This window comes from Anopheles nili, chromosome 2, assembly GCF_943737925.1.
Source record: "Anopheles nili chromosome 2, idAnoNiliSN_F5_01, whole genome shotgun sequence".
In the NCBI taxonomy this organism is placed as follows: Eukaryota; Metazoa; Arthropoda; class Insecta; order Diptera; family Culicidae; genus Anopheles; species Anopheles nili.
The window spans coordinates 69,200,252-69,264,343 of record NC_071291.1 but is presented as its reverse complement, the minus strand read 5'-3'; the positions used below and the strand labels follow the sequence as shown (position 1 = coordinate 69,264,343).

The 64,092-nt window shown below is 44.6% G+C and overlaps 10 protein-coding genes across 11 annotated transcripts; 5 read left to right on the top strand and 5 right to left on the bottom strand.

Annotated features, from left to right (window-relative positions):
- The first annotated feature begins 6,227 nt into the window (after positions 1-6,227).
- LOC128722044 (guanine nucleotide-binding protein G(s) subunit alpha) lies at positions 6,228-8,100 on the top strand. Its single transcript, XM_053815859.1, has 9 exons — positions 6,228-6,344; positions 6,428-6,589; positions 6,698-6,794; positions 6,872-6,992; positions 7,112-7,240; positions 7,338-7,517; positions 7,601-7,725; positions 7,795-7,868; positions 7,954-8,100. Exons 1-9 carry the CDS (start codon positions 6,228-6,230, stop codon positions 8,098-8,100), a joined length of 1,152 nt encoding a protein of 383 aa, XP_053671834.1.
- Positions 8,101-15,624: 7,524 nt separating this feature from the next.
- On the top strand, positions 15,625-17,133 carry LOC128729287 (probable phenylalanine--tRNA ligase, mitochondrial). The gene is made up of 2 exons (XM_053822957.1): positions 15,625-16,839; positions 16,904-17,133. The coding sequence occupies exons 1-2, from the start codon at positions 15,625-15,627 to the stop codon at positions 17,069-17,071; spliced, it is 1,383 nt and encodes a 460-aa protein (XP_053678932.1). The 3' UTR covers positions 17,072-17,133.
- A 639-nt stretch (positions 17,134-17,772) lies between these two features.
- Positions 17,773-21,000, top strand: LOC128722197 (mitochondrial 2-oxoglutarate/malate carrier protein-like). Its single transcript, XM_053816042.1, has 5 exons — positions 17,773-18,053; positions 19,212-19,448; positions 19,546-19,739; positions 19,819-20,029; positions 20,106-21,000. The coding sequence occupies exons 1-5, from the start codon at positions 17,998-18,000 to the stop codon at positions 20,332-20,334; spliced, it is 927 nt and encodes a 308-aa protein (XP_053672017.1). The 5' UTR covers positions 17,773-17,997; the 3' UTR covers positions 20,335-21,000.
- Positions 21,001-21,025: 25 nt separating this feature from the next.
- LOC128721050 (inositol polyphosphate multikinase-like) lies at positions 21,026-22,436 on the bottom strand. The gene is made up of 3 exons (XM_053814759.1): positions 22,208-22,436; positions 21,363-22,153; positions 21,026-21,268 (listed from the first exon to the last, which is right to left on the bottom strand). The coding sequence occupies exons 1-3, from the start codon at positions 22,434-22,436 to the stop codon at positions 21,026-21,028; spliced, it is 1,263 nt and encodes a 420-aa protein (XP_053670734.1).
- Positions 22,437-23,244: 808 nt separating this feature from the next.
- Positions 23,245-24,383, bottom strand: LOC128720656 (inositol polyphosphate multikinase-like). The gene is made up of 2 exons (XM_053814341.1): positions 23,816-24,383; positions 23,245-23,752 (listed from the first exon to the last, which is right to left on the bottom strand). Exons 1-2 carry the CDS (start codon positions 24,381-24,383, stop codon positions 23,391-23,393), a joined length of 930 nt encoding a protein of 309 aa, XP_053670316.1. The 3' UTR covers positions 23,245-23,390.
- Positions 24,384-24,687: 304 nt separating this feature from the next.
- LOC128731772 (hydroxyacyl-coenzyme A dehydrogenase, mitochondrial-like) lies at positions 24,688-25,730 on the bottom strand. Its single transcript, XM_053824913.1, has 3 exons — positions 25,678-25,730; positions 25,333-25,608; positions 24,688-25,245 (listed from the first exon to the last, which is right to left on the bottom strand). Exons 1-3 carry the CDS (start codon positions 25,696-25,698, stop codon positions 24,703-24,705), a joined length of 840 nt encoding a protein of 279 aa, XP_053680888.1. The 5' UTR covers positions 25,699-25,730; the 3' UTR covers positions 24,688-24,702.
- A 286-nt stretch (positions 25,731-26,016) lies between these two features.
- LOC128730436 (hydroxyacyl-coenzyme A dehydrogenase, mitochondrial-like) lies at positions 26,017-27,266 on the bottom strand. Its single transcript, XM_053823482.1, has 2 exons — positions 27,045-27,266; positions 26,017-26,886 (listed from the first exon to the last, which is right to left on the bottom strand). Exons 1-2 carry the CDS (start codon positions 27,150-27,152, stop codon positions 26,071-26,073), a joined length of 924 nt encoding a protein of 307 aa, XP_053679457.1. The 5' UTR covers positions 27,153-27,266; the 3' UTR covers positions 26,017-26,070.
- Positions 27,267-28,520: 1,254 nt separating this feature from the next.
- Positions 28,521-29,697, top strand: LOC128722162 (40S ribosomal protein S26). The gene is made up of 3 exons (XM_053816001.1): positions 28,521-28,593; positions 28,882-29,059; positions 29,285-29,697. The coding sequence occupies exons 1-3, from the start codon at positions 28,591-28,593 to the stop codon at positions 29,449-29,451; spliced, it is 348 nt and encodes a 115-aa protein (XP_053671976.1). The 5' UTR covers positions 28,521-28,590; the 3' UTR covers positions 29,452-29,697.
- Positions 29,698-30,611: 914 nt separating this feature from the next.
- On the top strand, positions 30,612-32,352 carry LOC128731339 (PEST proteolytic signal-containing nuclear protein-like). 2 transcript variants are annotated; one of them, XM_053824449.1, is made up of 3 exons: positions 30,612-31,135; positions 31,216-31,515; positions 31,617-32,352. In XM_053824449.1, the coding sequence occupies exons 1-3, from the start codon at positions 31,105-31,107 to the stop codon at positions 31,946-31,948; spliced, it is 663 nt and encodes a 220-aa protein (XP_053680424.1). In that variant the 5' UTR covers positions 30,612-31,104; the 3' UTR covers positions 31,949-32,352. The 2 variants fall into 2 exon arrangements, with proteins under 2 accessions (XP_053680424.1, XP_053680423.1); XM_053824448.1 differs by having other exon boundaries at positions 31,216-31,518.
- A 16,329-nt stretch (positions 32,353-48,681) lies between these two features.
- LOC128729276 (insulin-like growth factor 2 mRNA-binding protein 1) lies at positions 48,682-58,146 on the bottom strand. The gene is made up of 5 exons (XM_053822945.1): positions 57,830-58,146; positions 50,471-50,641; positions 49,249-50,386; positions 49,018-49,167; positions 48,682-48,882 (listed from the first exon to the last, which is right to left on the bottom strand). Exons 1-5 carry the CDS (start codon positions 58,144-58,146, stop codon positions 48,682-48,684), a joined length of 1,977 nt encoding a protein of 658 aa, XP_053678920.1.
- Between the last annotated feature and the right edge of the window lie 5,946 nt (positions 58,147-64,092).

Below are 64,092 nucleotides of genomic sequence, written 5' to 3'. Positions count from 1 at the left end.
TCGCGTGGCTCAGGAATAATAATTGGCGTTGGTGTGTAGCTTCTCGGGATGCATTAGACTCGCGTGAGGAGGGAGAACCGGTTTGCTGGCTTTGGTGGAATCATTATTCAATTTTTCATCGCACCGTGCGCGATATCGGGTCGTTATTGATTGTTTTATTGATTCTTGTGAAAGCGACACAATGTGAAATATGGCCCCAAACGAATCGGTCAGCGAACTGTTAGGTGACTTGCAGTTTGTTGCAAAAAGCCTTTTAAATGGAAAGAATTTTGATAATCCCCTTTTTTATTTGTTCAGTGTGTTTTCGTTTGGGGAATATGCCCACTTTTCACGTAACATTTTCTGTGGCTAACCAGAACTACATTATTGATTGAAATACGCTGCCAAATCGTGTAAAACCAGCCCAATTGAATTATCCTCCCTTTCCATGCACCCGCGAATAATTGAATACCAAATCCTCGCTGTTTTTTTGTTCACTATTACCCACGTCCAGACTGCCGTTTCCGGTGCTCTGCGAGCTTTCCACCGAACCGTCGGGAAATATTTGGGGCAATGTGTTCGAAAACAAGACTATTCACTCGTCCGATGGAACGCGAGAGTGGACATTTCCTGTGCGCGTTTGCAAACGTCCGTAAAATATGCACCGAGGACGACCAGCCAGCCGGATCAAGCTTAATTGATTGCCACAATTAGTGCGGCTAGTTATGCAAGATGGCTCGGCGATATTAGGAAGCACAGGCGAATTTCCGATGGCTACTGCATGGCTGCGAAACGGCGGTACATTTAATGGATTATTACCAGCAAGCTGGAAAATCAGGTCCCATGTATACGCCGATTCCGGGCACGACTTGCATGTTACGGCACTTGAATATATTATACTTTAGAGATGGTTTATTAGTTCGTCTCGTGCGCTACAAAACTATACACTTCGCTGGGCTGGTAATGCAGGCCAATCATATCTTTCGTTCCTTTATAACTAAAATAATATATTTGATGTAAAATATTGAAATGATAGGGCTATCAAAATTTTTGAAAACATAATGGAGCAGCCTGGTACTTTGTAGCGTTAGAAAAAATAAATTTGTTTTTGTATTTTTTTCTGCGTCCCTTCCAGGGTATGTTTGAAAAATCGGACTTTAACTGTAAAACTGAGCTCTAAACGATTGTTGCGTAATTTAAAAAGCTTTCTTTAATGTAAGGTTCCCTCAATCAGTCTGCTTCGCTAACTGCTCAGAGAATGGAAAGTAAGATCGTTTGCATCGCCGCGCCATACCGAACGCATTATCGCTGGCCTTCAGACTGGACGCATTTATTCGCTAGCTCTCCCTTTTTTGAGCGGACCAGTCGATTGTCATCCGCCCATTCGTCGCTTAATCGCTCCCTGGTAATTGTGGCTAGCGAACCATTCGTCCCGTGGCCACGGACGCGCGTTGTCGGATTGATTTATTCACCGCGGCATCCGGACAAACCATGGCGACGAAAGGCGGTATGTGCCGAAGGGAACGACGAGATGTGGCGCAAAGCTGGAATGCACGTGCAACGATTCTCGGATGGCGCGGCGGCGCTGGCCACGGAATTGAGCAGTCCGGTCACATAATCACCCGGCACTTGGCCACTTCCCCTACGGTTCCGATCGCGATTAGCGCGTAAGGGTGGCTGGAATGGCTAGGGGGAGAAGTCGCAACTACTGCTACTGCCACCCTTCACGTTGTGGTTGCTTTTGCGTGCCCGCATCGTCGTAAGTGGCGCGATCTCATGGCGTTGTTGGCGTTGGCTTTCTTTGCGTAAGCCGCTGCTACCGTGTGTTGGCATTGTTTCGATCGTTGGATCGTTCGCATGTGGGAAGAATAATTGAGCCGGTCTGACGGAGAAAGGATGTGCACGCCATTTGGACGAGGCCAGGTTCATCAAGCACCACCTCGGCTATGGTTTAAAGTGCGTCGATTTCTCCGGATGCCGGATTTTTTTATACCCTGTGAACATGGAATATCTTTATACTACTTTCAGATACTTTTAGTAATTTAGTAAAACTGTTTTTTTTTCGGTTAAATCTATAAATCTCTTCTAAAACGATCAATTGTGCAGTTTTTTATGTTGTAAAGGGCTTGCAAATGAAATTGACGCTAACACAAAGACCAACTGCAGGATAATAATTTTGTAAAAAAATTTACAACTTTTTTTCGACATTTCTTTTTTGTATTTTACATGCTCCTTGGACAGAACAGCACCATTTGGTAGTATAATTTTAGTATTCGAATAACTAATAGGCATGTTGGATACAAACGTCGGTCACTACGAAACGTTCGGTCACTACGAAACGGCAAGAAATTAAGAACGCACGCAACGTATTCGGCTAAAGTCGACCAAAACCCGGCCCTTATAAATGCCCTTACCCTTCGATCGATCGATTGAAGGCAATCAAAAACCACCGAAGTGCATTTCTCGTTTCTTCATCGATCAGAGCGTCCCCAAACCAACCGATGGCTGACAACAAAACAAAAAAAGAAAAACACGATAAACCATAGCACCTACGCCATCATCCGCGTCTTGACAAGGCCCCCCGAAGGGTGGAAGTGTAATTGAGAGCTCCAGGCACATTTAAAGTGCCCCGGAATGTTGCTCGTGGCGCGTTACACCGACCGAGAGAACGTTCGATGTATCGCACCGAGCGAAGTTTGCGGGATAGAATTCCAGCGATTGGTAGTGTGTGGTGCCTTCTGCAATTATCCGTTTGTTTGTGCGTCCGAAGGAAGGGGGAAAAACGACGCCGGAATGATAGAAATTACAGCGCGAACCCTAGGGGACGATTACACGATCGCCCGCCAGGTTGATTGTCCACCAATTTGCGGATACGTTCAGCGCGCGACAGCACTATAAATGCAAGCAATTATTGGCACGACGGCTGGTGGTGGGCTTTTTGCACCTCAGAAGGGTCCGAATATTTTCCGTAATTTTAGTGATCCTTCTAGCGTTCGTTTATCCGCAACAATCGGGAAGGTGACTCAGAAAACTACGTACATAACAAACACTTTGGAAATGATTCACTTTTTACTGTGAATCGAATTTTTTCTTGCTTTACGAAAGGATCGGTTCCTTCCGGTTCCATCTTGTGACGAGACGATAAAGGCGATTTGTCCTCTGCCGTTCTCTCTCGCGTTTGGGTGTGTCTCTGGACTGGTTTCGTTTGCATTCCCCTCCACGAACCGGCAGCGCCTGTCCCGCCTGTTCTGCCTGATAAGTCAATCGAATGCAAAAGAGGTCAAATCAATGATCCAACATCACGTGCTGGCAGGGGCGGGAAACGATCGGGTGGCCGGAGGACCGGACAAGAACGGCCAATTAGAATATAACGTTTTGGCTACTCGCAGGGCCCCCAATGGATGGTTGCGCTGCGCTGCGGTGGAAATGGTTTCGCAACACTCTCAGGGGGTTTGTTGTCCTTCAGAAAGGCACGAGACGAGTGAGATTTGGCTAAAACTGTTCGCAGAAGAGATAGGAAATTCCCTCGGCACTTGGTGAATGTGAACAACAACCTTTAGTCGCTTGTACCAAATCGTACCTAAAAATTACTCTACACCTGTATGGGGAGGAGACTAAGGCACGTTTTCGCGCATTCGGATCGGATGCCTCCAATATCCACACCGGGAAGCCGGGAAGCTGCCCTTGTGAGTCAGATTCCGGAGGCGGGTATAATTGTGCGTAGATGCGCTGTACTTAACCACCATCATCAACATCATCAGCAACATCATCCACCACCCTGCGTGGAGGCAACAGCAGCAGCAGCAGCAGCAGCATCATTAGCTTCTCCCTCTTAGCCTGTGTGCAATTGTGTACGAGGTTTAAGCTCGAGGCTGCCCCCCGCCCGTAAAAGCTTACCGCAACGCTGCACTAACACCGACACACGCGAGACGATCTTTTGCAAAACCGGATGGAAATGGTCCGCGATCAGAGGACATGGGGAGGGGGGAGGGGGGGGGTGGTGCGAATGTCTCGGGTTTTTTCTTCTCACCCCTTAGAGTGTTACTGCTGTTTCATCCCCTCAACTTGCTACCAGTGAGGGTGAGTTCTAAAACCGCAAACCCCCTCCCACCGGGGGGTGGAAAGACAGGCGCTAGATAATCATAGACGCGCATACACATACACAACGACGACAATCGGCCGACGCTATACGACGAATTGATAATACGCTGAACAAATTTTCTCACATTGCATAATTATCAACAGCAGCAGTAAATGCCGCCACAGCCGTAGTAGAGCGGTGCTGGATTACGCCGATACAGCTGTGGGAGAGTGAGAGGGTGCGAGAGCAACAGCAGATAGCATGGAGCTGGGGTGTACTATTAGGCGGTAGTTCGATTCCTGGAACCGACCGCCGCAGGCTGCAATGGGAGGGTTATTAGTGGGGGGGGGGGGGGGGGCTATAGCTGCTTTAAGTACTTGCGGCCGACTCCGGTGCACCGAAGTGCACTTTGAAGTGCATCAAACAAACAGACAATCAAGCAAAACAAGCCTAATACAACCCGATATATTTATGCACTCGAACATGATTTATACTGTTGTTTTAGTTGCTCCCCAGTTGCCGGTGCTAAGGATGGAAACAATGTAGTGGAGATGAAGAAGTGTACCTTCGGCAAGGGTGTGCATGGTCAGTTGCAGAGTTGTATTAAGGGCAAGTTTGCAGATAGCTAGGAATTGCATTCGAAAGGTTGTACATCCTGAATTTGCTCGTAATTGTGGGGATTGACATTCAACGTATATTACTTCCGCTAATTTGGCTTAAGGCCGCTTAAAAGACTAATATTCCTTCGTTTGAAATAGATTGATCCGTTTTCCCTCCAACATTTGCAATTTAACAAGCTAACAGATAAATCTGTTCGATTAAAACCGTTAATACATCAGGAGTATTACAAGCTGATGCTTTTGGTTTACATTTGGCTACATTTCTACTACCCTTGGATAGTTAAAGAAAAAATGAAACAATGACACCAAGCAAAAGGGGGGGGGGGGGGGCTCCGGGGGGTGATAGAATCGCAAATTCTACCTTTCATCGCACCGGAATCATCCACAACTCCTGCTGGGAAACCGGGCCATACAATTGGAGAGCGATTATATTTTTATTTATAGCACCATCATCATCATCGCCATCATCATGATGCTCGGAAGGCTCTGGGCCGGACGGATTCTCAGCCCCGTTTAACGCCTTCCTCCTGGAGGAGAGAATGCACCCATTATTCGCCCCGCATACACCCATTCGGGTGGCGCACATTTCCGATCATCGGGTGGGAAGTAGTGTGCGCTTTCCACCGATCGGCTTTTCTTTGCCTTTTCCCATCGGCAAGATTCCGCCGTAATCGATTGCGGATCTCTCTTCTACCCTTTGAAGGGTGAGGGAGAGAAAGGGTCGAGAGAGAGAGAAACAAACGAACGAAATGCAATTCGAGGGAGAGGACACACCGATAAACAGCGCGTCCGCGGCTCACTGCACGAGGTTGTGCACACATTTCGTTAACAACTGCACGCGTGGCTCGAGCGTCAGCATCTCCATTGGAACGCAGGGTAGAAAGGCGGAGATGTGCGTGATTTAAATAGTGCCTTCTCAAGCCTCAGGTTCCCACCATAGCCCTTCCACCCCGTGTAGAGTATGTGTGTGATTCTAATGGCCGTACGCTCTCTCTTATCGTTCCAGTGTATCAGAAGGGCCGTACGCTAGAGCTGCGTGGCGTCTGTCAGTTGCGGACACGTTCCCGAAGGTACACAGAGATTGCCGTGCGTGGGTGAGGTTCTGAGCTGCACCGGAGAACGGTCACGCGAATATGAGCCTCTAAACGCTCGAACCGAGCACGGAGTACCGCGCGAGCTAGAGTGGCAATCTGTGGCCGAATCTATTGCCGGTCTTTGCAGGACATTCCGAGTGCGTGTATCATAATATGCGCTTTGCATAGATCGGATAGCTCCACCGACTACCCGGATATAAGGATATCGCGCACAGACCTGAGAAGCAGGAAAAAGATTACAGCAGGAAGCAAACAACACCGATTTGCCGCCGCCGGGTGAAGAATCACCGCAAACGACTACAACGCAACCGATACGACGCGACGGCGCAGGGTTCCCGGGAATCATCGCACCCCATCTAGACGCTGGCTCGCAACGGTGAAGCGCGGGGGGCTGAGTCTCCCGATACGTCACCGGAAGGTGGTGCCACCTGCTGGTGGGCGCCGTGGTCAGCGATGGGTTGCTTCGGCTCGGCCGGATCGAAACAGTCGGACTCGAACAGTTCCGAGGACACCAAGAGCCAGAAACGGCGCAGCGATGCGATCACACGGCAATTGCAGAAGGACAAACAGGTAAGCGCGTGGGAGCCAGGACTCCAGCAACAATCTGCGAACCGTACTCTGACTCCACTTTTCTTCTGTGGTCGTTTTTGCAGGTGTACAGAGCCACGCACAGACTGCTACTACTCGGTGCCGGTGAGTCCGGCAAGTCGACCATCGTGAAGCAAATGAGAATATTGCACGTGAACGGGTTTTCCGACAGCGAGCGAAAGCAAAAGATAGAGGACATCAAGAAGAACATTCGTGATGCTATCCTGGTACGTTGGTGGAAATTGTTGAGAGTGTCATGCCGTTGCTTCCTCGTTTGTTCCGATTCCCATAATAAGCATCTCCTTTTTTCTTTCCTTTGAATAACTTACGCGCAGACAATTACGGGTGCGATGAGCACACTGACACCGCCTATTCAGCTAGAAAAACCTGAGAATCAGGCACGGGTAGACTACATTCAGGATTACGCGTCAGGTATGATATCACTGTGAATGAGGCATTTGAGACATATCTATAATATCCCCACATATTTCGATGCGTTGCTTAACCAGGGCCTGATTTCAATTATCCGCCGGAGTTTTACGAGCACACCGAAGAGTTGTGGAAAGATCGTGGTGTCCAGCAGACGTACGAGCGATCGAACGAGTATCAATTAATTGATTGTGCTAAATAGTAAGTAATCGACGAACTGTCGCGGTCGAGTCATCGCTGTCACTCTGCATTAAGCACGTGATCGAACGGTGTTAAGGTTAAACACTAACCATCTAAATCTTATCCCATATTCCCGACAGCTTTTTGGATCGTGTTAGTGAAATCAAGCAGCCTAACTATACTCCAACCGAGCAGGATATCCTTAGATGTCGTGTGCTAACCTCTGGCATTTTCGAAACTAGGTTTCAGGTTGATAAAGTGAATTTCCAGTAAGTAGCTGAGGCGTGCACGGTGATAGATCGCCGTCTGTTTTTTAATGTCGCATTTTAATGTGCTTTTTTGTTGCTCATTCCGCCAATCGTGCAGCATGTTCGACGTCGGAGGGCAGCGTGACGAGCGACGTAAGTGGATCCAATGCTTCAACGATGTCACAGCAATCATCTTCGTGACGGCGTGCTCTAGTTATAATATGGTCCTGCGCGAAGATCCCACACAAAACCGGCTACGAGAATCGCTGGATCTGTTTAAAAGTATTTGGAATAATCGGTAGGTTCGAAGCTGGTTAAAAGCGACACAAATGGGCGTTTGGCGTTTATCCTAACTGCTATTGGTGCTATTCTCCTTTACAGATGGTTACGGACTATATCCGTCATATTGTTTTTAAACAAGCAAGACTTACTGGCCGAGAAGATAAAGGCAGGCAAGAGCAAACTGTCCGATTACTTTGGCGAATTCAATCGTTACCAAACGCCAGGTAAATTTATAGTAGTAAATATACAGCCAACATTTACGTCAAACGCCTTTTTTTGTATCTCTCCTGTAGCTGATGCAGTCTGCGAGATGGGTGAAGATCCAGAAGTGATTAGAGCAAAATATTTTATAAGGGACGAGTTTTTGGTAAGAGGCACCTACATCAAATAGTTTATCTTATATTTTTTGTTTCGTTTTCTTACCATGTTTATATCGTTTGTTTCTCGTGCAGCGTATATCGACAGCAAGTGGTGATGGCAAACATTACTGCTATCCACACTTTACCTGCGCTGTAGATACCGAAAACATCAAAAGAGTTTTCAACGATTGTCGAGACATCATTCAGCGGATGCATCTGCGACAATATGAGTTGTTATAGGTAAGGTTCCTTCACTGGATTCGATTCAACTATCCCAACTGAAGCTTTCTTTTGCACTGCCTCCTGTTTTTGCAGATATACTTAATGATTTCGATTCAACAGCAACTTGGTCGTCTCATTTTAGTTGTGTCTACCGTGAAACAAATATCAAACCTAGCCAAACTATACTAATTTTATAATAAAACAAATATTTGATTAAAAATAATCAAAACAAAAAAATGAAACATACAGATACACTTACACAAAAACACACAATCATCCCTCTAGACCTCATCTACACACATACACACACACATATACAAATTCATCAGATCACAAGTACAGAAGCAACGCTCTCGCGAAAAAAAATTGGACGAACGAGAACCGTAAGCCGCCCTCATCCACCAAAATTCCCAGAGCGGTAGGTCGGTAGCCATTGAACAGATGAAACGAGGCAAATACCGTGTACAAAAAAAGCGAAAGTGGCGGTAGAACTGGAGAAGTGCACCACGCAGCATTGATAAAAAAGTTCAAGAAACATGCCATGTGAGGAATAGGAAAAGGAAAAATCCACGTGCGACGAAAATCTAACTGCTTATAAGTATAAATCAGAAACTGCTGGACTGCATATATAAAACAAAGAAAAGAAAGCTTAAAACACACAAGCAACAATGCAACAACTGCCGTCAAAAGCGCAAATTTGTAAAAGTATAAAACGATGCGAGAAAAAGAGCGATCGAGCGAAGGTTTGAAAACACTAACACAAAAAATTGCAATGGCAATTAAAATAAGTGAGAGGCACATGCAGCGTTGGTTTCCCTTACTTGATACAAATGGAAACCAAAAGAACAAGCTAGCAAGGATTACACTCGCGCACCATGTAACCTATCGTTCGTCGCGGCCCTAGAAACGATAAAGAAACCACACGATAAGCGAAACGCGCGCGTAAGAAACGTCCACTCACACCTGATCGTAAGTTGGTCGACTAAAACAAATAGCAAAAAAATGGGGCCTGCTAGTTGGCCCTCTGTGCAATAACTTCGGCGGACGTTAGGATTAGGATTAGCGAGGATATGAAAATCACACAAAAATCACATTAATCCTTACGGTGTACAGCCTATCCTAAATAGGCATAGGCTAAGTGGGGAAATAAGGAGGAGCAATCCCGACGAGTGTAGCTTTCCCCAACGAATCGTTCAGTGCATAAGCAGAGTATATATGCATATATATGCATTACTCATACACACCATTACACACTCCCTTGCTGGCAACACAGATTCAATGCTCCCTCTGCTTCCAGTTCTCGGCTTCCGTAAAAGAGAAACATAGAGATGGGGAAAAGGACTATGGTAAAGAAAGAAAAGGTAATCAAGGAAAAAATGAGGATCACTTACACCCACACATAATGCAGCCTTCAAAGAGAGAAAGAGAGAGAGAGAGAGAAAGAAAGAAAGCAAGATAAGGAGAAAAAGAGGGAGAGAGAGAGGGAGAGAAACGCATCCACTAAGAATTAAACGCGGCAGCATATTGCAATCCCGTTGAGACAATTTGGATGGACAGCGATTGAGTAAGGGCTTTCGCAACGTAGTTGTTGGAATTTCAGTATTTTGCTCTCATGTTTTATTATCCTTTTCTTGTTTTATTTAGGCGACTGTAAGCAGACGCATTTGTATTGTTGTGGTTAAAAGATGTTATCTTTGTTTGTAATTATCCTGCCCCAACACCATTTTAAAGATTCCTACACACTTTACAATGAGAATAGAGATCCCCTTCCACATCTGCCATAAGACTCTATTTCTACTGTTTATGTTAAAAGGGATAGAGAAGGTACCCTCCAAGGAGAATGCATGAAAAAGGCAAGCGAATGTTATGTTACATTAGGACCGTTATCTGTTTTTAATATTTGTTTTTTTTTTACATTTTCTCCCTGTTTTTACTTTCATATCGTTTTATTTTATTTTTATTAAGGACAATTGCAATAATTTTTAATCTGTTGACAGTCAGTTGCAGGGTCGATTAGTAGATTTGTATAGTAGAAAAGAACAAGATACCTATTACACGTATGGTTTGTTATGTTTCGTTAGAAGCTCTGTTTGTATACTATGTACAAAATATAATAAGAAAGCATAAGAAATTGCTATCAAAAAATTCGGTTTGGTATATCTTTTTAACAGATTTTTTCCAGATTTAACAATCTAAGCTCTGTTAATTTATGTTGCATCATCTCGGACGTTCAAGTTAACTCTGATGAGATAAGCAGAGATGAGAAAGGAAGAGTTACTCTTTCAATGATGAATGAAAAGAACTAGTGATGGAAACCGGTTGCAACGGAGTTGACTTTAGCAAAATACGTAGTTAAATCGAATGATCCGAAGGCTAAAGAGAACTATGTCGCAGTATAATGATAAAGGTAGTGAATATATTATTTTGAAGCAGAATAAAGGTCTCCTAGGTTACTAGTAGTTTATTTACCGTGTGTTGGTGTCTGGTGAGTTGGACGGATGGATGAAATCCACAGTGAGACTTTAGATAATCCAATTCAATTGACCAGTCAGCCAGTTCAGCAAAAACACACACACAAAACTGTACCGTTTCCGCCTGTAACACGTCAAGTGTGCACGCACCGGTGCAGAAACTAATAAAGCTTTATATGTCCTTCGTACTATCACACCCTGTAAAAGAAGCAAAAGTAACAATCCTCCTGCCGGTCCGGATGTATTCGGGCGTCTTTATGTTGTACATTTTCGCTTTGGGGAAATGATTTTGAATCTCTAATATCAGATTGGGAGCGTTAGGGAAGGATCACTGTCGGGCCATCAAACTTGATGATAGCGTAGATCTACGTCCTTGCAACGGCAACGCAAGAACTCCGAGGATCGGCACGTTAGAACCTGATTGGGCTCCTTGCGGGAAAAGCGGATAGGAAAACAGTAAGGATTGGCGTCCAGCTGAGACAGGAGGAGAGGGTGTGTGGTGTAACGTAGCGAAAGTATCTTTGTATGTATCTAACGCATCCTAAGTGGTTTTGCCATAGAGAAACACACATACACACACATATACGACCGAGAAGCATCAACAACCATACATTCAAGCAAACGAAAAAAAAACTAATCACTCACAAAAAGAACAAATTCACAAGAAAACATAACCAATCAGAATCAGATGGCAATTTTGTATAGCTTTATCGATGGAATAGACGAAAAAAAACACAAAAGAACATGAAATATTTGAACGGAAATGATAGTAAATGAATGGTGTTTAATATAGATGTTAACGTAGTCAACAAGCAGTAAACAAGAAGAATAAACAAACAAAAAACAATGAAAAAAAAACAAACGATAAATGGAGAGTGGCTAACGTGTCCGGGGGTAGCGAAAAGAAAGAGAGCGCATGCGAACAGCGGAAACGAAAGCATTCCGAAAGACGCATACGTTCCGTTTGGACTTGCGGCGGTTTATTTTTTTGATTTATCTCTGTCGGCATGCATGAGGCATGCTTCGCGTGTATGTTGATTGGAGGTCTCCGATGCTTTCCTAGCCCTTGCACCTCAGTGCCCATGCCATCAGACAGACGTTTATCTTGGCAAAGCAGATGAGGTGTGGTGGTAGCTTTAAGATTATGTTCAATAAGGCCCAATGCTATCTATGTTTCTGTCAGTTTTCATCGACGAACGTGGACCGAGTTGCCATTCAATTCCCCGCGAATGAGTAAGAGAAGTGTACGGATTGATTCCTGCGCTCAGCATCAATCAGATTTTCATTATGCGGAGAAAGAAAAGCGACTCTCGTGTCACGTTGCGCAAATACGAGTAACGGCAACCGGGTGTTACAACATAAGACACAACAGGAATGATCAAACAAAATAGTGCAGTAAACGAAGGACACTCTTGTTGTAAATAGTAATTCCACGCTGAATCATCGTCATCTTCTAGGGAAGTGGAGCAGTAATGTAAAGGGGGTTAAGCCACACAAGAGAGAAAGCCGCTCAGTCCCGAACTCAGTTCCATGCGCTTATTAGCCACAATGTTCACACAAGTTGAACTCCGCTAGGGAGCATACAACATCCGGGATGAAGCATTGAGCGCTGGAATAAACCACACGTACCGCATGGTCAAGGAGCAGGAAGATCCACCAACAACATAAGCGAGTTACATATACTTGTACAAGCAAGCAGAAAACAAACGTGTCCATTGTGGCAAAGTTATAATTTTTTATATCCTTCTTTACAACATGGCCGAAGCTGCGTGCCATTGTGTGGTGGTGAATTGTGGTGCTAGTTTTTGATTTCGAAAACGCTACGACCATCATCAACGGATATTTGTGTGCGGTTTTCGTTCATTTTTCCCGCTTGCTATGCTTTTAATTGTGTCGCAGAAAATAAGAAGAAAAACAACAACTTTTTAACTCGGGTACGTGAGACGAAAGCGGTTCGAAAAGGACATATGCGTGCGAGTGTGAAAAAAGAAACAGTGTGCAATCAAAAAAATAATGTCACGTTCGTGTGATGGAGAATCGAATTCACCATCGGAATAAGTAGAAAGCGCTAACCTATCAAGCAGGCTAGCGGAGAAGCAATGGTGATGATACCCCTTGTATGGGCAGGCAAAAGCCGCGTAGTCATAGGAACCGAGAATATAGATGTGTAAAATCATTGTTATTTATTTTATTTCTATTGCTATATGGTATACAAAAGAAAGAGCCACTGCATGCAATAACATCTTTCCCTTTCATACCCCTCATGATCATCCTAGACACATAAACACACACACACAAGTAGGAGCGAAAGATCAATCTTTCCCCATTCGCATATGCATTCATACGGCTAACTCATGAAAAAGGACACAAGCGAACGTAAGGCGCCACGGAAAAACCTAGTGGGTATGTGTGGATCGGGAATATTAGATAAAGGGAAACAAGGAAACCATTTACATTGAAATAAAGGTAGTAAATCTGAGCAAAAAAAGGAATGTATATCGTTTACACGTACATATACATACATATACATAAATATATATACATCTATATATATACCTATATATATATACAATTAGGAGAGTAAAAAGATGAAATCGCAGATGCAAACAGATGTACTATTTTTCGTTTACACTATTGCTCCCTTGTAAAGGATGTCTCTACTGCAAACCCCGGATTTCATAGCACACACCCCACCTTCGTACCTTTCTTCTGCTGTGTTAGTCAATTGTCGCCGACTGTCGTTTACGTGTGAGCTTTCGGGTTGTAGTGAAGGAATGGCCTGGGGGTGACCAAACTCCCTCCACGGAAAAGATGAGCCTGCGGATGGGTTCCGGGAAGGCGTGATGTGATGAAAAACTGCACCTACTACTGTGTATGTATGCGTACTTTCATCTGTTGGAAATATAGTAATCGCTGCGCCCCCTCTGACGCACACACCCTCTCCCGCAGCCACCCAACGTAGCGAATTAGGCAATTAAGGGACATAATTGCAACCATGCAACGTACACATACACACTCACACGTAGGAATAGTTCATGCGCTAGAATAAATAGCGCGCAGAACTCCGGCACACGTGGCCGGGAATTATGCTGGCTCCGAAAGCTTCCTTCTCCATGCGAGAAGCTTTCGTTTCCGCTGCGCTACGGATTCAGGAACACGTGTGGAAGGAAATGGAGTTCCACGTTAAAATCTAACACACCCACACACACACACACACGCACACACACACCCATACATAACAAACATCACACGCGTACGAACTAAAAAGGATAACTCGCTAGCAAAATCCGATTTGCGCGTCAGAAGTGTTCGCGGGAGCGCTGCAATAGGCAAGGGAAGGAATCAACGTTCACGTCGTTTGTAATTTCTTCGGCTCGCCGGGAAACACGTAGATTACACAACACATTCGAACAAAGTAGGCTAAACATGGGCGCCGGGCCGGATCAGTCAAACGGTGGGTGGGTATGATGGGTGTATAACGTCAGAAATAGATAACAAACGAGTGTTCATCGGATGCATAGTGCGGCATAAGAATATCTGCAAGAATAAGTTTGTCATACCACAGTTGGAGACGATCAAATCAATAGGCGTATCCACACTGAACAGAAGAAGGGCGGTGCAGTAGTAGAGAAGCAAATTCACTTTCAAAGCAAGGCGCACGCGAGTGCGTAACTCTTTTATATAGCTGTATAGAGAGAACACAACTGAGGGGTCCGGTGGGGACGCAAGCCGGGGAGACTCTAAAAGATACATGTGTGTATGTGCAGCGAACTGAAAATAGAAACAAATGGCAGAATGATAACAGACAAAAAAACTAACAAGTTCACATAGAACTAATTACGGGCAATTTACCTATGTGGAAAGTAACATTTGAAAGAAACACATCGCATGAGCTGCGTGGGTTAGAGATAGGAAATATAGAAGGCAGTCAAGTGGGAGAAGGAGCGATCTACAGCGAGTGTGAAACTGAGGAGCACTTTCGCCCACATCTCCACGTAAATCAGGCGAAAGGTTAGCGTAGATGTGCTAAATGCGAACGACACGACACCAGATCCAGCGCCAGAGCAACAAATAGTCATAGATTGTAGATGATGAACAGGGGCTAAGAACATGAAGAGTCGCACAAAAAAAGATATATTAACAAGAAAAGTCAAACAAAGGAAGATAAGATGAAACAAAGCAAGAGGAAAGCCAGATTGAAACGCGATCGTAAAGGAAAACGCAAATTCAACAAAACGAAATAAAAACAAACTAGCAAACATACGAGCGAAAAAACACAATGATACAAACCAAAACTACCAAGAAATCTGGAGCTAAGAGTGTAACTGTGCAGCAAACAGAATGGCTGCTGAAAGCGATAATATGAACGGGGAAATAATAATAAAGAAATGATGATGGAATGTAACGAGAAACCTTGAGGAAATTAAAAACCAAGAAACCCTATCGGAATATGTGAAAAATAAAGCAGATAAAAAGTTTACTTAATTTGCGTCATTTGTGCGTTACTTGCTTCAAAGCTATGAAAAAGCGCTTCGAAGGAAGAGCATAGCGTGCTGCAATCTTGAATATTTTTCTTTGGAAGATGCTTTTGATTACTCTTGTTACCCTATTTTATTAGGGTTATTACATATTCCATATGTAAAATAAGTAGCTATTTAATTCATTCGTCAGTGTTTTCATTTATGTTTAACTTACTTGCTGATAAATGCACGTGTTACATATGGAAACATCACATAAGCACAAGTATGATTGCAACAGCTAGACTTAATGTATTTAAATGAACTGTAATTTTAAATTTTGGTATTCAAAATCATCTTCCGTATCTTTATATATTTGAATCTAACTCACTATGTTCAAATCTATAAATCATAAACCACAAAATAAGAGTATAAAAGATGGGGACACTAACTTTTCAAATATGACACGTGTGCAAGTGTATTCATGTGAGAAATCAGCATGGACATGTAAACACGCATCCAAAACCGACATATCGTCGATAAATTTGTTTACAATCTACCAAAACAAAAAGACGAGAGCGAAAGGACTCGTTGTGCAACGTTTTCGCCCCAAAATGTTGTTTTTAAATTTGCGGCAAACTTCAATTCGTTCATGGCATCTGCCAACGTTAGTGCACGCAGCGAGTGGCAAACGGTGTTCGCGAAGCTATAGCAGTCAAGCAAAAATTAACAAAGATACGATCGATTTGTATCGGCAGCAGTATGTGCGAGATACGTGGACGAATCTAACACCTAAAGTATTGTCACATCTCGATCGGAATCTGCACCTTCAGCGGAATCATCCACTCTCTATCGTACGAGATAAAATAGTTAAGTATTTTTATGGCGCCTACTTGAGCCCACGTGGCAATCCACTATTCAGCGTGTACGACAACCTCAGCCCGGTGGTGTCGGTGGAGCAAAACTTTGATCAGCTGCTGATACCGCAGGACCACCCAAGTCGAACTAAAAGCGATTGCTACTACGTAAACAAGGACTATCTACTGCGGGCGCATACCACAGCACACCAGGTGGAGTTGATTCAGGCAGGTTTGGATAACTTTCTCGTTGTCGGAGACGTTTACAGGCGGGATGAAATCGACGCCACGCACTACCCAGTGTTTCACCAGCTAGATGCAGTGCGGATTGTCCATCAAGACAAGCTGTTCGAACGCAACCCGGAGCTAAAAATTCACGAGATGCACTATAAGACACACCTGTCTAATGGAAACCCCTCCACTGATAACAGCAGCCCGCTTGCGAACTGCATTGATCAGCACAAACAGCCATGTCACACGCTGGAAGCGGTGAAGCTGTGTGAGCATGAGATGAAAAAAACACTGGTCGGTCTGGTGCAGAAGCTATTTGGTGAAGGAATCAAATATCGGTGGGTGGATGCATATTTCCCGTTCACCCAACCCTCGTGGGAGCTGGAAATCTTTTTTAATGGTAGCTGGCTCGAGATTCTCGGGTGTGGCATTACGCGAAACGAAATTCTTGAGCGTGCCGGGGTGCAGAATTCGATCGCCTATGCCTTCGGTGTTGGTCTGGAGCGTTTGGCAATGATTCTGTACGACATTCCGGATATACGCCTTTTTTGGAGTACAGACAGCGGCTTCCTGAACCAGTTCCGCGACGATCGAATCATTAAGTACAAGCCGGTTTCATCATATCCGCAGTGCACCAATGATTTGTCGTTCTGGCTGCCAGAAGGTATGTCGGAGGAACAATTTTCTCTGAACGATTTTTACGACATTGTAAGAAATGTTGGAGGAGACATAATCGAGCAGGTGAATATTATTTTTCGATTGCTCTCTAGAAGACATAGGGTTTTTATGTGTTTGTCTATTACAGGTAAAGTTGATCGACCGTTTTACTCATCCGAAAACGGGCAAGAGCAGTCTCTGTTTTCGTATTGTATACCGGCATATGGAACGCACGCTAACGCAGGCGGAAGTAAACGTGGTTCACTCTAAAATTGGTTCGGATTTAGTTGAAATGTACAATGTTAGCATACGATAAGACGAATATAAATAAAAATATTGTGTGTGTCACTTAGTACACATTATAATTTTTTTTAAACTAGTTCATCGGGTCCAGTTACCACTCAACTGATATTCTCTCTGCAGCTGTTGTGAGGAAGGATCGTCAAATAATGGACTTTACGAAACTTATGCACAAGAGTAACTGGAGAGCATATCAACTGAGATGTATCATTTCTTTTAATCCGAACTGTGGCTACAACCTCAGAGCTTGGATGCAGTTAAAAAAAATTCAAAGGAGGAACTTGCAGTCTAATCTTTTTTCGTTTACATTGACATATAAGATGTGATGGGTTTATTATTCTTATTTCATAAATTAGTAGAGAGCACATGATGTTATGTTTCTTTTTTGTGTAAATTCATTTAATATATTTTTTATTGTAAATTATTCTGTACCGATGCCTTGTTATCAATGTTTTCATTGCCTACCTGTGTGCGACTTTTTTCGGCTGCGACTGTATCAAAACACGAGTGTCAAAAGCTGATGTTGACGCATGATTGCGAGAGTGAGAAAGCCTCGCTGCGTGTATATGATGTTGTCATTGGTCTCATTTCATCGTCAGCCTCCGTTCGAAAGTGTGATTATGCCCTCGATCCAGGCGCACCTGTGAAACCGGCGAAATAATATCTTCCCATTTTAGTTCTAGTGCTGGTTCTTGTTGTCTTTCGACGGATCGCTTCAATTCATATTGGCGTGTCACTGAGATAACTTCAATCGAATCGATTCAATTGACCTTCGGCGTTTCACGACGGCCTTTCACTAACGGAGTTGGTGAACGGGAGCTTATTGGACAGTGAATCAGATTCGGAACGTAAAGGCAAACGTTTGCTTCCCTTCACGTATAGTGGATCGAAGGCACCAATTCACCGTTGGGAATAAAACAAGGCTATCCAAAAGTGCGAACAATGTCTGACAAAAAGCGACCAGTGTATGTGCAGTACGTCCTTGGAGGTCTATCTGGGTAAGTTGAATAGATAATAGATCTAGCTACTCCACTGAAGTTCCCTGCGATCACGTTCATTCATGGAATAACCTTGATGGAAGGCCCCTAGTATGTAATGAGACACACGGTGGCAATGACATGAAGCAGGCTGACCTCGTTTATGTGGCCTCTATTGCGTCAGTGAGGGCGGCAACTTACGCAGATAGATCCATCGTCTCAACGGTTACCGCCGCTTTCTATAGTGAACCGCAAACGGAAGAAAAACGAAACATCTCGGGGTCGTTTAAATATAGACCTTGATGCGGGGCAGCATACCCTGCGGACGCCGTTGGCGAATATAAAATGGTCCTACGACGACCGGCGTGACGTTAGGGTATGCGTTTTACGTACGCAAGCGCCTGAAATTAAATCCGTATGATCACATCGATCACTGGCGCACGCCAACGGTGAGACGCAGGCAGTTATGCATCTCAAGGTCATATTACGACCATCCACATCGCATCAGCTGATTCGTCTGTCCTCGAAATAACTGGCAAAATTTTAAGGGCAAGTGAATGGTAACTCCCTGTCTCGTGAGCAAAGGTTGCAAAGGTCTTATCAATCGCGTGGATTTGGTGTAATGCGCCCTCTTTGCATCGAGCGCGCGTGCACCATTGGCAGATATGATTTTAGTGTTTGCCTCCGTTGTACATCGAACTGAGAGTAATCTATAATTGGTTTATTGTTCTCCTACAAATAGTGTGTCAAAATGTTTACTATGTTTTATGCGTAGCATACTGGTTTGCCACCACGAAATCGACGAATCATCCATCGAAACAGGCTTGCTTGCGTAATCATACGCGTTCGTCAATCCCAACGAGTTTGCATGGTAACGCATGGAATTATTCGCGTTACTATATCGGTAAACAGCTTCGTTAGCACCATGCTCAGTCAGTCAATATGTAATTTCGTTAGCATTTATCGATATCAGCCAAATATGTTCTGTAACAGTGATGTAAGAGTTATAAATGACCTTGTTTTTTACTAGTTTACTGTTAACGTAATTAATAGTAGCAAGGAGCGCACAATGATTGATCGACCTTTTTGTGTTTTTTCAATGATTTACTATCGCGTGACCGATACTCTAACTTAGCACTTTATGTATTAATAATATTTTGTTAATCTTTCCATACCCAGGATTGGAGCAACATGTGTCGTCCAACCGCTAGATTTAGTGAAGACCCGCATGCAAATCTCTGGCATGGGCGGTGCTGTCAAGGAGTACAACAACACGTTCGATGCAATCGGTAAAATCGTCCGCCGGGAAGGTTTGCTGGCAATGTATAAAGGATTGAGCGCGGCCATAATGCGTCAGGCTACATACACCACGACCCGTCTCGGTGTGTACACGTCGCTCAATGACACCTACAAACAGTGAGCCCCGGGATTGGTTTCATCCCTTGCACCGCATCCTTCTACAATGTTCATCTCGCTAAAGTCCGCGTTTGACGCGAATGTTCTATCTCTCCAGGCAAACGAACAAAACTCCGAACCTACTGATGTCGATGGCGATGGGTATGACGGCCGGTGCAATCGGATCGTTCGTCGGAAACCCAAGCGAGCTGATCTTGATCCGTATGACGGCCGACGGGCGTTTGCCGGTTGCCGAGCGGCGCAATTACACCGGTTTCTTTAACGCGCTTTTCCGAATCGCCAAGGAGGAAGGTAATGCTAGCGTGCTCTAGAAGAAGCCACCTCGCAAGAGGCACAATAATGATGGGTGTACGTTTCTTGCTTTCGATAGGTGTCGTATCACTCTGGCGTGGCTGCGTACCGACGATGGGACGTGCGATGGTGGTGAACGCCGCCCAACTCGCCTCTTACTCGCAAGCCAAGGCATACCTCGTGAGCTCGGAACTGATGAAGGAGGGCATTGGATTGCACTTTACCGCCAGCATGTTCTCGGGACTGATCACCACCGCGGCTTCGCTTCCGGTCGACATCGCCAAGACAAGGTAAGTGTGTCCGCTCGAGTGTAATGCAAAACAAACACTTCAGCAACGCCCTAACGCCCTTCGGCATCTGTTACAGAATCCAAAACATGAAGGTCGCACCGGGAGAGCAGCCTCCGTACAAGAGCACGGTCGATGTTATCGTGAAGGTGATTCGGCATGAGGGTCTGTTTGCGCTGTGGAAGGGCTTCACCGCTTACTACGGCCGGTTGGGTCCTCACACGGTTCTTACTTTCATCATCCTTGAACAGTTGAACGGTCTCTACAACAAGCATATGGGTGTGGAAGGAACGAAATCCGGCCTGTAGAAACAACTTACCAGTTTGATTGATTTTTGTGACGGCGACAGCGTGATGCGCTGCCGCACGCATTTCTTACGATGGCAATTGTAGATGTAATGTGTTTTTTTTGTTGTTGCTTCTGTTTGTAGATTTTTCCCAATCCCGTGGCTGGTAGTACAGATTTGCACATGAATTATTAATGCGTCCGCATGCGGATGCAACCTAGCACACGTAGGGCCGTTTGAACGTTTCGAAACACCTGTTGCGAGGCGACCTCTAAAAATCGCACACATTTTTGTATGGTTTTTTTGTTCACTTTATTTCCCCACTCTGTGGTGGAAAGAGGAGTGCCGTTGGCAGTTGGCCAGCGCGATGCGGCGTTAGCGCCATTAGCTTTTTCGGTATCCTCCCCCTAGGGCTTGGCCATAAGCCAAAACGCCACCCAGGTGTAACGCACGTTAACTTGAGCCGAGGAGGTTTATATCGCAATACCACTGCAGCGCTTTAAACGACTAGTGAAACGAATTGTGACAATATGCGGGTTAGAATTTTGAACAAAGCGAGGATTGCCTGTTTTCAGGGTTCCGGAAAACCACACCTAGCTCGTAGGACAGATTCGTACGTGTATAAATCTATATCTATATTTTTGCCTATAGGCGTTAGTAAATGGTAACAATAAAAAAACCGACGCATACGTGCTACGAGGATCGATTGACTCTTAAGCGACGCCCTGCTTGGGAGTGTTTTGTATTTCGCATTCCTTCAGCAGATCCTCGAACAACTTCACCAGGTTGTCGATGCCCTCAAGATAGTTCCGATCGACCGACGGTGGTTCCGAGGATGGCAGGGGGAACGTGTGAGCGAAGTCGATCATGCGAGCCTTAGCCCAGATCTTCTCTTCGTACGAACCGACCAGGTTGTCCAGCATGAAAGTGTAGTTTTCTTTCATTATTTTAATTTCCTATCGCGCAAAAAAGAATGGACAGAAGAATAGGAAGGGATTAGTTCGCATTTGTTAAAATATTTTCTAAATTGAGTTAGAGGTCCTGTATTACCTCTTCATAGTTGTGATTGCTCGAGTGGCTCCTCTGTATCTGGAAGTAATGCTGCAGCGGTTCCACATCTCCCAGCTCATTGATGGTGGTCGTAGAGAAAGTCGGCGTGGTCGGTGTGTTGCTTCCTGTCGCAGGGGACACCGGTGTAGTGGGCAGCTTTCGTCCTGCGTGTTGCAGCACTGGTTTCAATCGACGGGCATCATATACCAGCAGCACCGAACTGGCATACAGCCGGAATGTTGTCTGCGAGCGGGCCCAATTCTGGATATTCCACAGGTCCGTAAGGAACAGTACTAGCTGCTGCCGACATAGGCCAACGTCCGCGTTCAGAAACCGTCTCACCGCGTCCTTAAGCGTCACCTCCGTCAATCGCTTGCCGTAATCCTTTCCATAGCGTTGCAGTCGTCCTGTTTGCAGCGAGTACACCTGAAACCCGGGTATGCAGAAACCGTACGCTTGCCTACTGTCGGTGTACTTGGACGCCTCGTACTGGCGCTTCTCCTCCGTTGCCATCGGGTCCCACGAACGTCGGCCAATTTTCAAATCCATTATGCACGGTTCCAGCATGCCCTGGGTGAGATCCTCCAGCTTGAGGAACTCGATAACCTCTCCACCGACCGGCAGTTTAAGTTGCCCTCGATACTGGGGCGTTATTTCGCGCAGTCGTACCAGTTCCTTTGACTCTGCGGTAGCACGTGCGATCTGTTCGTAGAATTTGATTTCGCGTGTCCCTGCCAATAACTTGGCGACCGGTTTGAGCACCGAACCGTCATCACCGCTACTCAACATACCTGCGAGAGAGTTTCGTCAGATTCATCGCCCGAAAACCACCATCCAGAACTTACCCAATGAATCCGTTCCTTTGCGGAAAGCATGGCCAGCAACTTGACAGTGCAATGGTAGACATCCTTCTGGCAGAGATGGGCATTCGTCCGGATTTTGTATTCCGTAGCCGACGGGAGACCGTTTACCTTGACCTCCTGAGCAGCTTCCCTCGCTAACGTTCAGCGTCGTCGGTCGTTTGGAGGAGGATATTTTCCGCCTTTGATACGGTGGCAACTTTAGCTGGCTCATCACAGGAACAGGTATATTGAGCCTTTTCTTCCTTACACAACAACGTCGCAGCCGATCGGGAACTGAAACCTACCTAACACTTTCGGAAGTCCATTTTATCATTCATAGTGGCAAGAAGCTACATTATCATTCGGCGGGATTACCGTATCGGTATCGTATCGGTTTCATTTTTTCCTTTTCAATCTACTCGCGTGTCTTGTTCTGGGACGCGTTGGTGCGAAAAAGACATCCCGTCCACCGGAAGCTCCTTAAATCCCGGCCCACGTGAGCGTCTTGTCAAACTGTAAACCGATAACGTCCGATAACGGATGAAGCGAGTCTTTTTGGGTTTTTTTTTAATTATCTTTTACATCCATAACACCTGGTTGCGAACATCAAGACAAGTGCGTGTGATTGCTGCGTTGCATTTTATTTTCGATTTAAACAATCTTACAAACAAAAACGGAAATCGCGATTGCGTACTGTTTCCGAACGATGAAGAACGCCCATAAGTGCCAGCCGTCGTTCGTGTAAGTAGTATAAGCCGCGAAAAGCTTTGGTTAAGCAATACTGGAAAACGCGCTCCTGACGGTTTTTCCTGACGGGCTGTACGTCAGCGGAATGCATCTTTCCGGCGTGTAAACCGCCGGCGTATCTTGTGAGGGCGGTAGCTGCGTTTTTGTACCCAAAGGGTCAAGTTTTGTAACGTATGTTTAGAAACTCATTCACATCAGAAAAGGCATTGGCCACGTTACTTTGTAAGTAAACATGGTGCAGCACATGGCACCGGGAATATACGTATCTTAAGTAACACTCGAATTTCGTTCGAAAAATGCGCCTAACATTGAGGATGCTTCTTTGGAGACATACACAGAGAGAGTAAATGGATGCAGCCTAAAAGCTGCGCTATCTCCGTAGGTGTAGAAGCTGCTTCTAAACAGTCTTTTTTTCTTTTGCTAGGTTGCTTCCTGTTTTCTAGAATGCCTTTTCGGCGGTTAGGAACTGCTCGAAAATGGCCACTAAACTCTCCACACCTTCGAGATAATTGTCGTCCACAGTGGCTGCCTCAGCGAGCTCCGTCGTCGTGAATGCATGCGCAAAGTCGATCATGCGGGCTTTCGCATTCGCGTTGTTCAGACTTTTTCTCTGCAACCCTTCCGTGGCCGAAGTGTCCAGCCGAGCCGCATCATACACGAGCAGTACCGAGCTCGAATACAACCGGAAGGTGGTTTGCTTTTGCGCCCAGTCCCGGATGCGGCGAAGATCATCCAAGAATTGTTCCAACAGTCCTCGGGATACTCGTCCATTCTCAGTCGCGTTTAGAAACAAAAGGAATGCTGCAAAAAAGGTGAACACTAATGTAAATCATCCAGGATTTTTTGACCATATTGAGACGCTACCTTCGTGTATGTTGGCCTCGGTGAGCTTTTTGCCGTAGTCTTTTCCATGGCGGACGAGTTTCCCGCCAGCTTGCACATGGTACACCTGAAACCCGGGAAGGCACAACCCGAAACGTTGACGGCACGCCTGGTACTTGCTTTCCTCCGCCTTGCGCTTCTCTAGTGTGGCCAACGGGTCCCATGTTCGTCGCCCAATCTTCACATCCATGACACACGGCCATACAAGCCCATCCGTGAGATCCTCCAGCTGGATGAATTCCACCTCACGGCCGTCGATGGGAAGTTTCGGGTGGCCGTAATAGCGTGGGACGACTTGGCACAATGTCGCCCAAAGTGCGCAGATTGACTTATCGCATAGGCAATTTCGCTCTACATCCAACCGCTCATAAAAGGCAATCTCACGAACACCGCATTCTACTTTCCCAGTAGGTTTAAGGATCGTTCCGTCAGCGCTCGCCGGTTTCAACAGTCCAAGGCATCCCTGGGCGGCTGTATGGCCAGCAACTTGGTGCTCGAGCTGCAGCACTCCTTTCGGCAACCCAGAAGCACTGCCATCCCGTTCCGTCATGATCCAGTCGTGACTTTCCGGTTTAGTTGGGTGTTTACTCCGGTGTAGCGTCTTCCACAATTTCTGATTGTCCGCGTACCCCGTTGTTCGCACTCACGCTTATCTAACTACGACACATCGTGCCGTATCTAGCCGAGATAATAGGCCTGAAACAGGGAATAAAACAGAAGAAGCAATGAGTGTAATCATCAGGCTGCATTCGTCGATAGCACGCTACAGAGAGAGGCTTGGATTTCGGGTTAAAACATGATCCCCAAGAGTCGTTCTTGCTTCGATGTGGTTATATTTTGTTGTATATGCCGTCGTATCCCTTATAGCACTATTTGTAGTTATAGAATCCTTCGCCCGTTTTCACACCCAGCTTATTGGAGCGCACCATCTCCTCGAGTATGGCGCTCGGTTTGGCCGTCGTGTCGGACGGGTTTCGACCATGTCGTTCCTGCTGAATCGATTGCACCGTGTCCAACCCGACAATGTCCATCAGTTCGAATGGTCCCATCGGATGGCCTAGCCCTAACTTCATCGCCACGTCAATATCGCGTGCCGTGGCGTCTCCACGTTCCACCATACCGAGCGCCTCGGATATCACCGGAAACAGCAGCCGGTTCACGACGAAACCCGGTGTGTCACGGCACGTTATGCACGTTTTCCGGAGGCTCGTCCCAAACGCAATCAGAGCCGCGTGTGTGGCGTCCGACGTTTTATCGGTGCGGACAACCTCGACCAGCTTCATCATTGGAACCGGGTTGAAGAAATGCAACCCACCGATTCGATCTTGCCGCTGCGGACCTGCACCGGATCCGATGTCCGCGATCGACAGCGATGAAGTGTTGCTCGCGAGAATCGCATGCGGAGGCGCACACTGAAATCGCACGAAAGGAAAAAGCATGTTGAAAAACGTTACATACTCGCTCCTACCTTACCGTAAGAACGTAAACGTTCTACGCACTTGATCGAGCGTTTTAAAAAGTGTTTGCTTTTGGGCGAGGATCTCCACGATCGCCTCGATGACTAGGTCTGTTTTGGCAACGACTTCCTTCAGGTTTGCGCTATAACTCAGGCGTTCCACAGCAGCCGAGTAAAACTCCTTGACCGTTTGTTCGTTTCCCTTGCTGACATGTTGTGCCGTCCGGCGCAGGTCCTTTTCCACTTGATGCCGGGCGCGGACAAGTGCGCCTTCGTTCACATCCACCACGGTCACTCGGTACCCGTTGGCGGCCGTTATCTATGGATTGAGGTAGATTGGACTTTTGACCTCTGACTTCGATGGATCCTGAACCCAGACCACACTTACCATCGCTATCCCCGATCCCATTACACCACCGCCAATAACGGTGACGTGATTTATTTTTGGTGATGCCATCGAGGAGTAGAACAGAATCGGGAACCGCTTGGCAAACAGGAGCAAGTAACTAAGAAACGTTGATTCGTTCTTGCGTGGTTCACAATGGACACACAATTAAAACCGGTTTGCGTGAAAGCGAGCCTTATCTGATAAAAAACAAAACGTACAAAAAAATACCCCGTCATTGTATAGGTTTCGCACAATGTACACTGTTGGTTCCCGAAGTTGGCCAGCTATTACAGCAGTTGGTAAAATGAACGCGTGACAACAAACCCATGGTCGGTTGGATTACTACTAAATGCTTCTTTTATTACAATCGAATCTTCTCGATACACCCGATTTTCATTTTTTGTACGAATAAAAACCCTCGCCACTCTTTACACCCAGTTTGCCCTCGTTGACCAGCTGCTGGAGCGTTTTGATGGGCTGAAAGAGCGGATTGTCGGGATACTTCTCGTGCCAGCCCTGCAGGATATTATTTGTCGTGTCCAGCCCGACGTAATCGATCAATTCGATTGGACCCATCGGATACCCGGCGCCGAGCTTCATCGCCGTGTCGATGTCTCGTGCTGAGGCGTCTCCGCGCTCCAGCAACCGGATCGCTTCCGCCATGTATGGCACGAGCAACCGGTTCACGACGAACCCGGGCGTATCCTTGCAGGTGATGCAGCTCTTGCCCAGCCGTTTACCAAACGCCATCAGTGCCTCGAATGTCTCATCGGACGTCTGGTCGGTGCGGATGACCTCGAGCAGCTTCATCACCGGGACCGGATTGAAAAAGTGCAACCCACCAAAGCGATCCTGTCGCTTGGTGACCGAGCCGATCTCCGCGATCGGTAACGAGGACGTGTTGCTGGCGAAGATCGTTTGTGCCGGGGCTGCCGCATCAAGTTTGCTGAACAGCTGATGCTTCACGTCCATCCGCTCGACAATAGCCTCGACCACCAGGTCGGCACCTTGAACAGCACTTTCGGGATTCGTGGCTCCACCAATCTTGGCGAGCGTGCCATCGATGAACTGCTGACCCTTGGCGGCATCGTCTTTGAACTGCTTTTTCGCAACACGCTCAAGGCTTTTGCGAATTCCACCGATCGCCTTTTCCACCAGTGAGTCGCTCATCTCCACCAGCGTCACATTGTGGCCGGTGGCGGCCGCAACCTGCGGATTTCGAGTAGGTACGTCATCTTGGAAATCAAATTATGCCACACGATCGCGTTAGCTTGCCCGTTGTGCCAGGAGATCGTTTCTCCCCCAACAACCTTTGGACTTTGGACCGGCTTTCGACGTACTCTTTCAAGCGGGAAGCGATCACTCACCTGGGCAATTCCGGAACCCATCAACCCACCGCCAACGACGACCACATTTTTAATATTGGCCGCCGAAGCCATGTTACGAGTGAAATTACGCAGAACAGACATGGCCATCCTAATCACTGCTCTTTCTGAACTAACGTACAACTTTGATAACGGTGGTCGAGTCCACAGGTGATAGGCGACCGTATCAAAAGTCCGTTTAACTGTGGTTAGCTTCGAGGACGATGGACGATGATGCTATTGCCGGTGGAGGCTGTAGTCCGGTCTGGCTGGTATGGCAAGGGTGTGTAATGGACCCAGTACCGGCTATCGGCGTATAATTTTTTTCCTCCGTATTTTTTGCCACTTGTGCAACACTACCACATACACGCTTGACAGATGATCGCGTAGAGTGGGAGAGATGAGTAAATAAACAGCCTAACAGCGAGGAGTAGACGAAAGCATGTCACGATAGAGGTCGGGAATTTAAAAGAAAATCAAATCAACCGGAGAAACATTCTCTACGTGTCCACGAGGTTTCGCTATGATAATGTCTTGAAAATTGTTCCTATCTATTCCACTACATCGAACGCGCTAAAGAAGAAGATTACAAGAAGCAACAAAACAAACCTGAGATTTGTTTACGATGTCGGCGGTACTCACCAAAGCAACGATCAAGCAGCCAAAAAAACAATTAGCAGCGTAAGAGAACTGAACGTCCTTTTTGCATGGATGTAAGGCGGAAAAGCGTGCAAAACATAAACCACTTCAGGTTAGCAAATAAGTAACCGCGAAATACTCGGAAAGAAACAAGAACGATAACAACAAAACCGCACCTGAGGACTAAACTACAGGATTGACATGAGATTGATCGAGTTTTTTGCATTGTCGATCGAAGCGGAAATTGTTTTAAAAGTAATGCGTAGAATTAAAAGTAATAATGGAACATAATTTTCGAAATATAACCTGCTGCATGGTATGATCGAAAGAAAAGATTCCTAATGGTTAAATCGTTAAAATATTTACCATTAATATTTTACAGCAAGTTTCTGCAACTCTAATCGAAATCGATTAACCACACCGGAAGTAAGATTTCGCCGCAATTTTTAAATAATGCAATAAGCATGAAAACCTCAAGCAATCATATGGAAAAATTTAACAAATCCTCACACATGTGTATATTATCCATAATAATGTTATTTTAGTTGCGAGGAATTGATTTAAATAAATAAATTACTAGGCATTGTGTTCTGTATTACATACTCTACATAACCTCAAAAGATACTTTTCTAGTTCCAATACAGTTACTACTCGATTAAAACTCTTATTTCTTATTTTAAAAATTTTAAAATAATTGTGCTTACAAAATGACCTGGTAAATGCATTATAGTATTTCAATTAAATATTTGTGTAGTTCTGTCCTAAGAAAAGGGCGAAAATAAAAATTGGCCAAGTCCGATTTTTGACAGAATGAATGTCACGAACGTCAACAGCGCAAAGGCTTCGTGCTAGAATAGGATAGCTCTTGACGTTCTCTACTTCCGTGTCACCGAATCGATCTGTCACCAAAATGGTAAGTGTTGCAAAAATGCCGAAAAACCGATGAAAAAGTCCAGTAAAGCCAAGTAAAACACGCTCAATCGATGCTAAAAGAGTTGCTGTATTTGTTAGAATCATAGTTCTGTGGTTCTGTGTTTATTGTGCGTTTCTAAGAATGGTGGAATGCCGAGCCGCGTCTGGTGCGTGGTTGACAGACGTGCATCATGCGTTCGTTTCAACATGGCTTCAGGGGACTGGTATCGTGGGGAAGACAAGTAAATTAAGTGTTTTTTTCTGTTTACCCTTTCAACCTTACGTGCAGACCAAAAAGAGGCGTAATGGAGGACGTTGCAAGCACAACCGCGGACATGTGAAGGCGGTCCGTTGCACCAACTGTGCCCGTTGCGTGCCGAAGGATAAGGCGATCAAGAAGTTCGTCATTCGCAACATCGTTGAGGCCGCGGCTGTCCGGGACATCTCCGACGCTTCGGTATACAGCTGTAAGTATCACTGCCTTTGAATCATTGTTTCGTAAACAGCAGACTAACACAACATCTTTTTTCGTGAGGAAAACATACCACTCGTGGATCTATCAAGAGATGAATTCGAATATTTGCTATCTGATTGATGTTGTTGCTCTTTCGGATCAACAAAACAGTTCTATCATATTGTTCAATTTGACTATAATTCATTTTTATCTGCATCTGATCTCTTTCTCTTTCCAGCATACGTATTGCCTAAGTTGTATGCCAAGTTGCACTACTGCGTGTCGTGCGCCATCCACTCGAAGGTTGTCCGTAACCGTTCGAAGGAGGCCCGTCGTATCCGTACGCCACCGCAGCGATCCTTCCCGAAGGACATGAACCGCCAGCAGAACGCGCAGCGAAAGTAAGCAACCGTCTGCTGCGGGACTTGCTCTGTCGCCTGTCGTTTTCGCAACACCATCCGATCGACGATGGAAGGCCAGGTCGTGCGTAATTCGATAACGGTGGGATTGTTTCATCGGGCAATGTTTGCTCACGAGTTGATGCATTCAAGTTTCGTGTTTCTAACTATGTAAGAGGAAACAAGAATGTGGAGAATTAAAAATTCGCGTAAAATATAATACCTCCCCTTTGAAGGAATTCCATCTAATCGAAATAACAAAAATGTACACTAAACTGGGTAAAAGTGAGTAAACCCCGAAAGAAACCATTCTGTCTCACCACTCGCTAGGTGAAAGCTCGATCTATCGAGGATAATGGTCTTCGAACGTAGAATGCGTATATGCTCCTAATCTTTATTTCTTAGTTTTTATTCTTTAGGAATATGCAAGTATGTTTTTGCCAGGAAAAAGAATAATCATAAGCATGCAATTTTAGAAATAATTTCTCTTAAAACATTTCGGACATAATCGAAAAAAAACTAAGTACAACGGATTTCATTTGACAGTACCGGTTGAAGCATGACTTACGATGATTTGTTTTGACGGCGGTTGTAGCCGTGTTCAAAATGAAAGCATTTTCCTTCAGTGCTGTAGTTCTAATTAACATTTTATTAAATCTGAACATCGTAATGCAGATTAATTCAACTTACATAAGAAAGCTATTCTTATAAGAAACGCTTCATGTGGGAAAAAATACCATCACTAATGCTTCTATTCATATGGTGACATTTTCATGTCCTTGGCTGTAGCCATGCCAAAAGTGTCGTGCAAATGTTTGGGTGGCAGTAATCCGCGCATGTTGCGAACATTTTAGTGATAATTTTGCATGAAATGTAAATCGTAACCAAGCACTGTGAAGTGGAATACGGAATTATTATAATGTGCGTCGCGAAGCACGTCTAGAAACCTAAGCACATTGGGTTGTGAAGGTATTTTTATCCCACGATACCTGGGGCGCCTCTAACGTAGGCTTCCGAATTCGGCAGCAATGTTCGAATGATATTGTTTTCTTTTTATTTTAGCATTTCAACACGCCCTGCATGCAACGCTCTGCGGATATTTGCATCACTTGAACACCGAATAACACCGCGAGCGAGCGAGAAGTCCATCCATCCGTTTCAGCTGTGCAGTTCCTAACACTAGAACGATCCTGTTCGCTGCAGACGTGTATTTAGTATTGTTAGGGAACGAAAGTGACCGGCAAATTAACATTATTTAGGGAGTCAAACTTGGTGTAGTTTCTGCGATATCCATTAATTTTTCATAGCATATCTCTGCGGCTCTGTTATTGAGCTATTGCGGTCCAGACAAAAGTCAACAAAGGTGTGTGCGGTTTTGTAAATATTACAGAAAGTAGAAGCAATCAGCATTGCTTTCAGCATATCGAGGCAGGGAAAGTAAATCCCTCATCTGTATGGAAGAAGCTAAACCGGAACTGCTGTGATTTGGACAAAAACAGTTCATACAATCGTGTCCCGTACGATCACCAAATAGAGACGGATTTCAAAGCATCACTGGCTGGTAAATGCATCCCAATATAAGCTGTCGCCGGGATTACTACAGCAGGGCAGTCGAGTGAACGTTATCGAGATTGTTATCGCACAACCAATCAGCCCAACCATGAGTCGTTGGGATCGACGTAATGATGAAGGTACACAAAAGCAAATATCCGTTTAAACCGGCCGAAGTTTACTTCATTCTAATTTAACTCTTTCCATCGTACCGTTCCAGGCCAATATCATCAGCGGAACCGTCTCAATGAAGCAAGGCACAGTACGAACCGGACCCGGTTAAGCCGCAGCAGATCTCGGTCTGAATCTCCCGAGAGATCAAGATCACACTCCCGTTCCCCGACCAGCGAGCGCCAACGACGACCTCCTGTCTCACACGGGCACCATCCTGGACGTTACGACCACCAGCAACACCAACGGCACCAACAGGACCAGCAGCAGGACGAAGAACGCCGGCGACGACAGGAAGCACTGGACAGCCGCGGACGAGCTGGCCCCAATGGCACCGGAACCGGTCCCGGTGGTGAGATCTTTTCCCTCGTGGGGCCTCCCCTTACCCCACTCGTGCGCAGCGTTGGCTAATCGTTCCGAGGAACACCTACATCCCACTTTCGTTCAAAGGCACCTCGGGCGTGGTGGGACGGCGCACTGGTGGCAGCACGGGCGGTGCCAAACCTCCGGTCACCGGCATCCAGATGAAATTGGCCGCTCCGGCCAGCAAGGAGCCACCCCGGCTCATGAAGCCGGTTGCGAACGCGTTCCGGTTGGCGGATGACAGCGACGACAGCGAACCGGAAGAGATGCCGGCCGAGTGCCGGATGCGGATGCGCAACATTGGACGGGAAACGCCCACCTCTTCCGGGCCCAACTCGTTCGGCAAAACGAAGCACGGGTTCTGTGATTCGAAGAAGATGTTCGAGAAGAAGATTGGCGGCAGCGTCGGTGACCGTTGAGGATGGGCAAACGGGGAAGCTAGAGAGCGGGAGAACGAGGGCCGTGTGACGTGAGTGAGACTGATCCGGCGGCCGGTGGCGCCGAAGAGCGGACGAGTGAGGCCAGTCGATGGGAAACGATTCCCGCAGGAGCTAGGTTAAGGAGCGTGAATTTCGCTTTATTTATCTCTCGCACCACCGAACCGCGCGCCCTTCTTCCCCGGGGCCAGGGTTTGGCATTATTGTAGTGCAAAACGTTTGTTCTTTCGTTGGCCGGTACGGGCTCCAAGGGCGGTTGGCAGGGCTTTTAATCACTCACGGGGTCGCTTACCGCCAACATTTAACGTAGGATTAACGAAACTCTTTCATGAAACAATTGTAACGCACCGTTGTCAGATGCTAGCAAATCATTGAATAAATTAATTTTCCCCTTAATTCTGTTGTCGACTATTTAATTTCATCCGAAAACATTCGAAAAAGAGCCGGGAATTTGCCTTGAAAAAAAGAAAATCTTTGCGCAAAAATAGCAAAAAAATTGAGCGCAAAAATAGCAAAAAAATGTAGCGCAAAAATAGCAAAAAAATTGAGCGCAAATAAAAAGTTGAAAAAACTCACTCATAGATGGCGCTGATAACAATTTGAAACATTTCAAATTAAAAATTTGAAACGTTTCATGCGTCTTTAGAACAGCGCCATCTGTTGGCAGAAATTGAAAACACAATTGAAAATCCAAAAGCGCCATCTGTTGTTTGGTAGTGAAAGCTCGTTTGTTGGCAAGTATGCTCTCCTGTTACTTTTGCGAAAAATTTTCTCGATTTTGCCCGTCGAAAAATTAATTTTTTTTTGAAATTTCTACCTCTTGACGGGTATGCGCTCCTGTTACTTTTGCGAAAAATTTTCTCAGTTTTGGCCGTCGAAAAATGGATTTTTTTTTTGAAATTTCTACCTCTTGGCGGGTATGCGCTCCTGTTACTTTTGCGAAAAATTTTCTCGATTTTGCCCGTCGAAAAATTGATTTTTTTTTAATTTCTACCTCTTGACGGGTATGCGCTCCTGTTACTTTTGCGAAAAATTTTCTCAGTTTTGGCCGTCGAAAAATGGATTTTTTTTTTGAAATTTCTACCTCTTGGCGGGTATGCGCTCCTGTTACTTTTGCGAAAAATTTTCTCAGTTTTGGCCGTCGAAAAATGGATTTTTTTTTTGAAATTTCTACCTCTTGGCGGGTATGCGCTCCTGTTACTTTTGCGAAAAATTGTCTCAGTTTTGGCCGTCGAAAAATGGATTTTTTTTTTGAAATTTCTACCTCTTGGCGGGTATGCGCTCCTGTTACTTTTGCGAAAAATTGTCTCAGTTTTGCCCGTCGAAAAATTGGTTTTTTTGAAATACCTACCTCTTATCGGGTATGCGCTCCTGTTACATTTGCGAAAGATTTTCTCAGTTTTGCTCGGAATAATAGGGGAGAATGTCATCATAGAGGTGGAACTGGTCAGCCTGGTTTGGTTCGGATGGTACAATTCGAGGATTTCATCATAGAAATACTCAGAAAAAAGACAGGTGTGTTTTTTTTTTGAAAAAATTAAATTTATTCAGAAAAATTAAAAAAATCATCCATCATCATTTGCAATATTAGTTGTTGTATGTTGTTTCTGTTCGTTTCGCTTTTTTCCTTCTCTTGTGTTATCGTACTATCGTAAGAGCTCTATCTTTGCACCGTGTTCGATCGTTCGGGTGTATTTGCGCTTTTCTTTCTTTGCTACTCCTAGGTTTTTCGTTCGTGTGTGATTTTGCAAATCTATCTTCCTGCTGTTATCCCGTGTCCTGATTGGAAAATGTTCCGCGAATAGATCCCTTTCTGTTTCTCTCTCTCTCTCTCTCTCTCTCTTTATTTCTTTTTCTCTGTCTCTCTGTCAGTGTTACACAGGTGTTGTTTGCAACAAAAATAAAATAAAGGTGTCCTTTCGCTTGCTAATGATTTGTTTACTCTCGCCGGAACATAACGTTCGGATAAGGGAAGGCGTTTATATGCGCAATCGATTTTCCTTTCTGAGCTCTTTTATTTACCACATACCTGTTTCCGCGCAAGCTACTTCGATTGATCTTCGTGTAAATTCCTGTGCTCGACGTTTCTGCAAGCGTCCGCTCCACGTGCAATAGTTCGATGGTTCAACTGTGCCTTACATGGTTGCCTGGCGACCGGATTTACAATGCTCTTTTACATTTTCTTTTCACTTTCTCTTCAGCGGATGGATGAACCTGCCCTGCTAAGGTATTGTTTTGTTTGTTTTGCTTAGTTTTACTCTTTTTTTGTTTGTTTGTTCAATTATTTTCTCTTATCTTCATTTCTTTTTCACTTTTACTTTACTTTAAATAGAGGTAGTGAGGTAGATTTCTTCTCTCTTTCGCTTTTCACCTTTTCCGCATCCCGTGCTACACTTTGCTCAACGTGCAACCGCGCACGTACTCGCTTCGCCCACGTGCGTTCTCCGCCATCTTACTTGGCTCTGTTCCTGCTAAAATCTTGATCTTGATACTTCATTTTCTTACGCTGATTATACATGTGTTCATTTCCACCGAACCGAGTGTGTTTTGTCGAAGGAAAGTGCAAGGATACCGCAATACCAAGCTTACTCGCATACTTTTCATGTACCTAGTGTGGGTTCTTGTCATACATATTTTCCTGCTTTATTCGTGATCTGAATATTACCGTATATTATTTCGTTTTAGCTGTCGTTCATTTTGTATGATACTTTTCTGGATGTGTGAGTTGGTTTTCGTTTTCTTTTTTAATTTCTAGCGTCTATTTGTTTCTCTTCGATTAAGCAATGCTTTTGTTTAGATTTGTTTAACGTACGGTATTCTTTTTGCTGTAAATAACGGTAGAATGCAGTATTTAGCGTGATTTGTATGTTAATTTACCACCGGGTCTGATTGAATGCGATAGCCATTACATTTATGTGGTCCTGTTCTCCAGCATTTTCGTCTCGGTGTGAACGTTTCGAAACGAAATTAAACGAGCTTGAATCGCTAAGTTTTGCCAAAGTATTTTGCATATTTGTAAGCGGTCTATTTTATTGTTTAATACGATATTTTTTACCTCGTTTTCTGAACAAAAAATTGCGTATTGCGTACTGAAAAAAAATACGAAAATTATATGTAACTTATATTTATTGTTTCTATTTTATTTTAAAAATTTTCAAAGTTCTGTTGTCTGTATTATCAAGCATATTTAGCGTTTGCTAGTATTTGAACTGCAACATCATGCACATTACCAATCGGTTTAGCTCTGTACCACCGTTATGAAATGTTTTTCTTTAATATAACATACAGTTATGGGTGTTACTAATGAATTGTGTTTGCATCAAGCTGTGTTCTTATGTACCGAAGTAATTTACCTTTACTGTGTTTTTGTGTGATCTTTGTGTATCAACCAAATTGTAACATTGTCCGGTGAAAACGAAACGAAATAGGAATCTATGATTATAAATGTAATAGTAATAATAGTCATGATGATTAGGATAAAAAATCATAAACGAAGTGTAATAGCTATAAGTAATCATAATTTTAGCAATAATCATAATCATAATCAAGAATCATACGACAGAAAAAAGCAATCCTGTTCAGTGTTTCACGTAGCATACTAAACGTAAGTGTATATATAATTCTGCATTACACATATATAATGGTTTTCTGTTCCTGTCCCTAACCCACGTGCACTGTTCCTCTCAAGCCGCTTATTAATTCCGTGTCCTATGTTACAGCTTTAATAATATTAATCAAAAACAAAAAAAATCTACGATTTACCCTTTCTTGGTACTGCTCCACTCTCCACACACCACTTTCTCTGCCTCGTTGGATTAAAAAAAACCCCTCTCGCTCGCTCATCTGGGAGCGTTCCTTTCCTTCCTCTCGATTACGGGACCGATCAAAAACGTTTCCCAAATAAAAAAAAAAACAAAACAAAAAAAAAAACGCCTCCCCAAATCCTTTCACCACGAGCCCTTACGTGCTGGGGAGAGGTAGTCGGGAAGGAAAGGAATATAAATACAGATAATGACAGGAATATAAACTATTATCACACAGGCATGTCAATTATTTGCATTATATCCTAAAACTCATCCACTGATCCTTTCTCCCTGGAGGAAAACCGGCGACGACGATCACGACGACGACAACACGACGACAATGATGACGGGACGACACAACGGCACGAGAGGGGAACTGGCTGTCTTTCTTTTATTACTTTTTTCATCTTCCTCTATCTCGCTCACGTGCTCAGCTTCTTATGTTTTGTCTGCTCGGTTTCCTATTGCTCTTTTCTGCAGAACGTTCTGTTCTCCTCGTCGGAGGATCTCGTTTTCCACGGCGTGGGTGTGGAGCCGGATATTCGCATGTGTGAGACGATCTTATGCCTATTTCAGATGAGGCTGCTTTCTGTGTTTTGTTTCATGTGCACACATACGTACACACACACATACGTTCCACAGAAGGCGGGGAAAATCAAGTACCAAAAACCGGACACACGATGAAGAACACCGCAATGGAGCAGAAGCCAGGATCGGCGTTCGATCCAAGCAGCTTCCCTATCTGCGGTGCAAGTGGAGCCTACATATAATTGATTTGTTTCTTCTGCTATTTTATTTACGGAGCTTTCCTTTTTAAAGTAATGTATTTAGAGGTTATTTAACTTCTTTTTTTTGCTTCACTCACGCCACCATTCAACGGGTGTAGTTCAGTCTCCTTTAAAAAGCTGGTGGCGCGTGTTGGGATGATTTTTTTCATTTTTTTATCTGTTTAAATAAGAATACTTAAATACTAACTGAGCGTAACGTGAGCTGTACCTCATAGGCTATGATATTTTAAATTAATTCTTAACAAAAATGCAAATTCCATTTTTTTCCACTTAGTTTTCCAACCAAATTATTCTGTGGCTAAGGATTATAGAAAATTATGATCGTATGAAAGGAGAAAGCGTGTACTGGTACTATTTTCGCACCTAATCGGAACAAGGTTTGGGTTCTGTTGTTAGTAGTGTGGTGAAGGTAGCTGCTCTGTTTGAGACAATCCCATTTTTTGTTATCAACCTGTTATATTTTGAAACAATAAATCTCGAATATTTCGAAAATAAATGGCGAAGCACTCCGCATTGTAAACGAAACTTTAAGCAAACAAAAGACAAAAAGAGGAAAAGTTATGAAACAATAAAGCATTTCGCTTGTATACGTACTGACAACACAGAACCTTCAAAACTATGTAAGTGGTGGTATTAAAAAAAATCATCAACCCTTATTATCAACGACCGATTCGAGGCTGGCCGGCGAGGAAACAATAGGTTTTGGTGTATCTTTTGCATTCTATTATAAACAATACTTTTTCCCGGTTTCATATTTTATACGTTCTTTAACCTTATCTATTTCCATATTGTTTCACGATTTTTTTGCTGTTCTTAAGAAAGTAGCCCAGTAATTTTTAAGACTTTTCTATTTTCTATTTTCTCTGTATCATTTTTCTCGTGGAGTTGTCTATTCCTATTCTGATGTGTGTCTGTGTGTGTATATATATATATATATAGTTTTTTTCATTTGATCTTAGCGATTCTAAAAAAATATTCCTCATCTATTATGTGCACGAGAAATTAAGAGTAATTAATTCAAATACAAGTAATAGAAATTAGTACAAGAAGCATGTTCCAAGAAGCACATTACGGGCGGTATGTTTTTTTTGTTTTCCTTTCTTGGATTAGATAATGTTTCTTAGCTTTCCCTATGTAGTAGCAGGTTTTGCTTCCCTACGGAACGATAAATTAAAATAAAAAATAATTTTTACGCTGTTTCCTTCTGTAGTTGCTCAAATTATTTTTATGTTTGCCTGTTTCACTTTCGCATTACGACAAAATTAAACACCGAACATGTGTTGGCTACTTTTGTAAGCCTCATGCCTCATAGTTTAGTAATGTTTGATCAAAGTTTTTTTCCCCGCTGGTGAACGGTTTCAAAATGGTGCCAGGTTTCGTAATTTGTTTGCTCGAATGTTCGCCTGCTTTGCTTCTATATTGTATTTTTTTTTTCGATAGATTACAACTAACACAACTAATGCCAGATTTTAGTAAGGGAAACACATGCACATACTTGGTAAGAGTACAGTACAAAAATCAATCATATTCAATGTCTCGCCACATAATTCATCTGTCTCGCCTGCTAGAAATAGTGGAAAGGTGTGAATCATGTGTGGCTTGTGGTAATATTTTTTTTAAATTTCATTCCATGCTTTAAGAACTAGATTCTTTTATGTTTTGCTTGCCTGTTGCTGGCAGGCGCCAGCATAGGTGTGTTGGATTTGCCATATCATATTTATCTGGAAGTACACATGCTTGTTTTCTGCTAGTTTTTTTAATATATAAATAGAAGGGTTTCACATGAACGGTATGCTTTTTCGCAGAGAGTGGATTCACTTTAATTTTTATACTTCTTTTCCTCATTTGGGGTTTTGCATAGTTGGTTTCCGTTCTGCTTTGAGTACCGGTAAATTTTGAAACATCTAAATATTTATGTTTTATGATCTGTTTGCCACACTTCTTCAGCATATTGTTTTTTTTTATCATAGCCGGCATTTGCTCGGTTTTTCTTCACCAAAATGTTTGCTTCAATTCGCTTTGTTTATTATGTCTTATAATTCAAGTCGTCTATGTTCCTTCTATCTTTAAACATGAGGTAAATGAGTTTTCATTATCTGTTCACACATTAAATTCAGAACCGGAACGATCTGTCTTCCTTCATCTTTCACAGGAGGTTTTCTGAGTGGATATATACCATTTTCATTCTGTTTTAATGTTTTTTTACCTCCCTTACACAAACTTACACAAACTTTGCTCTAAGACGTTGCGTTTCTATTTCAAAATTCGTTTCATTTCTTGCACTCGCCAAGTCCGGTTGCTTGGTCGTCGTTCAACGATTTAGCTGCTGCTGGGACAAGGTGATCATTTACTTTAATATATGTATGTGTTTGCGTGTCCATGTGTTTTTACACACATTTTCCGGGAATTTCACTTTTCTATATAGTATATTTCAAAGTATGTGCTTCGCGCTACATCAACTACGCCGACTAATGTTAGCCCGGAAGTGTTAAGTCCTATTTTAAGCGTACCTTTCCAGGGTTATACAATGATAATAAATCATAAAAGCTTTACAAACTACCAATCATCCGTGCAAATCCATCAGTGTTTGCTGTGGGAAATTATTTTCCAATTATCCGTGTTTTGCATTCCGCTGGACATCCGTATTTTATTGATTTTTTTAAAAGTTTGCTTCAATTCAAAACACATCAGCAGATTACAATAGAAAGTTTGAAATGGGATCTAAATAAAGAATTTGTTTTTTTTTTGCATTTTTTGTAATTTTTTTGATATCAGTTACTGTAACACACTCATTGTGAAATTCCATGATTTCTTATGTTGCGCTCGCTACCACCTAACACCATTTTATCGTTAATGTATTTTTGTTTCATCCAGTAATATGTTTTTGTTTTCCGTTTTAGGTGAGAATAATTATATCGTCGTAGGTTTGTTCCTCAAAACGAATCATCAACTTATAGCTTACTTTAATCGCCAATTAATATTAGTGTTTTCGCTTGTCGATCACCTTGTCTCAGATTCGGGTTATATTTTTTATAATTATATGTCTGATTTTCTTTCTTCAAATCTGGTTCAATTTTCTCACCTTAGTGGGTGCCAAATGGTGTTGCTACTGCTTCTGCTGCTAGCTGAACCGATCGACGTCTTCTTATTAAGAAAGGAAGAACAGTGCGATGATGGTTTCTGCTACGCATTTCGCTGCGCATTTCCTGGTAGGTGTATGATTTGTTTCCATCTCCTTTCTGTTCATCTTCAGTTTTGTCTTATTTTGTTTGGCAGTGATGCTTGCTATCCTGCGGCGTATGATTTTTTGTTAGATCTGTTTTATTTTATTTCCTTTTCATCTTGACCCCGAGTGATGGCCACTACGTGGTCGGTTCCGATGTGTTTCTTTTTCATCTCTCGTTTTGTAAGCTTGTGTATCGCTTGTGACTCATTCTTCCTTCCATTCTGATATTCGAGATCAAGTTCTGTCTTACTGCATCAGAATACGTGCGTTCTGACCGTGAGAGGTTACGTCTGGTGTTGTTCTGTCTTACGGTAAAGTGGACAGTTGTTCTTGTATGAAGAGTGACTTTTTTCAGTTTGTATTTCTATCAAATGCCTAGCGCTGTTTGAGCCATTTAGCGGAGCTTAGCGGACTTGTAACGTTTCGGGTTTCGTCTTCGGTTCTTTTTGCTTCTTTCCTTTCAGATTGCAGTTTTTTTTGTTCATTTGCCTCGTATTTGCTTCAGTTAGTTGTGTTGTTGTTCAGCTGTTCGAAGTTCAGTATATGATTCTCTTTGCGCGGAGCCGTAACGTGAGTATAAATTAACGAAATACCTTCCTAGTGTGTGTATCGCTGTGTGTGCTTGGTGAGCTTTTCCGGGATCGATGGTCGGAAAGCGGAAAAAAATAACAATCCAGTTCCTTTTTCCATTCACAAGAGAGGATCCTTGGTTTAAAGAATCCAAGCATTCTTTTACAAGTGGCTTGCAATCGTATTCTATTGGACTTAGCTTTTATTTGTCGTTGCCTAGCAATGTTTTAATTCCCATACAACAACCTATATATGGTTGGACTATATGCTATCCAAAGCCTGGGCAAAATAAATCGACTCTTGATTTACGCTTTACAGAATAAAAAATGGGGACGACATCAAAAACTTATCGATTCTCGTACAGGAAGTAATGTTTGTACTCTTCATGTTCATTTGTACCAAAAAGTCTCAAGAGCAGGGTTTCGCGGCACACTTCGACTGTGCACTTTTTCAAAAATAAAAACGAAATTGAAAATAATGTTATTCTGCCTAGTCACGTGCACGTGTAACTTGTATCCAAATTTTCAAACAAAAAGGAAGCTTTCGTAGCTTAGTTTGCGTTTGCTTCAGAAATTGTACCATAAAAAACTATTCAAAACATACATCTATCGGAGGCGTTCGTGATGGTGCGTTCTGTTCTTATTCTGGGTAGTTTGAGAACATGTAATTTATGACATCATGGATCTCGGTTTGCATCTTAGACTTTTCGAATAGCAAATTGAAGAAACCACTCAATTGAAGCACCTGTTAGATGGGTGCCAAAATGACAAAGAATTAAACCAATTTCATATTATAAGCTCCTAACTGCTGTGGTCCTCAGCAGCCAAGGGTCTGTGGACGAAAATAGAAGGCTTGCGTTCTTCTAAACAGGTTCGAATGTTTTCCTTTCTTCCCCCACAGGAAGACATTTATACACCCAAAAAATCCAAACATTAAATTTAATCAACAATCAAATAAAAATCTCTTTCGAAAGCTAATGCCTGATCATATCACAACACTTGGGAATACTACACACCGCCAAAATTGTCCAAATCCCATTACTCTTTGTTTCTTTCTCTGTCTCTGTCTTCCTTTCATTCTTGCTCTCTGTTTCTCTTCACATACTTGCCTTTCTTATTATAATACGCCTTAACTAAGCCGGTACATCTTCCGTTTTGTCCACAACATTCACCCTTACACTATTGCTGCGGATGAAAAGTGCTTCTAGCTCGATTGGAAAAGGCAGACAGAGGGTGGTGTCGGTGCTTAGAACCTTCTACCGGTCGTCGGACAAAAAAATACACACACACGCACGGGGGCATTAATATAACGCAGCGTCCGTGTGGAAAACCGTCTTTGGAATTTCATTTCTTCTCTCGCATCCTACTTAGTGGCACTGGTCGATTAGTTTACGTTAAAATATGTCCATTTTTACATCTTCAAACCGATCCGACGGTTGGTTTGCTGTACGAGCCAAATTGAGGGCGACTGGTGGGTGTTGATTGCCCCGTCCAAGCACTGCCTTAGCAGTTGGGTGCTGTAGTTAACAAAAAAGCTCGGAGCTATTCTTGAGGAAGATTCGCTGTGGCCCGGACGTTACTTGAGCGTGCTTTTTCACAAAGTTCATATGCACCTTTGATTCGCTCTGGCTTTTCTTCACACGTGGCATTCCTGGTACACTTTGCTACACATATTTTTTGCTCCCTTACACACACGCGCACGCACTGTTCCTATCCTGACATGCTCTCTTTCGCTTCGATCAGAGTGCACCGTGATCGTGAAGCTAGCGAGGAGTTCGTGCGCTTCTGCTTCCATTTTGCTTGTTTTTTTTTACAAATATTCAACGATATTATAGCCTCTAGTATTTTCAATAAATATTAAAGTTGTTAGCTAAATATCATCTACTCCGTAGTTTCTTCTTCTCCCTCGCTTTCAATCACTTATCTGGCTACAGGGGAACAACACACTGCGAACGTTTCTTGTTTATCGCCTCAGCTTTTCCTGCACTATGAATCAATACTTATCCGAATCGTTCCGAGTCTCGCTATCACTCGTTCAAAATCTCTCTCTTTCGTTCTATTTTCACGAACGCGCGTATTACTTCTCGTTCTATAATCCTATCTGATCATGTCCGCACTAACTTGCTGTTACTAAACGATCCTCTTACATAGGATCCGTCTTCTAATTTCCTTCTTACGCTTCTTTTTTGTATCTTCAAATATGTGTATATATATAATATATTTTCAATATAATATATATAATAAAAAAATCTAACAATTGATTTTAGTCACTTTGTCTCTCTTGTTTACTCTTTATCTCTTCACGCAGGTTTACTCGACCATACATACGTTCATCTGTACAACGATACCGATTCATGTCACTCGATCTTTAAAACACTCCCATACACCGTTGCAGTTTTAGCCTTTCTCCTGCTAGTTTCAGTATGATTTCACGTTTAAATAGTAAAAAACGTCACACGTTTCAGTTTTAGTTTTTTTGTTTCACTCTTTTGGTTTTCTTATCTCCTCGTTCATCAGTCCGAAAATATTTCAACTTGTTTTGTTGTTTTTCTTCTCTCTTTGTTTTCCTTCCTCATATTCCAATGTTTAAAGTTTTCGTCATTACACTTTGCTACTCGCGTGCTCGAAGAAAGACCAATCTTACAATTTTGTTTTCCTTTTTCATCCATAGTTTATACTCTCATGAAAACTGTTCATGTTTTCTTCTGTTTGTTTTTCTTGCTGGATTATTTTAAATTTCTAGCAATCGTTCCCCAAACGGATACTCCTGAGTACTGGATGCTTACACGTCTGTTTTCTTTGTTTCGTTTATGTTTTACGCCTTATTTCAGTTGATTTGGAATTGTGGCCAACAGTTTAATTTGAGTGCTAGTAAGAACACGATGCATCTATACCTCGCGCAATCTCTGATGGTTTCCGGTGTTCGTTTTCCTTTACGTGCGGTCTCTACCGGAGGTGTGGATACTTATTAATCTAGCGACATTCCCATGTTCATCCTTTCTGTTACATATATGTTCTGAATTTTGTGCCGAGAGAGTATGTGAATGTATTGTGTGTTTTTGGCTGAGGCGGATCTTTTATAGAGTGAACTAAGCGGTCACGAGCCCTAAGCTAAAAGAATAACGTCTTTTAAAGAGCCTCAGAAAATCGTTCCGCTTGGAGTTCTCTCTGTATTTATACGCTGCTTAGCCAAGATAGAAAAAGGTCTATATGCCTTCGGCATTTTCTACGAAATTTTGTGATTCACTAAAAGTAGCCAAAATGGTGTGTTTTGTGATGCCAACTCTTCATTTCTGATGATGAACATTATGGCCAAGCGTCTTCCAAAAAGATTTATTTTCATTATCACTAAAGAAGAAAACAATAAAAGATTGTCTTGAAAACTATCCTGCCACGGGATATCCTAAACAGTCCTACGAAAGTGAACTAAAATGTTACAAACTAAAAGAAAATACGTTGCAGATAGCTGGTATTACCAGAATTCGGCTACACTCGTACCATTGTTGGTTTTATCGGCGTCGTAAGTTGTTGCAAGACTCCAATTTCATATCGAAAAAGAGTTTTCCAAACCAAAAAATCGTTGATGTAGTTCTGTCTGCTGCTTCAATTTGAAAAGGAGTGTACTATTTGACCCAGATCCCTGTACTCTGGCTGCTAGCTAACGGTTACTGGTGTATTAAACAAGTTTTATCCTGGTTTGTGAGCCTTTCAGATTGGTACAATGATGTGGAATATTCATTTTGATCGAATTTCTGTAATCTTTAAATGTTCTGTTTAAGTCGTTCTCGAGTTAACTAACAATGTAGGTGACATGTGTATGTGAACTAATATAAATAGAAGTACTATGTTTGATGTTACAATATAAACAAAAACATCAGAGTTACACAAGGGAAAACAAACTATTTTGATTATACGTCTCCTGGTGCTATAATTCTCCATTCTAACTCCCCCAACAATTGTGGTATTTTACTCCTAGCCAACATATCGGTAGTGGTGCTGGGGGTGGTGGAAGTTATTCCTACACAATTCCAAGCAACCCATAGGAGATAAATGGATTAACAACCAATCTATCGCGGGAGAGAAAACAGTTACAAGTAAAACAAATCTGAGGGGTCCTTGCTACGAAACTAGTTAGGACTGAGTGGGGTGGAAGAAGGCAACAGATTCAACAAGTTTACGCCTATTAACGCATTATCATATTTCATCAACAATTAATAAAGCAAAAAAGTTGTACTGCTCTACTTTAATAAGAAAAAATCTGGCCCAACGGCCAATGAGAGCAAACAGGATGAAAATTTGTCCGCTGCATACAGCCGGGATGAAGTTAAAGAATATTAGCATTAGCACTTATTTAAGCGGACTATACAATAATTAAAAAGGAATAAAGAAATAAAGAAACTTTCCTACTAGTGATCAGTCGATCCTTGAAGAAAGATGAGAGGGTTTCATTTAAAAAAAAAAGAAAAAATAGATCCCAAACACGATCGCAACAGGATGGGATCGGAATCTGTGTCAACACGCTTTGCTTGAGGTAAGAGGTCAAATTCGTTGCTTTCCTTGTACCGTCCTATCCACTAGACACTATTCTGACTACCCTAGTATATGTGTATATGTATGAGTGTATGTGTGTATGTGTGTGTGCATATGCACAAAATTGAAAGTCAAGTTCTATTCTTGCACAATGCGCTATGTTGTTTGCAGCTGTTGGAGAGATCGGTTGCATTTGTAGGGAGTGTACCTTATGTTTATAATACGATCTGCTTCCATTAATGCACTTTCTCATGAGGTATTGGATTTCCTGTCTCCTGCCGAAAAAGTGGGTAGAATATTTGGATATCGTTTCGCTCACGTTCTCCGTTCTGCCCTTAATCGCTCCTGACGGATGTTCTAGCGCCTGGTAGAGCACTTCGGTATGAACCGATCCTGATATGACAGTATGTAACGGTGCGAGGGCACGTTCGAAGCCGTGAGACACCGATGGAGGTTGTTGGCAAAATTAGCGTTCCTTCTTAATCCCTTTTCATCGTCGCGGTTTCATCGTCACGCATCTCGGATTTCCTCGTCTCTTTTTCACCCACCTTTCGTAATAAATAGATAATAAGGCATGCCCGTTACAATCATTTGATGGCTCTTCTGCGAAAACAAAAACACGACGTACTCCTGTTCGCACCGACGTGTCCTGGACAGATTCTGTCCGCCCAGTGAGTCTACGCTGGTCTACGCAAATGCAATAACACTCCATTATTTATCTCTAAACGGGCCACACGACGTCCTATCTATCCTACAGTTTGTAACTCGTTTGAATCGTGGAGGGCTGAGCTTTCTCGTCTCTCGTCTCATCCGTCGATGGTATCTTCGCCACGGTCTAACCAGGGCGATCGCCTCACCACCGTTTTTCCATTGCCAAAGCGCGATGGTATTGAATCTGCCGGCAAGTAGAGCCTTCCCATCAGACGCAACGTCTGGTTTGGGAGCCATGCGTGAGATCTTGTGCATGTGACTTGCCCGACATGTGCATCCATAAGGATCTCTCTGCTTTGGCTTCCCGTAGTTGCTCAGTGGTGTTGGTGAAGCTCGCGAGGATTGCATTGCAGGACCTGTGCCAGTCTGTCTCATTGGTATTCAGCAAAACAACGTATCATAATCGTTTTATCCGATAGTCTTTGGTCAACCACTTACTACAAAGGGCGGCTCTTAGCATATTCGATGCAGCAGCGACAGCAGGTCCTTTTTTCTCGCGTTAAAAACGGGTTTCTCGAAATTGGGACGGTGGTGAGCGATCGATGAGACTCGAGAGTATACGAAGAAACGAAGATTCCTCTTATGGTTTCCTCCTCATACACAGGGGTGGGCAGTGGCACGGCTGATCGCGGCTGCTCAAAAAACTCCGCCCGCAGCAGGAACTCGTATAAAACAACAACCACCTTTTCTCTTTTGGTCAGTGTAAAAATGCGCGCACAAAGTCGACGCTTCGTTTTTACATGAAAAGACCAAAGAAACAAAAAGAAACCTAAACATACCTTTTCTCACACGTACGCGCCTTGTTTTGCGTAAGCGCACTCTATTAATACTCTTCGTCGCTTTGTACCTCCCTACTGCATTTGCACCTATATCTCGCCTACGCTAGTTTAGATTTGTTTCACATTCACGCGATCTCGAGCACACTGAAATCCACGCACACCCATCGGTCAACGTACAAGCAGCCACACACATCCCTGTGCAATTTTCTTAATACGACTTCCCTAAGACGAAAAAACATTACACACTAAAGTTTTAAATCTCTCATTGCGCGATCGTTTAAGACAAGACAAAAACATATCTCATCGACACCTATCAATACCATCCACACCGTCTCACCGTACTCTTAGATGCACTACTGTTGTCCTTAATGTTGGCATTAACGCAAGTTCCTATCATCAACTGAATAAATTAGCAAAAACGCACGTTTTCAACAAGCTTAAACATATTTTTTCCTTACTCGTATTGGATCATATTTTCTTGCGGCTCTACTAACATTCTCGTCGTTTCGCTCATGATCTCCATGCCGCGTTCGTGCGTCGGATGTCTGCTCCAAACGTGGAAGCAAAGCTTCATGGTTCGGTTTCTCAGACTTCCTGCATTCTATGTGGCGCTACTGGAAAGTACTGCATGTCAGAAAGGCAACACTTTGCCGTGTTTCGAGAACACTCTGAGGGTGATTGGTAAAAGGTTGCACATCCGGGTGGTGAATATGCCATTTTTTGTTTCATTTTTCGAGACGCCTCTCATGATTCCCGAAGACGCTTCTCGCGATCATTTTGGGGCGGTAGTTTTCGTTCGTTGAGAAAATGGGAATGTTCTAATTTCATGTTCTTCACCCTCCAATCGTAGGCACAAAGGATGCCTGCCGATTGATTATGGCACCTTTTCCCTTTTAACTTGTGAACCATTCCTGACGTTGCATTTTTTTGTGCCAGTAAAAATAGAATGCATCACCTAGGGCTCTTCCCTTCCGGTTAAATTGTAATTGGTATTGTGTTTCTACTCCCGCTTTGTCCAGAAACATTTGCATCAATGTATATGCCAGTTGGTTCGAGCAGAGTTTCATACAACATCATATAACGATATGATCCTCGAAGATTAGTTGATGTTCTTTGCTGTTGCAGTTAAAGTATAATCTGGGATCTATCTGTTGTTACTGTTCGTCGGATGTTGCAGGAAGCTATTGTTTCCTTTGCTTCCACTCGCTTATAATCTATTTCTTCATATGTACTACATGTAAAGTTTAGCTCATCTCCGTGTGGTTTATTCAACTTCTTCCCTGAACCACCGGCTCTACTCACTATTTACCGAATGAGGGTGCTTTCATTCGCAAAGCCTGCTGAATGGCGCACCTTCGATTTGCGTTTGCCTTGCGGTCTTTTCATTCATTACCTGTGAGGAATATCTATAGTTCATTAGATGGGTGTTGGTGCGGCTGCTACTGGGCGGAATCTAAGACTTAGATTGGTTGGCTATTTTGATTATGGTTGCAATGGTTGCTGTTGATTCTTCGGGAGAAGACGGCCGCTGGAATGTGAGCCGGTCTCTGCAAGCAAGATAGCATATGCTTCTCCACTCTTGTTTTATCTCAGTCGGCCTGACGAACATTCCAGCCGGTCGTTCATTCTCGCTCCAGTTTTTCGAGGATAAAAACGTTGCCCTTTGGACACCGAGGATTCCTCTTTTTGACTATTGTAAAAAAATATATGGTGCATATTGAACAAGGAACGGGCAAAATAGTAATAGAGTAGTAAACATAACAACATTTATAAGCTAATATACGGGGAGATGAAACGATCGGGTGTGTTAGATACAGTAGATACTCCCGATGGTTGCTACTACCAGGAATCTACTCCGAAAGGCGGAGCAGAACGGGAAGAGGCTTGTTGCTGTGATGAACTGTGCCCGAACCTCTGTAAAACGATCAGCTCAAGAATACCTGTGCTGTTCCGAGGGTTATTGCATGGTCTGGGTACTGATGTGGGGGTTAGTGTTGTATTTGGCTTCACGTGTAGTAGCTGTTCTCCTTTTGATTCGAAGATAACCCGACTACCGTTTGTTTCCAAGGGTGTGGGAAGATCGAATCAATCGTTCACAGATGTTACTCCATTCAGCGCTCAAACTCTCGCTCGCTGCCGCTACGCTGGTATCTTTCTCCAATGTTATCTTCTTTTCCCGAGCTGTGCACCTTCTGACTGCTGCTGGTGATAGTGGTGCTTCAACAATCCTTACCGCCGCTTCCGTCATCACTGTTTCCGTTTTACATTCGCACATCGTCGTCTCCTTCCGGTGCAGGATGACATTTTGATTACGCATTTGTACTAGACGACTGTTGCTGGGGCGGCGTCGTAGAGGCGGCCACGACGGTCGTGGGAGTGACGGGAGTGGCTCCGGTGGCCTGTGCCACCGTTCCCGTCGTCTGTTCCTTCGCTTTCTGCGTCGATTGCCGCTTGGTGACCGGTGGCGGATTCGTGGCCAGCATCATCGTACGAATACGCCGCTGTGCCGACTGGGTGGTAAAGATTGTTAGGGAGTAAAGAGACGAAGGTTACCGAACCGGGGTCATACATGGCATCGTATACGTACACGTATTGAACTCTACATTTTACTGGACTACAGGCGTTTCACTATTCTAACCACTCACCTGTACACTGAAGAATGGTCCGATGATATGCACTGTCGTCTCCTCGTCGACGGGTGTGCTGGCGGTGTGTTCTGGCAGCTTGATTATACTTCCGGTTACACGTTGCAGTTCCCGCACGTTCTGACCACCCTTACCGATGATTCTTCCCACCTACAATTCGACGCACGAGACAACAAAAAGCGATATTTAGTGTTTGTTCATCCGGTCACACTAGCGCCCTCTATAACGCACCTGTGCACTTGGTACAAAGATCTCCACCGTCAGCCTGACATCATCGGTGCCAGACACGAAGCCTTCCTCGCGCATCTTCTCGAAGATCAAATACTGCGCCTTCCACTGGGCCTCCGGTGTGCCAATAATGGTAACTTTTCGCTCGGTCTGCAACTCCTGCGGTTTGTCCGCTTCGAGCGGTGCAATCTTCACGGAGGCACCCGAGAACCGGATGATGTTGCGGATGTGCAGCCCCTTGGTACCGATGATGGCTCCGACAGCATTGTTCGGGATGTAGAGGAAGGTTGTCTCCTGCACCTCACTGGAACCTGGCGGCACACCCGCGGGTCCTCCGGCAGGAGGTTGGTACATCGGGAAGTTCGAGCCCGGATACATGCCAGCACCGCTGCTACCGCTTGCAGTCGCACCGCCAGTGCGTCCTGTGAAGCCCATGCCATTGCCGGCTGTCGACATCATCGCCATCGGGTGCAGACCCGGGAACATGATGCTCTGCGGGGCTAGAGCCTGCAGGTCGTTCTCGTAGCTCTGGCGCAGCTTGGCGCTGATCTGGCTCTCGCCCTTCGACATGTTCTCGATCGAGCCCTTCACGGTAATAATACGCTCCAGGTTGAAGCTGCTAATGTCGTTGATCGAACTGACCGTGATCTTCGTGTCCGTGTCTTGCATTATCCGCTTGATCGTGTTGCCACTCTTGCCGATGATGCGCCCAATCAGGTTGTTGTGGGCCAGGATCTTCAGACAAATCTCGCCCTTGTTCGTGCTGTTCGCTTCCTGCTGCATCACTTCGAGGATCTTTTTGCACGCCATCGTACAGTTCTCAGGGTTACCGTAGATCGTGATCGCCTTCTCCACCGATCCGACGTTATCCTTCCGGTGGACGTCGACCCGCGCCCGACTCTGCTGCGTGATGTGCCGGATCGTACTGCCCTGCCGGCCAATGATCGCCCCGACCATCTCACTCTGGACCAACACCCGGAGCGGGAAGTCGGTCTGCCGACCGGGACCACCTCCACCCGGCATGCCTGCACCGTACTGCGATCGGTTGCGCTGTGTCCGACGGGCCTGTTTGTTCGCCTCGGACAGCTCCACCTGCAGCTTCGAGCACTCAAAGTCGACACCGTTCAACCCGGACACCGCTCTGGAAGTACCGGAGAGAAAGAACCATTCATACGCGTAAATGATCATGCACTTTTAGTTACGCATTACCACACAGAGTACTTACCGTTGCGCCTGGTCGTGGTTCTCGAAGGTGATATGGACGGTCTGCGTGTTGGGGTCTTTGCTGGTGCCCGCCTCGCAGTGTTCAACTTTTCCGTACGGCTTCAACAACGGTTCGATATCGTCGAACTTGGCGTGTTGTGGAATTCCACTGATAACGATTTTGGCCGTTGTGCTGCGAACGAGAAGAAGGATATCCGAGTTTGACGGTTATTGCAGCTGCCATCAATGCACTAACGCCCATCCATCTATCAGCTCATGCCGATCCGTCACATATACCTAACCGCCACCGAAGCCGATCTGTGACTGCGTTGACGAATGACGTGGGATTTCCGCCGAACCCCCGGAAGTAGATCTTCCGCACACGCGAACACCCAGCAATAATACATGCGCGTCCGCTAACGAACGCGAATGTGCAACGATTGTATTAATGAGGAACCGTGACAACTGCTAGAGCCGCTGAATCACACAGCACTCCATGAGAGCCACTCCGGAATCGCAACACTGCCGTTGGTAGACTGAACCCCATCTACGGTTCTTCCCTGATGGCTGATGTGTGCAGAAAGTGTTATGCCGTTTTTGCTTCTCTCGCACCACCGGAAAGATCATCGTGGAAAGATCATCGCACGAGGGGTCTCTTAGCGTTCCCTCCCGCCGAGCTCGGTGTACTGATGAGAAGTGTCAATCCACTCCAATCTACACCCAGACAGAGGGGCACATCCGTTTCATGTGCTCGCGTCAGCGAACCGCAACCATCTAGGCCCATATGTGCCTTGCCAATGCCAATGCCGCAACAAATTCACCCGCGAAGTTCCTGGGTGTAGCGTCGACAAATGAAAGGCACGGAGACGTTTTGCAAATTTACCCACTGATGTCTGAGGACGACTGGGCACTCTGCGGGATGCGGTGCGTTATGAATTGGCTCTCGCCAACCACCCCACTCAGCAGATTAACATATGCGCGCGTTTCACGTCCCACAAAGAAAGGTTTTGCAACTACCGAAAGAGGCACCAAAGGAATGGTTCTTTCCGTCTCCATTCATGGGTTGAGGTCTTCGCTTCATTCATACCCAGAGGCTATGCAAGAAAGAAGCTAGGGCGATAAGGCTTCGACGGAAGACGATGAAGATGAAGAATATATGGAGGCGATCGTACCGGGATCGGGTTGTGGTCGGTCAAGTGTGGCAGAGACGCTGCATGCACACATGCGAAGCCATTTCCATCGCCTTGCTTCTCAATCCACGAGGTTCGCAATTGAGAAGAAACGGCGAAGAACAACGAAGACGATTGGGGAAGATCCACCAGCATTCCAGCGGGAACGCATAACGGGTTTACGGCGTGTGGTTCGATATGATCGATACCTGAAACGGGTTTCCACTTTTCCAAAGCAGAAGGGGACTTCCCATCGGAGCAGTCTCTTTGTAATGTGGTTACAAATTTTTATTTACAAAAGTTTCTGTTCAAAAGATCTGTCGAGATATAGTAAGAGAATTTAAGACAACTTTTTCACTTGAACCAAAGAAAAACGGTTTAACGTTATAGACGATAACTTCATCAAGTTTTACTTATCACCACTGGCACGTGAGTCCATAAAAGTAGAGTAACAAAACGAACGGGATGATCAGTTGGAAAAGGGCTATAAAGAACAACTCTTCGCTTTCTGCAACCTTCTAGCCCTTCATTCCTTGAGATATGCTGGTTTACAAATCCCACCCAACTCACATCCATGTTCTGCCTTCATGCTCTTAACTAAATTTGTACTCTCTCTCTCTATCTCTCTCTCTCTCTCTCTCACGCTCTCCTTTCTTTCCAGAATTTCCAGATTCGCCAGCATCTCCAGCATCCAGAATGCTATGTTGCTCATGATGAGCGTCGAGCAGCTCATTAAGCATAATAAAATCGACAAAGCGAACAGCCGCCGTTCGGTTAGTTCGTGAAAAGTTCACCAGAGGGTGGAAACGCGAGAGCGTGCGCGCCCAACGTCATGCTCAACGGATGCGTCCCGCATGGTCGCGATCGTGCGCCTGGTCTCGGCCTGTGGATATGTATCAAAAATAAACAAATGAACGCACGAAAAGGGAGCGCAAAAGTGAATGAACTTCACGAGCGTTCTCGCCGGGCGACGCGACAACCAGCGTGGTTGCATTTCTTCTTGTTCGCGCGTGGTTGTGGCGGCTGTTGATGTCATTTCTTCGCTCGCTGTTCCACCGTTGGCCCTCTGGTGGCGGCCAAACTGGCTTAACTTCGACTTTCCAACGGCCATGGTGTATCTTATGATTCGATCTTACTTAATGACTTCTTCGGCCCAGAGCGATCTTCTTTCTGAACGTGAAATTCCACACCGAGCCGTCTCGCACGATCAGTCTCATTCGGATTCCGCTCCCTTCGTAGACCTTCGAGACGACCAACGCGGGACCAAGCGAATACTTGTTTGTCTGGAGATCGAGCGAAAACCGATCGCCCGTTTCGATCTTTCTGAACGGCGGGAAGCATTCCGCAAGCGTGACTTTGGAGGCTTTGGAGTAAGTAGGTCCCCAGCAGAATTTTCTTACTGAACCGTCGCCTCGAGGGAGCTGAAGAATTTTCCCTGTCTGGCTGCTCTACTTCATTGTGCTCCTTCGCAGGTCATCGTTGGAATGGTGGCTTTCGTATCTTACTGACGATAACTCCCCTACCGGAGGTTATTGTAACCGGAGCATAGCGCATTTATTGCCTCTCATATGGTAACCGCGTGAAGCTGTTATTTGCGTTCCCTTCGCTTAACAAAAATAGGGATATATTTTTTGCTGTATGCCATGGATTGAGAGATATGGTAGGGATACTAGAAATACCAAGTAGTGTACACCATTACCAAAAGTCAATATTAATCCTTAAATAGCTCAACGTGCAATCCAAAGTATCGAACGCAAACTTTAGTCATCTTCACTAACATTCTAGAAATAAACTATTAGTATTATCTCGCTAGCGGTGACTAGATCCTATTTTGACATGACTAACAAAACACTCACCCTCATATATCGCACTGCAACAAGTACTCAATGCGACGGCTTTCCGGTATCGTCATATCTTTGACCGGATAAACACCACGTTTCCGCACGTTCACGTCAACAGTGACGTGAACCGCAATGTGCGCCAAAGTCGTAGAAAAAAATCTACATTCTTACACATACGAGAACTAAAAGGCACGATCGAATCCATTACAAGCTGGCATACTAAAAGCATGTGGCGTGTTGGGGAAACAACTCACAACAGCAGCATCATATATTCTGCCACAGCACCGCTACGGGTATCTCTTTGAATTAGGGCAAGGTTTTTGGTTTCTGCAACAGGAACAGCGAAACTATGCGGAAAACCGTTACGTCGTGAAGACGCGGCGGCAACCACAAACGAATGCGAACGCTCGGTTGTACGATAGCCTTCATCAACCAGGACACGATGTAAAGCAAGGCAACTGGATGGAGCTGAATGTCATGAAAACGATGATAAATCGATCGATAACACTCTCGGTCCTCGAAGAAAGTAGATCCAAACAGATATTTCATTTGCATGAACACCGACAGTGAACGAAACCCCAATAAATGTAAATCATCGGTAGAAGTCTGGAGTGGTTGATTTCATGGAATACGTGTTCAAATTAAATTAAAAATTTCGTAACTTTGTAACAATCCCTGTACGGGACTATGAGACATTCACCACTTCCAGTGAAACACACGGAACGTACGTGATATGCAGGCGTTCGTATTCGGGTTCTCGAGAGCACCAGACAGTACAAGCGATCCACCACGATCGACGATCGACGCGGATTGCTTTTGAAATGCAACGCAGCACGCACTAAAACCGAATCCGATGGTAGTCCAGCACTACAGGACTACCAGCATGGCTCGGAATGCGGTGCGGGAACTCTCAGTTAGTCGCACGCGTCGCCCGAGGCTGACATACGCTGGCGTGGAATGCGCAAACATCGACACCCGCAAACGGTGTCACCGGTGCCTGTCTGGGGGGAAAAAGGAAATCTTTGCGAGGTCTCTGGTTGTCTGTTGCGTGGACCAGCAGACGTTTTCCTGTTCATTTCCAATTCAACAGCAACATTCCTGAGACACACGCGCAATGCCCAAAGACTTTTAAAGCAGCAAAACCGCCTTCGTTTGTCGGGAAGTCGGGAGTTATTCTGGGATGTGCTGGAAATGTCCCATTCCAACAATGCTCTTAAGGGTCCCTCGCCGTTATTTTCCTAACATATAACTGCAGTCGGTTTACGCGACATCATTCATCAGACATCATGAAACAAATTTGTTACAATTATATTATAATCATTATATCTTAGTTTATCTAAATGTAGCTTCCATTGAGCTAAGAATAACTTGAACGTGTTATTGACCCGTAGAATAGTTCGGTATCAATTATATTGCTTTTCCAATCACTACAACTCCTCTATATTTCTCCACTGCATTTCCGTTTTATTGTTGTCCAAAAAATAAAACGACATGCCCTTACTACTGCTTCTCCCAGTTCCAATCGCTTGTGCCTTCAAATTCAGCCCGCACATAAAGCCGCTTCATACAATGTATGGGACCTCTTGCTTACGTTTTATGCGATGCGATCGCGACCAGAACACTGCACCGAGAGCTAGTGATGTGTGCAAGCGAGTGTTTACATCCGGAAGGGGCAAACTGCAACGTTATTTTGTTCTCGTCGCTTGGTCGCCCGTGCAACTGCATTTCCCGGTCGCGAAAGTGCAACAGCGAACGCGCGCTTTCTATTAGCATAACATACACGGAATCGGGATGGGTTGGCTACCCTTTGGGTTTGTTACGCTGGGTGGCGGTGTCAGTGCGTACGGGTTCCATTGGTGACCTCATTTCCTCCACTGTTGTCATCGTAAACATACATCCGTCTGCGTTTATTTTATTTCTTTTTTAAGAAACCATCAAGAAAATAAAAAAGACAAACATTGTCGCGACACGACCCGTACATTGTGCACGGGATCGGCCTCGGCCGTATTACTGACTACAACAAAGTGCAGTGTAATATGCATTCATCGCTCATCCGGTCGCGTCCCGGTTGTAACACTGGATAGCGATCGCGAAAGCGTGAGTTCTGACATTGGGCATTATTGTTTCACCTACGGCGATCGAGATTATAACACAGGTTTAGTAGAGCATGTTTGGTGATAATTGTAATATTCACCTGTAAATCCGGATGCAGCAGTCAGATGCATCTTACTCTGTAGATTTATAAAAGCGATTTTTACGCACGAGAAAGCAATTTTTCAACATGCATTAACGACTCAACAAAGCCTGATTATTGTAGCTTTATTTGTATGTAACATTTTAAAATTTGTATTGCATTTGTATTGTATTGAAAATTTTTATATTATAGATTAAATTCAGTAAGCTTCCTGCCCGTTACGATGACGAGGGAACAGTGTGCCACTGGATGCGAAATTCCTTCAAAAGCAATCGCAAGAACTCCAAAGATCACGCGTTGTAGAATTAATGACCCTCAATAATCTCTACCATAAGCCGCCGTTGCTTGTCTGCTGCCTTATCCGCCTACTCCCAGCAGTGATCATCAGGCAGAGTGAGGCGAGTGTTTGTGTTAAAATTTCAGCGTCATGCATCATGCATCGCGCATTTAAAAACACGATCGTTAGACCTTCTCAACGGCTGGGATGCAACGGTTGGGAGCGAGCCAAACATATTTTGGGATTTTGGCTGCGAGGACGTGGCATGAACAGGAAATAGCAACCAACGTCAAATTCTAAGTGCCAAGGCTAACAGAGAGCAGATACGAGAAGCACACTCGCATGAGCACAAAATTAGCCCGCTACGAGAGAGAAGCAACATAAAACGAAATGCTCAGGCCTTAACTCAATCCCGGCGTCGCATATTTTTATGAATGAAACCATAATCTTTTAGACCCCCATGTGCTCCATCGGTCTCCGGGTTTTCTTCCCACGGAAAGTGGCTTGCTTTTTCTCTCTCACACACACACTGTTTCTATTACTCTTGTTCTTTTTGTATGTGTTCGCTCTCACTGTATTATTCCATCTTCCTTTCGCTACACTCAACACCCTTCGAATGCCCGCGGACGCGGTATATTAAAGCATGGGAGCAAAGGCGATGGATGGCTCAAACAACCGTCTAAGTGTGGGCAAGCAGTTGCCCCGGAAATTGTAAAAATTGTTACACTATTGATAACAAATGTTTACTTTTCCGTTTTTTTGTTTGTTCCTCGCTGGGTAAAGATTTCTTGCGTTTGCTCATGAGCCTTTCTGTGTTGGCTCACACTTTCATCCAGCGCCGTAGAGACGTGGCATCAACAAGGTAGCTTCCTTTTTCATTACTGATAGGCACAGTAATCCAAGATGGATTGGAATGCAATGCGAGACTGATGAAAGTACACGAGGCAAGTGTGTGGAAACAAAGTGTTTGTACAAATGTTGGTTATTTTCCTGTTGTTCAGAGTTTGTTTTCGACAAAGCTGTTGTGTGTAAGTCTCTATTTTCTAAGGGCACGCCTTTCATTCATGGATTCGCAATCTACCACATGTTCATGACACTTTGATCTTCCGCTTGCATGTATGTGGCGGCTATCAAGATTTATTCTACTGTTTTTCTGGTGTACACGCTCCACCTTTGATGTGATCTTCTTTCTTTGAGATTGTTTTGCTGGCGTGGCGGATAACCATAAATAGGTCACATTCCTCAAAACTCTCTCCAAGCGGTTGCGCATGATCATAATTCCGGAAATCCAATCTTCGCGTAGCTTACGACCTTAGCTTGAAGCTACGATCGCCCAGTATGAGTCGTTTTCTATGTCTAAATGGCGGCTTCTATGGCGCCATTTTTTTTTGGCGCCAGAACCAACCTCAAAAATAACAGTTTTTGTTGCCAACCGTGCGAATATAAGCTGCGATAGACTGTCGATAAGGGTTTACTTTGCAGTGTCAGTAAAGTGGGTGCAGCTGTTGGCATTTATCTTCCTCTTCATATACAGACTACAGGGACGATACTTAACAGCTGATCAAACAGCCACCCATTTGAAGTTTTCTTTTTATGGCGGATATTATTTGCAGCAATATCGAAACTGCCAACTTTCCTCTTTCGCGCCGAAACATGTCGCCCAGAGACGCGCTTAAATTACAGTTGCTTACCTGAAAGAAAAATTAAAAAAAAAACATGGTTAGATAACAGAAAAACATGATGGCATAGATACTATTTCGCATGGTACGGACAACCGAGTTTTCGATCAAAGTCGTTTATATAAAAAAGTAATAAGGCTTGAATTTTGTAGCAATAACCTGAAATAAGTAGCCCGATTTTCAAATTTCATTCTCACTTTTCAGTTTGCTCAGTTTCCTACCTGAATACACTGGCTGTCATTTGCCAATTATTTTGGCGGTTCAACTGTGTGTATTTTGCATCTAGATATTGATAACGATTGGTGCGTGTTCTATATCCAAAACCACCCCCCTGACCGGGCGGAGGATCGGAAAATTGGCCGTAATACGGTTTCACAACGTAGCCGTAACTAGCTGTCACTACGGCTGGTGGACTGTGCTGATGGGCATAATCCACCGTGGAGGTCTGATACTGCGATATCTGCGTGCTACTGTAGTGAGACTGTTGCTGCTGGTATTGATATTGCTGTTGTTGCTGCTGGTACTGATGTTGGGCCATATTCACCATGTATCACCAAGTGCGAGACCGAACTAATCGATCCAATGCGCGCGAAACACAGTACCGAACACGTGGCAGACCAGCACCCCTTCGATTAGTCAATGCAGGTTTTCTACCCCAATTTTTGCTCCACACACCTTTACTTGGCTTTGTGGCTCTAATCGTAGCCTACGGTAAGATTACATCTAATGATGTTGTACCGGCGTTGAAAAATCCATACTGCAAATGACTTGTAGCGCTGTTAGGCGAGCATTTCCAGCAATACGGTTGTTTTATTTTATTTTTATAAATAACACGGTGAGTGTGCGATCGCACGCATCTTCTTATCACACGGTAGATAATGTACATTGGTGGCGAAGGACAAGTGGGCACCGTGGCGACAATGTTGCAAACAACAACGTGTACATTCCACCGCTGGATGCAAAACCAGGTCACTTGTTTTTCAGCGCACTTCCGTGAAGACACTTGAGTAACGGAAAACGTCACTACGCTCACATGCACTACTTTCGCTGGAGCCACATGTGTGGCGACCGTTTGTCAGACGACGGCGACGTTGGTTTTATCAGCAGCACACACAGTATGTAACACGCAACACAGCTAGAGTGCCACCACCACCCCGGGGGTTACAGGGCTTCTATAGGTCACTTTTCTAATCCATCTATTTGCAACGCATTACAAGGTTCGTTCGCACGGGAACGGCCCAAGGACGTCGGACTTCCATATGGTGGTTGTTTGTGGCGATAGATCGACTGCGTTTTTGCGAGTGACACCGGTCCCGAGTGATTATGGTACCGGCTGGGAGACCGGATTTCGCACTCGCTTAACTCGCAACCCGATTTGGGGGACACACCACAAAATGGCCGTTGCACACGCACGTGGTGTTGACAAACGAACCGCACAGGCTGACGTAGATCACTGCCCGAACGTCACTGCGTAGTAGTAGCACACCCAACAAACCAGCGGTCAATGCAAACTGTCACCCGTGACAAGCCACTCCGTGGACATAACAACCGAACGTGTCAAGCTAACCGGCGCAAATTCACGCGGAGCACGCACGCTTCGCTGGCTGGCGCTTACGATGATGGTGCATAACGCTCGGTTACGCCGAGACACGACACCAAAACGCACACTCTCCCACTCGCGGGGGCTTCAACATTGATGGTTGCAAAAAATATGCACCGAGCTGGGGTTGAGTTGGCGCTGTTGCACCCGAAACTATAAAACATTGCCGCCGCGCAGTGGATTGATCCAACGTTTTCTCTCACTTTCTCTCTCTCTCTCTCTCTCTCTCTTTCTCTCTCTGTCTCTCTGGATTTTATTCCTGCTGCAGAGATGACTCTCTCCCATACGCTGACACGCGAGCGATTGGGGCTGATCGGGTGTTTGTGGGACTTTTCCCGGTTAGGGTGCTGGGCCACACTCACACGACGACACCACACGCATGAAAAGCCGGTCTCCGCCCGATAACGTCGGAAGATGCCAGTTTGCAGTGGTGCAAGCGGCACCAAGCTCGGAGTGTGAAACCGGACCCCAGTCGGTACTGCCTTAATTGCCTCCGCAAGCAAAACTATACTCGGGGCGCGATACAACCGGATCGGTGCAGCGACACAAACAGAGAACCACAGCCGCGCGAAATGCTCTCGAAAAAGTTGCAACAGAACTGCAGCGCTTGCACAATCGTGCGCTCACGAATTAAATGTAATACACCCCTGAGAACAGCGGGAGGACACTTCTCACGGGTAAAACAAACGCGACGCGGACATCGAGAAAATAAAACGGGCACTGGGGTGGAATCTGCTGACGCAGGAAAAAGCGTACGGATCGGATTCAGCTAAACCCGAGGATGTTGTCCCGTTTGACGTTTAGCAGGATCGCTTTATCGAGTGCGCGCTCGCGGTATACGCGCAACGCGTGCCCGATTCCCGTCAAAGGCGCGTGCATCCGTCAGCAAAGTCGCGAAAGAAATAACAATATTGGCGTGGCTACCCACACGACGGTGCCCCCATTTAGCGGGGTTTAAACGACCATCGGAATGCGCACAAATCCGGTCTCCGAGTGGCGAGAAGTAACCCCCACACAACACATCCGTCGCATCGATGCAACGTGCAGTTCGAGGGAAAAATGCTGCGGCTTCACAACCGCGCGAGCGTTTGAGCAGCGGCGAGAACCGGTATAAAACGCGAGCAAAGACCAACACATCACCCAACCAGTCCCAACGTGAGGCATTGTTCGTACGGTGCTCGTTCGTTTAGCGGCAGTGCAGTTCGCGCACCATCCTCACGCGAAACAACTCACCCCCGGATGGCGGTGGAGACGCACGCGTATGCCACGTGATTTGGCTCGGACGCGGCTGCATAAGGATCAACAACAAGCGCGTGATGTAGCTGTTTAAATCGACCTGGTACGTTGCCACCCGCCACACTGGGTTTACTTCTTAGAGCGATGTATAAGAAATGTTAAAGTTCAAGCGCAGTTCAATTTGCTCGTTATGGTACAAGTATTTCATTCAATATCCAGGGGTTTTTCTTAGTTGTTTTTGAGTCTATACGAATATTAAGTAACAGTTTACTTGTTAAATATTTAGACAAAGATTAATTTGCATGTGTGTAAATTACTTTAATTGCATGTGTGTAAATTGACCTTTTATTATTTAGTTAGATTTTCATTTGCAAAATTTTAAAAATAACACAAATGTGTTATCATTATCAGAATCAAAACAATTATCAAGATCAAGAGTTGCTCAACAAAATGAGTGTCATTCATGAGAAAATTGGTAAAACAACAAAGAGGAAAACAACATCAAAACGCTGCTCCATCACGCTACTTCGGCTGTACCACGCCATTGATAAGCTAACCAACGCCTAGATATGCATGTGCAGTCGCTCATTCTCAAGCACTCGAGCGATGCACCGAATGAATGAAGGCATGTAGAAGTGTTTGCTATTATTTTTGTTCTTTTCAACCCGAATTGCATCACCTAGGGTGGCGAGGTTAAATAAGCATTGCATACGAGTGCATTTTTCTTCTTCTATACACACGACAATCGCATAGAGAGGGAAAGTGGGAAAGTTAATGTTTCCGCAACTTCACGGGAGATAGCCGGGGTAGAGAACGAGACAGGCCCATTTAAAGGGAGCAAAAGCTCGAACGCGCGAGAAAGAGCAAAATGCAGCAAAAGGGGGTGATTTGTCGACGAGTTCCGGGAGTTCCGCGGCCAACTGTTGCACTTTAGCCGACCGAACCCGTCAACAGCATATGTCCTTCGTTGGCAAGCCTGGTGGCCCGTGGCTTGTGCGCTTGTTGCACAAACGCATTCAACCCTTTTTTGCCTTCAAGCTTTTGTGCACCCCTGGCAACCCGGGTGGTTGGCAACCCCTTCTCCGTTGGAAATAAGGGGAAAATTGCATTGCAAATTGCACCGCCGGGACCTGTTGCACTCGGAAATGCCATCATTATTATGGGCACGGTGGCTACGACCCGCTTCACTCTCTCTCTCTCTTTCTCTCTCTATTTTTCTTTCTCTCTGTCTCTCTTAGTTTTTATTTCCTTTCGCTCTCTTTTTCTCTTCCGGCTTTTCGGCGCGAGTATGCACGCTCCGCCCTGAAAAATCTCCCACCCCACCAGCCGGAGTGCGAATATTTTGATGGATGAGGTGCACACTTTTTACATTCAATTCGCGAGCCCCACCGAAACAGGTGCATCGAGGAATTGCAGCGTGAAAAGCAGAGCGAGAGGGCGAGCGACTGGAACAGAGCGTAAAAAGGGATAACTATTATGCAGCGGAAAGGATCATGCGCGCTCGAACTGATGCAGCTGCGTGCATAAAATCAGGGGAAAAATCTCGTGCTGCATCCTTCCATCGAAGTGCAGCTTTTTTTATTAATTACATTGCAACGTTGTGTGTTCATTCATGGTTAAATCCGCCGGCAACGAGTACGCACGTGCCAGTGACGTTTAGGAGTATTATCGCAAAATGGTGTAATGGATGAATTACGCACGAAATGTACCGCTAGTACTCCATAAGCACAAAATGTAAATAAGATTTTACCTGACATTAGTTTGAATTTGACTTGGAAAGTAATCAGCAAAGTTTTAGAGCAAATTATTTATAGTATATCTATCTTAACTTTCATTTACACACGCGGTTTGTCGCATTAACTACTCTTTCCCAAGATGTTTTGAGCTCTTTTCAAATGTGAGCTGCTTTGCAGAAGAGGGACATTTTTGGGAAAAATATCCGGATTTGGCCAACGGCATTCGACCACGTGTGCGCCCCGTATATTTTTTGCAGTTTTGGTATTAAAATCAATCACAATACTCATCATCAGTCGGTCTGAAACGACGCTAATGACGCAATACAAAGTGAATAATCATTTAATGCTGGCCAATCAACTACCATTTAACCGTAGGCAGCAGGCGTGCTTTAATTTACAAAACGTAATAAATCGTTTTCCAAACGCAATTAGGGTAGGGCACATGCAAGGCACATGGAGGACATACGGCCTGAAATCCTGCCAGAACTTCCCCATTTCCGCTCGTAACGCATTGCACCGGGAAGCGCAAGTTGCACGGGCATCGCCAAAATCTAGTCCCACCATCTCTCAAGGAACGCCAGTTTTGGCAATTAATAAGAAATTGCCGGACCTGAGGACCAGAGCAGGCCGGGTGGCGTCGGGAATGCCTGGACGACGTTCGTACTTCCTTTCGTTAATTTAGTGCTCTCCATCTCTTTCGTTGAGCTTGAAAGAAATATAATCGAACGAGCAAACGCTACGAAGGGAAATTTAGGGCGCGCGCAGCTCAGTTCCAACGAAGAAGCTCGCTGAAACACAGAAAAAAAATATGTAGGGCGAAAACAATTTCTGGAAGCCAAATTATGGAGCCAGCAATACAATGAGCAATTGGCCGCGGCGGAAGATTGCCTACGCGTGAGACAAGAAGAAAAGCGAACTGAAAACGTGGCAGAAAGAGCCCAAGGCATGGACCAAGAGGAGAATGCAATAAAGGAAGGAATTAAACACAAACAGGAAGCCGGCAGGAAGCGAAACAAAAAAAGCCTCCCCGCGTCAAGCGAGAGCAAAGAGCGAGCAGGCAGCAGAGCAGACAAAAAACAACATAAGAAAACGAAAATGAGAAGGAAAAGTTAGAGCCACCGGTAGGAACCAACGGAAAGGAGCAAGGAAGCTGATAAAAGAAAAATATAGCTTAGAATTAGTGCGAAAGGGGTAAAAACTAGAAAACAAAGATAGAACAAGATGGACGAAGTTCGAGGAAGCCCGACTACCCCAAAAGCGCATAATATAGCAATAAAAAAAGCTGTACGCAAATACGCACACCACCACAGTTCATGTGCATGGGCTAAAATATGATAGAAGGCAGGAAAGGCGCACCACAGAACCACGATGCCCTTCGTGCATTTGTCGAGGAGGAAAAAAAATACAACCACCGATTCCCTCCCCTTGCTCACTCCTTCCCATTCCATTAAAGACGAACAAACCCCCTTTTTCTAACATCCCATCATTCCCGTCACAATGCGCTTGTAGAACATTTGTATGAATAATAATCGAAAAATTGAGGCCGAAACCTTCTTCTCTCGTTCTATCGCACGTATGCCCGATCTCTTACGCTGGTTTATCCAATCCAGATGCTCGTGAGGTGAGGTGAAATAAAATGAAACAGGCCGCAATCAGGAAACAACCCAACAAAAAATTAAGAAAAGAAAAAAAAACCAAAAAGGACATGTATGCTATTGGAAAACGGTTCGCTTATACGGAAGGAGACGGAAATTCGGCAGAGAACATAGGAATAGAATGAGAACTCAAACTCGACCTCGCAATTATGTGCAGATGAGAACAACTTTTGCTAAGTGCTTCGTGGAGTATGGAGAAGGAGTGAAATTGTCCGATTCTTGCATAAGAGACATTCCATTATTGAATTAATTTTCCC

Bases quoted from the DNA above. Each gene is read 5' to 3' on its own strand.
- LOC128722044 (XM_053815859.1), top strand. From the start codon at position 6,228: ATGGGTTGCTTCGGCTCGGCCGGATCGAAACAGTCGGACTCGAACAGT. The intron at 6,345-6,427 runs GTAAGCGCGTGG...TCGTTTTTGCAG, and splicing joins AATTGCAGAAGGACAAACAG to GTGTACAGAGCCACGCACAG. The intron at 7,726-7,794 runs GTAAATTTATAG...TCTCTCCTGTAG, and splicing joins CAATCGTTACCAAACGCCAG to CTGATGCAGTCTGCGAGATG.
- LOC128729287 (XM_053822957.1), top strand. From the start codon at position 15,625: ATGTTGTTTTTAAATTTGCGGCAAACTTCAATTCGTTCATGGCATCTG. The intron at 16,840-16,903 runs GTGAATATTATT...TGTCTATTACAG, and splicing joins GAGGAGACATAATCGAGCAG to GTAAAGTTGATCGACCGTTT.
- LOC128722197 (XM_053816042.1), top strand. From the start codon at position 17,998: ATGTCTGACAAAAAGCGACCAGTGTATGTGCAGTACGTCCTTGGAGGT. The intron at 18,054-19,211 runs GTAAGTTGAATA...TTCCATACCCAG, and splicing joins GTCCTTGGAGGTCTATCTGG to GATTGGAGCAACATGTGTCG. The intron at 19,740-19,818 runs GTAATGCTAGCG...TGCTTTCGATAG, and splicing joins CCGAATCGCCAAGGAGGAAG to GTGTCGTATCACTCTGGCGT.
- LOC128721050 (XM_053814759.1), bottom strand. From the start codon at position 22,436: ATGAGCCAGCTAAAGTTGCCACCGTATCAAAGGCGGAAAATATCCTCC. The intron at 22,154-22,207 runs GTAAGTTCTGGA...ACTCTCTCGCAG, and splicing joins CAAAGGAACGGATTCATTGG to GTATGTTGAGTAGCGGTGAT. The intron at 21,269-21,362 runs GTAATACAGGAC...TTTGCGCGATAG, and splicing joins GCAATCACAACTATGAAGAG to GAAATTAAAATAATGAAAGA.
- LOC128720656 (XM_053814341.1), bottom strand. From the start codon at position 24,383: ATGACGGAACGGGATGGCAGTGCTTCTGGGTTGCCGAAAGGAGTGCTG. The intron at 23,753-23,815 runs GTAGCGTCTCAA...CCTTTTTTGCAG, and splicing joins CGAGGCCAACATACACGAAG to CATTCCTTTTGTTTCTAAAC.
- LOC128731772 (XM_053824913.1), bottom strand. From the start codon at position 25,698: ATGGGATCGGGGATAGCGATG. The intron at 25,609-25,677 runs GTAAGTGTGGTC...CTCAATCCATAG, and splicing joins TGGGATCGGGGATAGCGATG to ATAACGGCCGCCAACGGGTA. The intron at 25,246-25,332 runs GTGCGTAGAACG...GTGCGATTTCAG, and splicing joins TTTTTAAAACGCTCGATCAA to TGTGCGCCTCCGCATGCGAT.
- LOC128730436 (XM_053823482.1), bottom strand. From the start codon at position 27,152: ATGGCCATGTCTGTTCTGCGTAATTTCACTCGTAACATGGCTTCGGCG. The intron at 26,887-27,044 runs GTGAGTGATCGC...CGAAATCCGCAG, and splicing joins TGGGTTCCGGAATTGCCCAG to GTTGCGGCCGCCACCGGCCA.
- LOC128722162 (XM_053816001.1), top strand. The intron at 29,060-29,284 runs GTAAGTATCACT...TTCTCTTTCCAG, and splicing joins CGACGCTTCGGTATACAGCT to CATACGTATTGCCTAAGTTG.
- LOC128731339 (XM_053824448.1), top strand. From the start codon at position 31,105: ATGAGTCGTTGGGATCGACGTAATGATGAAG. The intron at 31,136-31,215 runs GTACACAAAAGC...GTACCGTTCCAG, and splicing joins GGATCGACGTAATGATGAAG to GCCAATATCATCAGCGGAAC. The intron at 31,519-31,616 runs GTGAGATCTTTT...TTTCGTTCAAAG, and splicing joins CACCGGAACCGGTCCCGGTG to GCACCTCGGGCGTGGTGGGA.
- LOC128729276 (XM_053822945.1), bottom strand. From the start codon at position 58,146: ATGGCCCAACATCAGTACCAGCAGCAACAACAGCAATATCAATACCAG. The intron at 50,387-50,470 runs GTAAGTACTCTG...CGGTACTTCCAG, and splicing joins AACCACGACCAGGCGCAACG to AGCGGTGTCCGGGTTGAACG. The intron at 49,168-49,248 runs GTGCGTTATAGA...GTCGAATTGTAG, and splicing joins TCTTTGTACCAAGTGCACAG to GTGGGAAGAATCATCGGTAA.